Source organism: Danio aesculapii, chromosome 3 (assembly GCF_903798145.1).
Source record: "Danio aesculapii chromosome 3, fDanAes4.1, whole genome shotgun sequence".
Classification (NCBI taxonomy): domain Eukaryota; kingdom Metazoa; phylum Chordata; class Actinopteri; order Cypriniformes; family Danionidae; genus Danio; species Danio aesculapii.
Window position 1 is genome coordinate 54737060 of NC_079437.1, and position 60948 is coordinate 54798007.

The window sequence follows — 60948 nt, forward strand, 5'->3', positions numbered from 1 at the left end:
GTGTTCAACATAGAGAAAAAAATACTCACTCTGGTTTGGAACAAGTCAAGGGTGAGTAAATGATGACACAATTTTGGGTGAAACTACTTCTTTAATGAATGATCTTCAGATGAATTCATATATGAGGGTCTCTGGAAACACCCTTGGTAAATTGTTGATGATAATCCAAAAGCTGCTATACAGGAAATAGCTGCAAATAATAAATCCAACATGAACAGTTAGTGAAATATCATAATTACGTGCTGTACCATTTCCCAGGTCTTGTGACAAATTAGAAATACTCTATTATATGCCATTAAACCACACTGGATTTTTTATGTAGAAAGTTCAGAAAACAGCACGGCCTCAGACAACAGAGCTGAAGGCCTGGGCTCACGGAGGGTTTACTTTGGCAGATGGGTGCAACTTTGAGAGAAGGAATGAATGTCCAGATTTTTACCAGAAGATTTCAAATTTCCATAAAGTAATTCATCAACTATCACAATTGCTTAAGATCTGAAAGCCACACACACACACACACATAAATGCATGCACATATAACTGCACGCACACACAGAGAGCGATATGTTGGTATTGGTGGTTTAGAGGAACTCTCCATAGGCGTAATGTTTTATCCTGTATAAACTGCATATTGTATGGCCTTACCCCTGAATTCAACCCTTAACAGGAAATCTGTAGCAAAATTCAAATGTCAAAAGATAGCAATAAGTAAGATTTTTAAGCATTTTCAATTACAAGGACATTAGGCATCACCTCTTAAACCACTCTGTCATACTCATGTTATTATATAAAGAAACTGTAAATCCCCAAAATCAGTACACACACACACACACATACTGGATTTTAGTTGTTATAATGTATATAATGCCTAATGTAGCATCATGCCAATAAGCACAACATTTATATTTTATAGACAATATTTCAAAGAAAGAGTAGCATGATCAAATTAGTTTAATGTTATATGTATGCATTTTAACGGCACAAATATTTACAAATTCAAGATGAGAGAGATGCAGATCCTGCATGTGTTTTATTCAACACGATCTCACAGCAATTCGTAACTTTTTGATTTAATGGCAAATTTGTATGAATTCGCACGATCTCATTCACACAATTAGTATGACTAGCTTATCCACAATGGCGGTTGGGTTTAGGGGCGGGCTTAGGTGCCACGCCTCCTTTTTAAAATCATACGAATTACCCACTAAACTGATAAAATGTAAAATAGGTACGTTTCCTCATAAGATAAGGCTGGTTTTTTAGATAAGTCACCTCCCAAATCATATTTATGCACTACACTAAAAATGATTGCTGAAAATTGAGCTTGAATCATCTGAACTTTTCTAGTTATCTCCACCTACATCATTCAAACTGATTCATATGAAGTTAAACTTTGTATAAATACAAATAATTATTTGAAACCTGATTAACTGATTAAAATTATAGTAACAAAAATATGTTGTCATGACCAGTGCTTAATTTGTAAATTGTGAGGTCTCAGAACAGATTAGGGTAACGGATCCGGCAAGTTAGGGAGTCATGGAAGAAAGTGCAAGACAAAGAGGGGTGGGGTGGGGGTGCGTGTGAGAAGGGGTGTCGGTAAAATGAGGTGCTGGATCAGATTTCAGAGGAGCAGGATCCAAATCCAGCTTGTTCCGGCAAAAAAAATTAACCCCTGGTCATGACATTCTCTTTTTTTTTTTTTTTTTTTTTAACAGTGTGCACTATTTCGCGGTATAAATATTGTAGTGCATTCAAACTGGAGATTCTAAAATAAAAGTGGAGGGCGGATGGTTAAATGCCAGATGATGGATTTATTTAACTGATAAACAGAAGTGGATAATTCATGCAACCCAGGCTCATTCTGAGAACATACCGCTATCTACATTTCTTGAGAGTGCCAAATACGTCCCAGGAGGTGTTTTTTTTTTTTTTTTGCAGTTTTTGTTTTCGCAAATCCACCGGAGGCTGCTGTGTATATTTTTTGAGATCTCAAACTTCTCTCGCGAGTGGCATTCGTGCCTGCTTTTTTCTTGAAATCCAACAAAGGGTGCTGTCAACTGACTGAATGACTGACTGACTGATCAACTGACCCACCCGCCTCCTTCCCTAAATCCAACCAATATTGTTTTCAAAAGCACCAATCCCCCCACCCACCACCTTCCCTAAACTAAACCGACAGTGTTTTTAAAAGCAATCCAGAAAAAGAAAAGCCCTCATGGCAGCCTGATTTTTACCATGTTATATTTGACCACACTCTCACCCTGTTATTTACTAGTTGATTTAAATTTTTACCTTTTATTTTTGTCTCACCTTCTTTCTGAAACCGTTCTTTACCAGACTCGAACCCCATTGTCGTGGTCAACTGTGTTTTTTCAAAAAGATACGTTTTTGTTTCCTATAAACACTTTCTCATTGTGGACTGAAGGCCAAAACTGAGAGAAAAGTATTAGTTTTAAAATGAAAATATAATAGTGCGGACATGACCCAAAACACTGGAAAAATTATAGGGTCCAGGTTTCATTCATTTTTTTTCAGCTTAGTCCCTTTATTAATCTGGGAATTGCACAGCAGAATGAAGCGCCGTCCTGGTTTCAGAAAAAAAATCATGAATTAATTTTTGTGGAATATAAGAACACCATTTACAGCCGTTACGTAAGGAAAATACAAATGTTGTATCTTTCTGATAGCAAAACACCTATCAGGTGTTGTACCTCTCTCTCACACACATATACAGCACAAACCCTCCGTTGTCATACTCAAAGCAAACTAGACCTTTTCACTCAATCCATACTTTTTCTTCAGCATATACAGTGCTGAATGACATTTCACTGAGAAACTGAGGTTTGAATTATTTAATAGATTATAAAGTGGAAATGACACCACTTGATAGACAGAAAGTACTGAAGCCCCAGTCAGAAGATGACCAGAGATATACTCCTGAATAGATAGTCTGCTTAAAATTATCTTAATGAGCTTAAATGCACTGCATTAAAAAAACATGCAAATAGAAAACACTTAACTGAGAAAATATCTTCATCACTTTGACAACACACATGAACACGAATTCATGCAAATACATCTCACAACACTAGCAAGTGCAGAAACGTGTTGCTGTCATTAGCACAGATCACAACAGAAATGATCACAGACTTCCTGGTTGTGTAACATATTTGTTTTGAGAGTAACAGCAGCTTCTTTAACTCTTGCTATTATGGCATTAAAATAATGTTTTATTTTATATTAATTGTACAATTTGACATATTATTAGGGCAAAAATTTCAACTTCAAGCAAAATGAGATTTTTTTTATAACCTTTATAGACAAAACGTCAACTACATGGGTAAAATGCCAGCTCTTCTTCAAACGTTCCACTTGTGGCTTTAGAGAAGAGTAGTGCATCGATAATTAGTTGGTATGCATAGCCTTTCCTATGTATAGTTTTAAACAGTGTTATGCCACAGTCACCCTAAAGTGTGTGCGTGCGAAATTCTGTAAAAGAGGCGGGATTAAACAAGATGATTAGACATTAAAAAAAGCGAGCGATTGGTCCATGTTTTAAATTTCTGTCCAGAGAGGTCATTTTTTAATCTTGGTGCAATTTCGCAGGTCAGAGTTCACCAAGCTTGAACTTTCCAACGCAGTGATCTGCGAAACTTGATCCACGAGCTTGCGTTCTCGGTCTGACGAATTCGTGTGCGTATGAATGGAAGTCTATAGGTAGCAAAGTCCAGTGTGATCGCAGCTTTAGTGTAAACACACAATCAATCAATCAATCAATCAATCAATCAATCAATCATATTTAGGTATGCTCATGCAGGATTCTTGCAGTTTGTACTGATAGTATGTCTAGATGTTTTAGTTGACCGTAAAATAGCAACATATATGTAAAGCAGGATGCATTCTTCATCTGTCAAATCTGCCTTTGTTCTTTTGTAGGTTTTATGTAAGAATCAGGCAGCAGCGGTTGCTTGATTGATGATACTATCATCTTCTTGTTGTTTTCTGTGCTGTGTGAAAGGATGAGAAAGACGCCATCTGCCTTTTCATTATTCCCCATGTCAGGAACATTAAAGCCGTGTTAGATGTTATGCTGGTGCAGATATGATTGAGAGACAAAATTACAGCAAACAATGCATGTTAAAGAATCATATCCCTACTGCTGACTTATGTTATTTGTTGTTGAGATAGAGGTGTTTGCATTTGTGTGTAGAGACACAACCTACACATGAAATAACAGTACAGAAAAACAGATTGAAATATTGTCAGAGTCTTTCCAGATGTGGTGTGATCTCAGGTAGACTTACCACAGAAGCAGAACTGTGTGAAATTCAATACAGCTGTTTACATGCACCAAATTTCATCAGTCTGCATGAATTGCATCGGAATGCAGATCTGTTTACATATACCTACATAGGCTCATTCGGAAAATGTAGCACTATAAACATTTCTGAATCTCGCAAATTATGTAGCCAGAAGTACGTATGGCTGCATTTAGACTTTAAAATGAATGCTATGGAACGGTATGACACTATTCCTTTTTGCGATTACCAGCTGATCGCTTACCTGCCGTATGGATGGCCATCCTGCTGTTACCAGTTAATCCAGTACCTCACCATGTACGTTGACGGACTTGAGACGTTGGGTTTAGGGAAGGAGGAGGGTGGGTCAGTCAATCATTCAGGCAGTCAGTCAGTCAGTCAGTCAACAGCAGCCTCTGGTGGATTTATGTGAGAACAGCATGTGCGAATGGCACTCGAGAGAGGAATTTGAGATCTCAAAAAAATGTACACAGCGGCCTCTGGTGGATTCGCAATAACAAAAACTGCAAAAACCGTATCTCCTGAGACGCTCTCCAGAAATGTATATAGAATGCATTTTCAGAATGGGCCTTGACGTATACTCTAAACATTGCAATCCGATTCAAATATATATTTTTATATGTGTTTTATATATGTACATTGTCAATAACACATTTGTGTTTAAGAAAGATTAGGTTCAACATAGATTTTTAAAAAAAAAGTTTAGCGTTTTGTATTTTTTAAGCAGGCTATAGTGTCTAAAAATAGAAATAGTTTTTATTTCAAAAGTAATTTCCACATGCAAGTTTTCTTTGTGCAGATTAATCAGAAAACCATGGTATGTTGTTCAAATTTAGTTAAGTGAATGCAAGACTGATACAATGCATATTGAATACTTCATAAAAAATGTAAATACTTACTCCCAGTGCCGTTTATATCGAAGATGATATTTAGCCACACCATGTTGGTGTTTCTTAACATCTAATCTTTATGAGGTGGGTCGCCCAACACTCAACCCCCAACCTGGAGGACCAGGACATACACGATGAATAAATTTAGCTTACCCTATTCACCTATATTGCATGTCTTTGGACTTGTGGGTGAAACCGGAGGAAACCCACGTGAACACAGGGAGATCATGTAAACTCCACACAGAAATGCCAACTGACCCAGCTGGGGCGCAAACCAGAGACCTTCTTGCTGTGAGGCGACAGCACTACCCACTGCGCCACAATGCCACCCCTGAAAATGTAAATAGAATAAATAAATGTATAAATTATAATAAATATTTTGGTATATAAACCACTGGAATAAATTTTAGTGAGGGTCTTCTGTAAATTATGACAAAAACAATGTATGAGAATGTGTTGAAATTATTCTGACTCTTAAAGGAAGAGAATAGTTCACATACTGCATCTGCTCTGCACCTTATTGAAAACAGAGACACCTCCACCTTTCTGAGTCTTCATTCTGCCCACCTCTGTCAGAGACAATCGTGCAGCTGAGAAGGGGAAACTCTTTCAGATCTCTCTTCAAAAGTGTGACAAATAAAGAGAGCGTTGCCGAGCTGACAGGGAATGACATGCCCAGGCAAGAAACCAGGGAAACGTGGAATTCTGTAAAGTAGCTCTGTAACGAATCAGGACTCCAGTATTCCAAGCAGAACAGAAGAGTCTCCACAGAAACACAACATATACACTTCAGAACCGACAATGCACTGGAAGATAGTATACAGTTTTTAATTCAATTCATTGTTGGCCTTTCTAGTGATTTATGAAAACAACTAAAGGTGGACCTCTGTTTTTTTATTTCATGGGTAGCTTTATTTTTTTGGCCAAAGCAATCTGATTAAATGTGTTTTTGGAAATGTGGTCTGGAAGTAGTCTAAAGTGGAGAAAATCGAAATATTTGAAACCATTTCACACCATTTAGTGTTGTGGATTTGACTGATGAAAGCAACAACATTAACACATTTTTTTTTTTTGCAAAGTGTGAAATTGCTGAATAGTTTTAACACAATTTCACATTGCTTTGACATGTTTTCTAGAATTGTCATTAACCGGACACAGACTCGAACTGTACAATGTAAGTTACCGGGAAAACTGACCATGGCAGAAAAGTCTTGGATATGGAGATAAGCAGACGAGGATGTAAATATGTCTACAAATGATAGACACATTTAAAATGTTTTGTGGTATTTATTTGGTGTTGTGCAAAGAATGGCACAAAATGATCCTTTATTCCTCAATAGTATATGCTTGTAAGTATCAGTAGTGTGAAAAGGTGTAAAATGTGTTGGCGTCATACTGGCAGGTAGTGTTCATTTTACCTAGAAACTGCAGTCAAACGAACAGTAAAGTACGTTCCTGTGCTTTCAAGACACGTATTACCTGTGTTATCTGAATACCATATGTGAAAGGCCATAGTTACATCCACCCAACTGGGAAATGGGAATTTTTTTTTTCATAAAATCTTTGAAAATAATTTCCACCAGATGTTGATAAAAAGTGAACAAAGTTTGCTGTCCAATCAAGTCATCTTTTTTTCTATAGCGCTTTTGTCAAAACATAAAAATAATTTTAGCTTGTGGAACATATTCAGTATATTCTAGGATGTAGGTGACCCAGCTTCATTATTGATACATTCTCCTATATATATATATATATATATATATATATATATATATATATATATATATATATATATATTGCTGTTTTTGTGTTCGCGAATCCACCAGAGGCCGCTGTGTATGTTTTGTCAGATCTCAAATTTCTCTTGCGAGTGCCATTCATGCCTGCTGTTCTCATGTAAATCCACCAGAGACCGCTGTCGACTGACTGACTGACCAACCGACTGACCGATATCCCCACCCACCCCCTTCCCTGAATCCAACCAATAGTGTTTTAATTGACCCAATCACCTTCTTTTCTTAACCCAGTTTACCCAACGTAAATCAGTTGTGTGTCAATTATTCAATTGATTGTTTGTTATCAGCTGAGACATATCTTTGATATTGATATTGTTTTTAAACTGATATCATTTCAGAAGCAGATGTTTATATACTGTATCTAATATTGTTTTTGCTATTGTGGTATATTATGCTATTGTTGTTTGCTAACATTCCTAAATACTACAAAAACAATCCATCATTTTGTTAGGAGGTATAGCTCATCTGTTACAAAATATTTGAGTATGTTTGTGGTATTTATTTTGTCTTGTACAAAGAACTGCCTAATGCGATCCTTTATTTTTCCCTGAAAATATCATTAGTGTGAAAAGGAACAAATGTTTTTGCTGTCATACTGCCCCATTGTGTGGGTTTTATCTAGAAACTGCAGACAAACATATGGGGAATTATGTTTTAGCGGTTTCACAAAAAAATAGATTGAAGCACCTATTTCAAGTGAACCTATATATATATATAGGGCAGTTGTGGCTGACTCTTAATTTATGGTGACTTTGAAGAGACAGAATAAGCACGAGAAAACAAAATAGAAGATTGGCCAATATAACCATCCTTATCACTTATAGCCAAGCTTGACCCACAGCACCTCAGACATACGGCAGGGTCCTTTACATTTACAGCTTCCTGGAGGTTTGAAGCAAAGCTTACACTGTTCTTGGGTTGTAGGTGGTACAGGATGACAAGGACAGACAACGGAGGGTCTCTCTAATCCCAGAGGGGTCTTCATGACCCATTACTGTGATTATGAGGATGACATGGGTCAAGGTTACAGGACTCCAGGGGAAATAGAGGATCTTTATCTCTTTTTGTCCTCTTGAACAGAGATCAGGCTTATTTTAGGCCCAAAGCCAGCAGGGGATAAATATTACCATCTGCTGCTAATGTGGGAATACTGATTTCCCATCTTTAGTAAATGAGGCTTGTTGTGATTTTTTTTTTTTTTTCCGCAGGAGCTCAGGAATGCTTCATCTTTCTCCATGTAAAGATGGCACAATCACTGCAGGGAACCTAATTTGAAGTTTTCAGATGTAAATATGCATTGGCACATCTTTTTGCTGAGGAAAGGAAGCAATTAAATGACAATTAAACCACATGTCAAAGGGGTTGATGCTTATCAAACGAATGTTTCTCTGAAAGATAAGCTTTTAGCATGTATGTTTTCAAATGTGTTGCATTGTTTACACTTTACATTTGGTGAATACACTTTATTTTTGTGTTATAGTAATATATTTTATTTTAATAATAATAGTTTGTTTATGCTTTGTTGTTTTGTTTTACTATTATTTACAGAATACACCCACTAAAATGTTACAGCAGAATGAACCACCAACTTATCCAGCATATGTTTTACACAGCGGATGCTCTTCCAGCTGCAACTCATCACTGGGAAACACACATACACACATATGTTGCATGTTCTCCCTGCGTTAGCGTGAGTTTAATTAGGGTGCTCTGGTTTCCCCCACAAGTCCAAAGACATGCAGTATAGGTGAATTGTGTAAGCTAAATTGTCAGTAGTGTATGTGTGTGTATGGATATTTTCCAGTCATGAGTTGCAACTAGAAAGGCATCCGCTGCGTAAAACATATGCTGGATAAGTTGGCGGTTCATTCCACTGTTGCAACCCCAGATCAATAAAGGGACTAAGTTGAAAAGAAAATGAATGAATGAATGAATGAATAATGGCTGCTTGCAAATATACTATATATTTTCAACCATTGGAATTGCAAATATGTACATATGTTCAATGAAATTTGCTAGAATTTTATATTTGTATTCATATACTGTACTGCCAACTATGAACAAACATGAACATATATTTTTATTCATTCATTCATTTTCTTTTCGGCTTAATCCCTTTATTAATCTGGGGTCGCCACAGCGGAATGAACCGCCAACTTATTCAGCATCTGTTTTTACGCAGCGAATGCCCTTCCAGCTGCAACCCATCACTGGGAAACACCCATACACACTCATTCAATCACATCCACTAGCTTAACCAATTTACCTATAGCACATGTCTTTGGACTGTGGGGGAAACCAGAGGGAACACAGGGAAAACATGCAAACTCTATACAGAAATCCATACAGAGTCGAGGCTCAAACCAGCACCCTTCTTGCTGTGAGTTGATCATGCTACCCACTGCGCCACTGTGACGCCCATATATTATTATATCTAATATATTTGAACATATATGTATATATATTTGCAATTCCAATGGTTGAAAACAATAAACAGCCATTTTGCAATATGTTTATATACAATTTGCAAAATATGTTGCATATAAGACATAATTGATAAATGTAAAATTCAAATACGATCATGTATGTCATATATGTTTTTTACATATATTCTCATGTATCCTTTTTCTATATGGAATATAAATTTAAATGATGAAGAACACTGTTTAAAATTAGAAAACACTTTCAAATTTTCTGTTACTGATGGGAGGTATTTTGACCTTTATTTAGTCTGTTTGTTATCTGTGTTTACAGTATCCCTTCTGTAAGTTTAATTTAATGTGGACTTCAAAAAATTTAACATCTTATCTTTTCCCCATACACAGATTAATAATGAATTGAGCATATCTGTCCTTTTTTCTTGGTTTAGTAATACTGTATTTATATAAAGCCTATTCGGTCAGCAATGAAGATTTTTTTTTATAATGGTGAAATCCATCCTACCCTCAAACTCGGATTACAGCCCATGTTGAGAACCATATGTAAAATTCACTAATCTTATTTGCTAAAGCCTCAACTCTGGCATGGCTGGTATTAGGAAAGTCAAGTGCTTTACCCAGCATACAAGGGCTTGAGGAGTTTAAAGGGCTCTAAAACAAAAGGGATTTAAACTTTGTGAAGAATACCATGTCGTATGCTCATTACCAAGCCTTATAGTGCCAAGTTTTAATTTGTTTCCAAAGTTAATAATGGGGATTTACAGTATAAGGTCTTCATCTTTAATATGTCAGCACTAAAGCTCATTTCTAAATTTTAATTGAACATATACAGAGTTTCTGAGAATAAGTTGTTGTGCTTAAATTTAGAAACGGTGTCACACAACGGTAGAGTTTGTCTTACTATTTGTGAATCTGATGAAAACTTTGCTATATTGAAATTAATACAATTTTGAACCTAATAATAATGAAAATAATGTTGACCTGACTTTAATTAAAAAAATTGAACATCGAAACACTGAAAGTGTCAAATATATATGTTTTACATTATTGTCCTCATTATTTTATTGGTTTGTTTTATTTTGTCCATTTAAATGCATACATTATGTTGAGCGTCCTCCATGTTGGTGAATGGACTTGACAAACCACCTGCAGGATACAATCTTTCCTCTCTGTGCAACAGGCACTTTATTAAAGACACTTCTAATCTTTCTACATTTGTTTGTTAAGCTAATTGTTTTAAATTTATTTATTTATAATTATTTATATTTTTGTATTTTCATTTCTATAGCTATATTCTTCATATCTAAAGTTGTAAATATTTTAGATTTGATCTTATTTTTCCAATGTCCAACTTATATTTCTATATATACAATTATCTGTGTTTTTATTTCTCATTATACAAAATAATTTTTTGTTGTTTTTTTAAGGTCATGGAAGGTATAAACATGTCACTGCATACCATATTGTGTATGACTGTGTATGTAAAAAAGTAAATTAAATTTTTTAGCACTTGTTTCAGTACTCGTGAATCATATCTTTAGCAATTTATATACTTCAGTCAAAACTTTCTGTACTCTTTTAACCACTATACTGCATATAGTTAAAGTTAGATTTATTAGCCCTTTTGATAAATTAGAATTTTATTTTTCCCACATTTCTGTTGAATGGAGAGAATAAAACGTTTCATCAACATTTCTGAACATGATAGTTTTGACAACTCATTTCTAATGACTGATTTATTTTATCTTTGCCATGATGACAGTAAATAATATTTTACTAGATATTTTTCAAGACATTTTTATTCAGCTTAAAGTGCAATTTAAAGGCTTAACTAGGTTAATTTGTGTAACTAGGCAAGTTAGGGTTTTTAGGCAAGTCATTGTATAGTAGTTTTTTCTGTAAACAGGGCTAATAATATTGACCTTAAAATGTTTTTCATTTATTAATATATATATATATATATATATATATATATATATATATATATATATATATATATATATATATATATATATATACTTTTTTAAACATATTATTCTAGCCAAAATAAAATAATATGACTTTCTCCAGAAAAAAAAAATGTACAGGAAATACTGTGAAAAACTCCTCCCTCTGTTAAACATAATTTGGGAAAAATCACAGGAGGGCTAATTATTTTGACTTCGAATGTATATTTGCAACTGCATATTGTATTTAAACTGTGATTAATGTATGTGAGAATATTTTTTTTTTCCATAGTGTGCTCTAGTTGTCTTTAAGTTAACCATGGACAAAGCCAGTTTATAGACTCCTTAGTCGACCAAAGAGGACTTAACCAAAGTTTTTGTCTGTCTATAGGAACAGGTGGCTGTCTCCGGGGTCCAGTAATCTCTGAGTAAATTCTTAGTGCACATGCCATCATTATATAGATTTTGTACACTCTCAGAAATAAAGGTACAGAATCAGAGGTCCATAGTAATAAGATAAAGTAACTGTTGTACTTTTATACATATTTTGTATACCATGTAAAAAATATTTTATTGTTAAATCAAAAAAACTTGTATAGTCATATCAACTTACATTAGTCAAACTGACTAAAAATATCAAGTAACAAAACAAAAGATTGCAACTATAACAAAAAATAGTTGCAATCTGATTAACTGATTAATATTAGTTAAAATACAGTAACAGCATTTGTTTTCATGACTTTTTGTTATTTACTGTAATTTTTTTTACAGTGTACATTTCTCTCATCCTCCCCCCCTTAAACATTATTAAACATATTTCACTTTAATGTCTGTATATATATATATATATATATATATATATATATATATATATATATATATATATATATATATATATATATATATATATATATATATATATATATATATATATATATATATATATGGTTTATTTGTAATGCTATTAGTTTATGTTTTGTTTTAACATAATTTACAGATTACGGCCACTAAAATGTCATTCAGTGTAAAAGTTCATATACCAAAAAGTATATTTATGGCATATTTACAAGAATCATTTGATGACAAATTAAAAGACTATTTGCAACCTCAAAATACTCATTAATTGCCATTTTTATTATTAGCCACTATTATTTACAAATATTTATCATTTGCCACTATTTTTCGAAACCCAAGGTGATTGTTTTAGAGTTTTTTTTAATAATTATTTTTTCACCTTAAATTTTTTGTAATGAAGTTTTTATGTGCTTGTCACCTTATTACAAACTTGTGGCAAATTTCACAATCTACACTCTAAGCCCGGATAAGTCGAGTTTAGTTAAAAATAAGAGGAAACTGGTTGCCCTAGCGACGCAGTGGCGCAGTAGGTAGTGCTGTCGCCTCACAGCAAGAAGGTCGCTGGTTTGAGCCTCGGCTGGGTCAGTTGGCGTTTCTGTGTGTGGTTTGCATGTTCTCCCTGTGTGGGTTTTTTCTGGGTGCTCCGGTTTCCCCCACAGTCCAAAGACATGTGGTACAGGTGAATTGGGTATGCTAAATTGTCCGTAGTGTATGTGTGTGTGAATAGGTCCGTAGTGTATGTGTGTGTATGTGTTTCCCAGTGATGGGTTGCAGCTGGAAGGGCATCCGCTGCATAAAACAAATGCTGGATAAGTTGGCGGTTCATTCCGCTTTGGCAACCCCAGATTAATAAAGGGACTAAGCTGAAAAGAAAATCAATGAATGAATGAATGAATGGTTGCCCTAAAACATTTAAGTAATGTATACTTAAAAAACTTGAGTGAGCTCTACTTAAAAAAATATGAGTTGTTCTAATATGCATTATAAGTTGAATAGACTTAATGCTTTTAATTGGTGTCAATTTACTCCACTTATCTTTATAAGTGCATTAAAATACACACAAAAGTAATACACAGGGTTGTTTTTATTCAAATTTCCTTTCAGAATACAACAAAACAATGCAAATGCTGTGCAATACAACTTAAAAAGCAGTTTGCTTACTTTTCTCTCAAGTGCATCAACTCAAACAAGAGCTAATAACACTAACCCCAGATTTAAATGCTTAAAACTCACAAAACATGTTGTTAATGCCCCCAAGAAAAAGCTTGTTTTACATCTGGACTTGAAGCAATAGTTCACCCAAAAATGGAAATTTACTCACCCTCAAGTTAAGTGGTTCTTTTTCCTGTTGAGCACAGAAGAAGATATTTGGAAAATCTGTAACCACTGTTTTCCATAGTAGCAAAAACAAATACTATGGAAGTCAATGGTTACAGATTTCTAGCTTTTTACAAAATATCTTTGTTTGTGTTTAACAGAAGGATGAAAGTTTAGAACAAGTGAAGGATGAGTAAAAGATGGCAGAATTCCCATTTTAAAACATGAACATATTGTAGAACAGAGTGTATACTGTGTTTACATACAAGTGAAAATTTGTTCATATATACTTTCACAGAATCAATTTTTACCATTGTAACACAAGTATATGTACTGAACAAATTTTGGGCCTTTTTTCACAATACAATGCGAAATAAATAATGATTAAAATTATTATAAAATCCTGTAACTGTAAGTTGACCTTTATACTGTAACAGCAAGATGTTAACAGCAAGGGGATAAATGAGTCAGACAAGATGACAGAAGGCTTGAGGCAGGTCTATATGAATGATGAAAGATGATGAACACTCTGGATGGGTTAAGCTGTGGACTTTTTTTTAATCGATGCAGATGATTCCTAGGGAAACTTCATAGTATGGGTCCTCATGAGAGACACCCTATTGATGAAAGACAAAAGAATGCAAATATGATCCTAGTTAAATTACTCCGTGCTTAAAGCAGAAAAAAATCCAGAATAAAAGAGATGAAAAGATGATGAAAATAGGCAATAGGCAGACTCATGTAGACAAAAAACTCACCTTTGTCTGATGTAAGATCTTAGCCAAAAGCTAACCAGCAAGGTTCTTTTTCCTGAAGATGCACATCAAATTTGGAGAGTAATTTTAAGAGCATTATGGACGCTCTTTGTGAGATTTGTGCCCACCACTTGATTGTAGTTGAAATAAACCTAAAAAAATAAAAAGAGTTTATTAACATGACAAAACAGTCGTGTTCCTTGGGTATTTTACTCTTGTGTGCTTTGAAAGTTACAATCTTTTTAAGAGCACATGACTTTATGATTTACTTTTAAATGTAAAGCTTGCAAGTGCATTAAGTAATAAGCCTCAGAACAATACTCAGCAAAGCCACATGACAGACAGCTAAACTTAACTGGTGTATCTGCACTTGTTAGTTGAGCAAGATTGGTGTGAATGTAAAAGTGCTCTTTTAAGGCAATACATTTTAAAAAAAATTGTTTCCATTTGTCAGTCTGGAATCTTTTTTTCACAGTTAAAAGTACAATACTTACATTTCTAATGCACACCTTCCTGTCATCTGAAACAAAATAAAACAAATTTATTGTCAGAATGTATCTACTTGTAATTGCATTAAACTTTCATTCAGCTTATTCTATTCAAACAATGGCTTTATTAAAATTAAACAAATTTAAAAGCTTGTTTAAATTCACTTACCAAAATAATTGATGATTGTCCTCACGTCCTGTCTGTTCCATTGCAACCACAGCATACTGTATGTGACCAACCTAGAATGTGTTGAACAGGACAGTGTGTACCCTCAGCTAGAGGCCAAAATGTATCAAAAGCTTAAAATATCATGGACTGTTTAAAGTATGCTCTATGATCGTAAATAATCAGTGATAACAATACATTGCTGAAAATGGGCTGTGTAATTGCCTCATGAGAGTTCAGACTTGGCGCCATTTCCATGTCAACCGTGCAGGCAGGGGCTAACAAATGAAACGGCGTCAGCTTTGAATGTGTTGTGTAAAAAAAAAAAAAAAAAAAAACGCTTGTTGTGAAACTGTATAATTATACATGAAATCCAGGCTAAGAGTGTACACATTAAACTAACACAATATACATTTAAACATAAGTTATGACTCTTTAGGGTAGCATTGAATTAATTTATAGTCTATATATCCTGCATTTTCTTACTTATATGCTATGAACAGATGAACAGTGTTGGGGAGTAACTAGTTACATGTAACGGCGTTACGTAATTTACATGCAAAATAAATGTAACAGTATTCATTACAGTTATTGAGAAAAACTGTGTAAATAAATTACAGTTACTTATGAAAATGTTAAAGATTACAAATGGGGTTACATCTAAAAAAAAATTTTAAAACTCTGGGATATGTTGAATAATATTAATCTGTTGCTTTGCCTGTTTTTTGATGCACTATGCCTTCTGCTAAGGCCATTTATTAAAGCAGTGCTATTCTGATGCTTTTGATTGGTTTTCCAGTTTGTTTACGGCACACCATGTGTACCACTTACGTTAAGCCTCTATGCCGTTGAAAGCATTCGGCTACTACAACCAGCCTTTTAGCACATATAATACTTTATAAACCACAAAGCTTTTCAATAGCGAAGCTATTTTTTTAGTCAAGTAGTGCAGTAGCATCCACACAAGCTACATTTACTGTTCTGGCGACCTGATAAATAAAGGGACTACGCCGAAGGAGAATGAATGAATGAATGAATCAATCAATGTTAATTACAGATATTTATGAATTCTAATGAGATCTGTCTGACATTTCAGAAAAACAAAAAAAACAAAAACATATGTCCCAGAATGATAACAACCCACCTCCTTTTACATGAAAGAGTATGATGGGACAGTTTTCAACATTATTCCCTCTTCTCCCAGCATCAGGCATTGTTGTTTTACTCATGTTGTGGATTGTCAGGTGTGTGTTTTTCTCAGCCGTCAAACAACAGCAGCTCTGCACATCTCAGCCTGCGGGTATCAGTGCAAACAACAATCCCCCAGCCGGGAAAACGCATTTACAGTTTGCTTCTTTTGCTTTTATGGCCATCTGAACACCATTAAATTTTGCTTGATAATAAACGCAGGAAAACACTGGTCGTTGCACCAGTTTAGACTTTAATTTAAAGTGTTAACGGCAATCAATTACTGCGCTACAGGTGCTATTTTTCTTGATTTGTCCAAGGCTTTTAATTTAGTTGATCCATATTTACTTTTAGACAAGCTTCGTGCTATTGGTCTGAGAGAAAATTCAATTATGTGGTTTAACGCATATTTGTATAACAGAAAACAATGTGTAGTATTAAATGGGTTTAACTCAATTTTTTTGGTTCAAGAAAGAGGTGTTCCTCAGGGTTCAATAATAGAACCACTTCTTTTCTCTATTTATGTTAATAATTTACCGTTAATCTTCAATAAGTCTAGTGTTTATGCTTTATGTGTAACTTTATGCTGATCATACTGTCATATATGTGTCAGATTCTGATATCTTACAAATTCAATTGTCCCTTCAGTATGATTTTAATCTCTTACAAAAATGGCTTTTAGATAATAAACCAGTGCTTAATAAAACTAAGTCTTTCATTATGATTTTTGGTTTTGGTTTTGGATTCTTCAAAATAAAGGCGGCTGTTATATGGAACTTAGGGTATTTATAGTGGCTTAGGAATCGTCAGACTTGTGAATCATAAATTGAATAATGCAGGACTGGCCACAAGCGATCATAAGCATGTGATCCTCTCGGAATGAGTTTGTAAAGGAACTTCACTTAAATACCTTGGAGTGTGACTTGATTCCGAACTTTCCTTGAAAGCACATATTAATCATTTTGTGAGTAAACTCAACCTTGGAATTAGTACCTTACATCGATCTAGACATTGTTTTTCATTTAGTGTTTGCAAGAAACTTGCTCTTTGACTTATATTTCCGATTGTTGTGATATTGACCGCATTAAAATTAGATCTTGCTTCTCCTTATACGGCGTATAACAGACTTTGCAGATTTGTTCTGGCTTGTTTTTTTATACACATCATTGTGTAATGTATGATCTACTGCAGTGGCCATCTTTGCACACAAGATGACATATTCACTGGATTTAGTTTATATTTAAATGTTTTAAGTATCCTTGTTATTTAAAACAATATTTTGTATTTCTTTCCTTAAATTTTAAAGTAAGACATTCTGTTCAGATTTATTTTTTGTTCCTCGTTTTAAAAAATCTATTGGTAAAAGAGCTTTTATGTTTAAGTGTCCAATAGATTGTAATATTTTACGTGCGAACATTTGTTCCATTGCTTTATTTAAGGTGTTTAAGCAAACTGCTATATTTTTTTACTTTGGACTGTACTTGTTTTTCCTGAGTTTGTTATTATTTATGTGGTGATTTGATTCACTGACCTTCAGCAAACCTCCTAATTCCTGCAGCATGAGGACTTTATGACTGTTTATGAGCGTCAAAAGTGGCGGATCTGTTCGGCGAAATATTTGACTGTGTGTCACCGCATCCCAAACGACTAAAACAATATAACTGAAGAAATCTCCACTGTGCTGAGCGAGAGCACTTCTCTACTGAACAGTGCATCATCGATGACGTAAGCGTGCCCAGGCCCAAATGTAATGTGAGTGCATGCCGTCGGAGGAGACAGGAGGGGGGACAAGCATGCTTTGGCCTGGTTTAAGTCAAATGTACATAGTGTGAGTACGCCCTTAGGAATTAGCATACCCTGAAAGCTAATCACAAAACGAGGATAATTTGTTTGCCAATTAAATATTTCCTGATAATAGATTCTGGAAATCACTGCTTGCTTGTTGATCACACAAAATCATTTGACTAATGAAAGGCAGGCATTTTTTTTAGATCTCAAGTGTAAAATGCCATCCTGTTTGCGCTTGTGAAGCAATGAGTTATTTAGACTTGTCAACACATGCCTTTTACAGTTGTTTAACTTTACAGTATATGAAATACAAATTATTACATGCAAAGGCAGTGGATGTAAAATAGTTAAGAATAGATGATTATTTTAGTGTTTATAAGCTCTGATTTCTGTTGGATCTCCATGGTAACTCTGATGATGATGATGCTGACGAAGATTCAGGCGACAGCAGGTGTTTTAGGAGCCCAAGGGAAAAACCTCCACCTTTAAAATGGTCTCCAGTGACCTAAAAACAAATGCTGAAGGCTATGCTGCATCCCAAAGCCCCACAAAACAGCTCAGCAAAGCGAAAAATACTGGAGAAGCTGGAGGTGATAATGTGTGCTGGTGTCACTATTTGAGCATTTGAAAAATAGATGGAAGAAATCCATTCATACATGATTCAAATATGTGTAGTAATATGTACATTTCTTTGTGAGGAGGGAAAGAAATGTGAAATCAGAACTTATAGACATAAATATCAAAAATAAAAAACATTTTTTAAATAAATAAAAAATAAATCAAAATACGGTCTATACATTATAGATCAGTACATGTACAGCGAAACATATAATTTGCAAATAAATTAGGTTATATAACTGGCAGCACGGTGGTGCAGTGGGTAGCACAATCGCCTCACAGCAAGAAGGTCGCTGGTTCGAGCCCTGGCTGGGTCGATTGGCATTTCTGTGTGGAGTTTGCATGTTCTCCCTGCGTAAAATATAGCTTAAAAAGGCTAATAATTTTCACCATAAATTGTTTTATAAAAAACTAAAAACTGCTTTTATTTCAGCCTAAATAAAGCATAAAAGACTTTCGCCAGAAGAAAAAAATATTACCAGACATACTGTGAAAATTTCCTTGCTTTGTTAGACATCATTTGGGAAAAAAAATTCAAAGGGGGCTAATTATTCTTACTTCGACTGTATGTGTGTGTGTGTGTGTGTGTGTATATATATATATATATATATATATATATATATATATATATATATATATATATATATATATATATATATATATATATATATATATATATATATATATATATATATATATATACATGCATACACATTGCAATATTGCACTACACTCTGAGAAGAAATGGTACAATGTTGTACCAAAGAAGGAACACCCTTGTCACTGGGGCAGTACCTTTTTATGGGACAGAATTGTACTTTAAGACAAAGAAACAAATTTGTACCATTCCAGTTTGTACTTTAAAGGACATGATTTGTACCATGGGAAACCAAAATGTACCTTTGGTTTTTAAAACCTGCAGATACAATATTGTTCCTTCATCAAAGGTACAAATCTGATTCATGAAGGTACCACTACAGTGACAAGACACTTTGTACCTTAACAGTGTCAAAACTGCTTACCAAACATTTATTTAAAATGCCTTAAATGTTTAGTTTACAATACCTATAGTTTTATGTTTTACTAGTTGTTTTGTATTATTGTATTATAGAACGTAATAATTAATGTTTATGAAGTTCTTTGAACGTAGACTTTTAAATGATGATTCATGTTTTAATATGGAAATTATTCATAAAATCTCTTTGCCTTTCCAGTTCTGTACCTTACAGAACTGTATCATAAGAGGTCATTTCTGTACCATATAAAGTACAATTTTTACAAAGGTACAAAAATTTTCCTCAAGGAACATTATTTGTACCACCGTGTACCTTTTTCTGAGAGTGTACAGTACCTACAGTTGAAGTCCCAATTGTCCCAATTTGTGTTTATTGGAAAGAAGATTTTTTTCTACACATTTCTAAACATAATAGTTTAAATAACTAATTTCTAATAACTGATGTATTTTATCTTTGCCATGAGGACAGTAAATAATATTTTACTATATATTTTTCAAGACACTTCTATACAGCTTAAAGTGACATTAAAAGGGTTAACTAGGTTAATTAGGTTAACTAGGCAGGTTAGGGTAATTAGGCGAGTTATTGTATAATGATGGTTTGTTCTGTAGATTATCGAGGCTAAAAATTTTGACCTTAAAATGGATTTTAAAAAATTAAAAACTGCTTTTATTGTAGCCGAAATAAAACAAATAAGACTTTCTCCAGAAGAAATTTTTTTATGTCAGACATACTGTGAAAATTTTCTTGCTCTGTAAAACATAATTCGGTAAAAAAAATTTAAATAAAAAGGAGGCTAATAATTCTGACTTAAACTGTATGCCTATATCATTTTATATTGGCATGAATAAACACAGACACTCGATGTTACACTCTGGTAAAAATAGATTTATTTGATCACAGCTCAGAAATACTCAGTGTCTTATACCCCTGTCAGGACTGTTTAAGATGGAAAGAAATAATTGTTTTGAACTTATCTTCTAATTCATTATAAAAACAATGCACGTAATAAGGGTTGAATAAAACTCAACCATTCACATATGAAAGATACTAGCTTCACATTTCATTTTTGCAATCGTTGTTAGGTATGAAATGAATTGATGAACTTAATTTCATATTCATACTGAAAAGCATGATAGGAAAAGTCGTACAGTACCATGAAGTCATTCTAAAGACAGAAGTCAGTTCACTCGTCTTGGAAATCACTAATAAAGTCTTATAAAACTTATAAAAACCCATGTGTGCAATTCCAACCTGATCTCACAAGAAAACGTAGCTATTTTACATTTTGTCAGTTTAGTGGCTAATTCAATGAGTTCAGTCATATGAAAATGAACGTTTTTAAAAAAAAGACTTGGCACCCAACCCCAGCCCTAAAGCCAACAGTCATTGGGTGATGAGCAAATCATACTAAATTGTACGAATTAGATCATATGAATGAATAGCTGGTGTGCTTTTTCTGCAATAATTGACATGTCATATAGCTTTAAGTGTATTGATGTGTCATTGGAACAGCTGAGACTAGGGGGGTTGGGGGATCGAAATAAAAATTAGGGGCTACTACAAAACACAACCAACATTGTTTTCCATGACTTGTCATATACCCGTATAATTTGTTCATTGAAACCCACTTTATATTATGTCTTTAAATACTATGTACTAATAATCAAATTAATAATTTGATACAATACACTCATTGTGTAAATAGATGTAATTATATTTTAAAATACCTGTATCTAATTACAGCTGCAATCCACATTTTGTAATTAATTACATCTGAAATGAATTGTGAAAACATATACATACCCCTTGATTTTGTCCCTTACCCTATAACTTAACTATGTCCCTACTTTTAGCCGATCCCTAAAATTATCTGCACCATTAAAGCTGACTCCAACCTTAAAAGTGTCCCACCTTTAAAGTACTAGTGTACTATTACATTCTGTCATTGTTTATTTGCCCTTCACTTGTCACAAAATCTGATTGAGTTTCTTTTTATTTCTGTTCAACAAAAAAAGATCATTTGAAAAATGTTAAAACCTATAACCATTGACTTCCATAGTGTTAGCTTTTTTCCTACAATGGAATTAAAAAAAACTTCCTTTGTGTTCAACAGGAAAAACAAAACCCATAAAAGTCTGAAACCATTTGAGGGTGTGTAAATAATAAGTACATTTTCATTTTTGGGTGAACTGTTCCTTTAAAACTAATGATACATCTGTGTTTAAACTCAACTGTACTCCACATTTATTCAAAAACATAAACCCTAAATCTTGACACTATCGCACACTTAATCCTATGCACATATTAACCAATACCTTTATTATAACTCTATCCCACCCTTAACTAACATTTAGATCTTCCCTTGGCATAATATCTTGTTAACCCTGACCAAATCTCTCTTTTTACCCTTTTAGAATCACTTGAGAATAATCATTGTGCTAAACCTCTCCCCAATCATGATTGTTTACACCTTCAACCCTTTGGGAATACTTAAGCTTAACCACACCTCATAACTTGTCCTTAATCTTTAAGGGACAGTTCACCCAAAAATAAAAAATCTGTTTACTCACCTTTTACTTTTTCCATACCCGACTTTCTTTCTTTTGCTCAACACAAAAGAAGATATTTGGGAAAATGCTGAAAATTGGAAACCATTGTCTTTAATAGTGTTTGTTTTTTTCAATCACACTATGGATGTCAATGGTTACTGTTTTCTAACATTCCTCAAAATATCTTCTTTTGTGCACTGTTAATGATTTTTGTAAATTGCAAAGTATTTAATGTATTTAGATCTGTAGCACAGTAAGTTACTGTATTTTAAAATTGCATTGTGACAACTTGCCGTATATTTTAGTATAAAGATATACAATAATGTAAATATATGAAGAGTTCAGATGCAAAAGCCGCTAAACGCCACTTCCACCAACAATGAGCTAATGACATTAAGGGAATGCTTTAGGCATGTAGTACATGTTCAACAAATATTTTTGCTTCAAATCATCTAACAGTTTGTTAGCAAAAGCCTCTAAACGCCACTTTCCTTTGACAGCAAAAGCCGCAATATCCCGAGAACCAATCAGGAGGCACGAATCGAATAATATTTTCAATAATCGTTTTCAATGTAGCAGCGTGCTGATAAGCCGGCTTTTATGAGGAGATTTTTTCCGCTTCCGATTTAGATATTGAAAGATGGAGTTTGATGAATTTGCATGAGCCTGTTCGACTGTCAGAGATGGCAAATGAAAACGTCCTGTACTTCTAATCTCTGTGCATTATTAGAAAAAGAATACACACAGTACAGTCGGAGGTGTAGCATGCATTCATAACAGGGTTTTTGAGCAGTGACGCTACTCTGAATGAGTCCGATTTACTATACATTAAACAGCAACTGTGTTTCACAGAAGACAAAGTTAAGATGCTGTTCTTTTATCCCACATGGATCCTATGAGGATAAAAAAGAGCTGGAAAAATAGATGAGATGGTGTATGGTGAGAATGAATGAATAACAGCTTCTAAAAGTGTCTGAAAGACATCCCCTTTTTGCCCAGTAGACCTTGTGTTTTTTTTTACTAACGTAAGGTATTTTTTTAAAAGATAAATATAATGTATAAAACTATACATTATTTATATTTCTTCATTATCAATACGTCTACTAAGCTTTCTATATTATTGGACAATGTACAAATATTGATGTTTCACAATGTTTTTACACTGCAATATTTGCATCTAACAAGAAAGTTTACAATGTTTACATCACTAGCATTAAATTTAAATCCCAAATATCAGAAATGACAACAGATTGCTAAGATTTAATTAATATTAATTTTAATGTTATTAATTAATGCACTTACTTGACAGATTTCATTCTTTCATTTTCCTTTTGCTTTGTCCCTGGTTTATCATTGGTTACCACAGTGGAATGAACCACCACTTACTTGACAGGTTTATATATTTTTAATCTTAGGTGTTTTATGTTTGGTAAAACATTTCTAATTGCCTCTTTAGAGGCAACTAATTACACTGTCTTGTCCCAATAGGTGGATTAAGAGGTTTTTGTAAATAAAGCACAAGTGGATTTAGCTGGTTTTGACGCAAAAGAAAATCTACCTTGTTAAAAACCAAAGAATTGTCTAAAGTGACATTTATGAAAAAAAGTTATTTTGTTTACTAGCTAATAACCTTTTCACTATCTATAAAATGAAACTTCTGAACCAAATTATAGGAGCCTGATAGAAAATGTTCATTTACAAAAAAAAAAGGTCTGATGGATTTTGAGGATTTTGCATCTGAACTCTTCATATACAGCTAGATAAATGGTGCAGTAAATATAATACAGTATTTTTGCTGTAATTAATTTACAGTAAGTTACTGGAGAACTGCTGACAGCAAGTTACAGTAGATTATTCAGGAAATTGTTAACTGTGTGTTTAACCAGCCTGATCTCATGAGAAAATGTATTTTACATTTTGTCAATTTAGTGGCTAATTCGTACAAATTCACGAGTTCAAAAAGGAGGTGTGACACCCAACCCCACCCCACCCCACCCCTACAGCCAACCGTCAAGGATAAGCAAATCGTACTAAATTGTACAAATGAGATTGTACAAATTCATACAAATTAGCAACTAAATCAAAAAGTTATAAATTGCCATGAGATTGTGTTGGTTTAACAAACAAAGAAACTCATAAAGGATGTGAAAACACTTGAGGATGAGTAAATAGTGAGTTAACATTTTCTTTTATCTTAACCAAGACTTAAACCTACCCATAATACTAAATCTGTCCCTAATCTTAACCATTTCCCACCTCTATAGCAGCAACAGCCTTACGACACATCATGAACACGAGAATGACATTGTACCAAATGATTAATTATATAACAGTTAAAGACACTGGTAACATAAAGTGGGATTGTCCATTGTGCTTTTTCCATCGTCATTCCCTCTGCTAAATTCAACATAGGCTTATTCTGAAAATGTCCCCTTTATACATTTCTGGAGATCACGAATTATGTAGCCAGCAGTACATATGTATGGCTGCATTTCGTCTTTAAGAGAAACTCTACGGGCGGTATGACGCTGTTCCTTTCCGAGCCTACCAGCTGACCGCATACCTCCATGTGGATGGCTTTCCCACTTGTGGCAAGTGAGGTGGGTCCGAGAGCCCTCACTGCAAACGAGGTGGGTGGCATGAGCGAGATAATCAGAGACACATGGATGCATCACCTGCCTCGAGCCTCACAAAGGAGCCCTGGAAGACAAAAGGAGGAGAGACACCAGTGCTAGATGAGAGAGGACCAGGCCTGGACGATTTATGTTTTGCTTTTGGTTTCAGTTTGACGGCAGTCAAAGTAAAAAAAAAAAAAAAAACAGACGGCAGCTCCTCACTGAGACTTCCATCAAACTGAAATCAAAAGCAAAACATAAAATGTCCAGACCTGGTCCTCTCTCATCTAGCACTGGCACCTCTCCTATTTTTAGCTTCCAGGGCTCCTTCGTGAGACTCGAGGCAGGTGATGCGTCCAGGTGTCTCTGATTATGTCACTCACACTACCCGCCTCATATGCCCTCACGGCTCTTGGCCCTGCCTCACATTAGCCACACCACTCTTACCAGTTTTTCCAGTAGCTCGCTATGTAAGTTGGCGGGCTTAAGACGTAGAGAGGAGTTGACCACGATGACAGGGTTCAAGTGTGGTGAAAAACGGTTAAAGCCAAAAAATTAAATAAACAAGTAAATAACAGGGCGAAAATGTGGTAAAATCTGAAAATGTGGTAAACCTGTGGGCTTTTGCTTTTCTGGATTGTTTTTTAAAACTGTCGGTTGGGTTTAGGGAAGCGGGTGGACGGGTCAGTCGATGCTTTTGAAAACACTATTGGTTGGATTTAGGGAAGGAGAAGGGTGGGTCAGTTGATCGGTTAGTTTGTCAGTCATTAAGTCAGTAATTCAGTCAGTTAGTCATTTAGTCAGTCAGCTGACAGCGGCTTCTGGTGGATTTACATGAGAGAAGCAGGCGCGAATGGCACTCGTGAGAGAAATTTGAGATCTGAAAAAGCTACACAGTGGCCTCTGGTGGATTCGCGAAAACAAAAACTGCAAAAAAACATAGCTTCTGGGATATATTTGGCGCTCTCCTGAGATGTAATTAAGGGTATGTTTTCAGAATAATCCTAGGTTGTCGAAATTCCAATGCCAATTCACTTTTCTTTCTTTTTTAAAAAAGACTAAATATCAAGCTTACAGATTCGACTGGAATGTAAAAAGGTAGAAATGTACAGTATACACAACAAACAAGATAGGCAGCCAAGTGAGTATATTATCTTCAATAAATTATTATAAAATAGAGTTCTATGCTTTTTACAATTCATCATTTTCCAAACAACAACAGCAAAAATCAGTCCCAGCCGAAATCGTGGCCGGTCATGTGGTAGAACTTCTTGTTAAATGGCTTGTAAAAGTCCCTCAGTCTTTGAATCACCTCAGGGTTAATGTTGGGATGAGTGCGGCCTTTAGTTTTTCCCAGACAGTGCGGTTTGCTGTTGCTTTCAGGTCTTTTGAGGCACGGGAAGCCCTTGGCAGGGTTAAAGTGAAAGTGTTTGTGCGTCACCTCCCTCCTCAGGCCCAAAAAGTGCTGTACTCGAGCCATTTCTCCGGCCGGGTCACTAATCAGCTGCTCGCCGCTCACAAACAGCAGCTGGCTCATGGGGAAAAACTGTAGCCACCGTTCCAGATGTCTAGCATACATCCCGATCTGCACCGCGCTCCACGATGTGTCGATTACATTAGTGCTGAGGTTTTTAAAAGTCAAGCTCTCGAAGGATGGGATGTCTGGTTTTTTGGAGCGGGTCTGCGTGTAGTCTGAGATGGCCCGGGTTACAGGGTCTCGCACCACGACTATCAGTTTGGTGTCTCTGGACATGGCATGGATCCGGCCCGGAACCTCCTTGGTTACAAAGTAGCTAGGGGTTTTTTCCATAGTCAGCTGACCGTCCAGGGTTTTGGGCATTAGTTCCCTAGGAGAAGAGAGACACTGGTGAGTATCAAAAAAGAGGATTTGACATGGCAGATGTGAAACAGATATAAAAGCAGCAGGATGCTCATAATTCTCACATATTTCTGTCTTAAAGAAGCTTAAAGAGGAGAGCCTTGGCACACACACACACACAAAAAAACTGCTGGGCTCCACACAATTTCTTCAGCACAAATTGGCTAAGTTAACATAATCGTTTTTTTTTTGTTTTTTTTACAAATTTAAGTGGATTGAATTAGGTTGTCCTTCCAAAAAACTTAAGAACTGTGTTGTTTCATCTCATTTTAAATAGTTTAGTAAAAAGCAGCTTTAAGTAGTTAAAAAAAAGCAGCAACATTTTTTTGAGTTTATCAGAATGAACAACCATGTCTATTTCACATTAAGTGGGCAAGACAATGCAGATTTCTAAAAAGCACCACACATTTGTTTCCTTTAATAATATTTCAGAAAACCTCCAAACCATGACTTTAAATAGTTATGAAATGGACTTTGAAACCTATTTTAATCAAATATTTCTATTACATTGCAGAAATAATTGCAAAGAAACATCCAGTATAGTCAAATTAAAAAATAACCAAAAAACTGTTTTTGATTTGTTTTACAGGGTAAAAACAAATGCAGCACACTAACTCTAACCCTACAAATTTACATTTGTTCATTGCCATTACATTTTTCATGTCCTTAAACTAGCAAAGGTAAGTTCGGACATCCCAATTCTACCCCTTAGCCCTTCCCCTTACCCCTACTCCTTGTTTTGCGCATTCATGTGAAGGGGTAGGGGTGTCCCAATTCTCTTTAGCTTGAAGGAGTAGGGCTAAGGGGAAGAGGTAGAAAGCCCTTTAAATGGAGATTTTTCAGGACCACACTTGAAACCAACGGGTAAAAAAATTTCTCAGAACACACCAGCCAAAATGGCAGTATAGCTGCATCCGGAAGTAAGGAGATCCACAAATTAGTGTTAGTCCACAAATTAATTTTTTTTGTCCTTATTACGAATTTTTACAACAAACAAGCATATGTTTTAATATTATTACAATGGCGTTAGTGTTTTACAGTCATGCTTTAAAAAAAAAAAAAAAAAACGCTAAAATAAAATAAGTTTGGGTATATATAATCCTTAATAATAACTCCTGTACAGCAGTCCCACAACATTCTGACACTCAATGACACTCGAATACCCTGACAGAGCAGTCTAGTGGCTGGGAATGGCCTTTTTACAGTGTCTGCTGTAATATTAATGTTGTTTTTTGCTGTGTTAACATAGATGAATATGGCTTACATACAGTATATGCCTTCAGTTATTTTCTGAAGATAAATACCAAAAAATAACACAACTGGAATAAATGCAGCAGTCGCGATTGTCTGATCTCAAATGAAGCAAGAGATTGCGATGACAAATGATGACGTGTGCAGGAGCTGTATTGCTGTCCCATTTCTTAGGGGTAAATTTTGAAGCTTTCCTCACCTTCACACTCGGTTTTATAAGCCAAGGGGAAGGGGTACAAAAGTAGAATTGGGATTGGGCCTTATTGTACCTGTGGGCTTTAGACCATGTGTTTAGTTCAAATATAGCCCACTGACTAAAACTAGACAGTTGACTATAAAATCGTGAAGTGAAACTAGTCAAAATTCTATCTTTCTTTATTTATTGTGTGTATGGTTGTGTATATAACAGAATATGACATTAATATAATATAATATAATATAATATAATATAATATAATATAATATAATATAATATAATATAATATAATATAATATAATATAATATAATATAATATAATATAATGTTTTAACAACTAAATGCAATAACATTATTCTATAGCTGAATAATGAATGTGTAAGACCAATTTATTTAAAAAATATTCATTCATTTTCTTTTCAGCTGAGTTTTTTTTTTTCCTTTTTATAAAATTAATATTTTCAATTTTCATACATTTTTAAAAAAAGATTCATAAATTAGATTTTAATATTTTTGCTTTAAATACAGAGACTTAATCTGTAAATAAAAAATTTCAGACAAGGTATTTTTACATTATAACACAATTTCTATATCACATTCTAAAAATATATATCCATTTTGGGACAAGTTATGGTTAACAATTTTTTTTTTTTTTTTTTTTTTTTCAAACGAAGCTAGATTTTTGATTGGACATCTTTTCAAAAAGTCACATTATTCACAGCCATTGAAGTTCTAAATCTATGCTTGAGCTCTAGTGACTGAATGACTGCACTTGTATATACTGTATATTATAAAGTTACTCTTCATCAATAAATTCAATTAAGCCCTCAAAAGAGAAGACTTCCTCCTCCTCATACTTCTCTTAATCCTTCTTACAGTCTTAAAATAATCCTCCTGTGTGACAACACATGCTGCGGCTGAATGCAGATCACCAAATAAATCACACAAAGGCTTCAAAATGTACATAATACACCATCCTCCTGTCCCCCCATGTTTTATTTCTAGCTTTGTGCTTGTGTGTGTAGATTTCGTTTGGCTCCCATGATGCCTGAATCAGCAGAATCAGAGCAGCTGCTGCTATTGGCAAAAGAGTTTTTTAATTTCAACTGGGTCAAGAGAGGTTTTATAAGACTACACACTTTTCATAATGCACATGATCATGAGAACAAACTAAGGGTCGATGAAGGGTCAGAAAAGGTGCAATGAGGACAAGGCATGAATGTTGTTATTTACTGCACAGTCACACCTAGACTGTTTATTATTATTATTAAAAATAAATGGTAAAGGTGTCACGATTAATAAAATATCTTCTTATATCATTAATTTTCCTTTGGCTTAGTCCCTTATTTATCAGGGGTTGCCACAGTGGAATGAAATGCCAACTTATACAGCATATGTTTTACGCAGTGTTTCCAGCTGCAACCCATCACTGGGAAAATCTTCTAAAATAACATATAATAAAAATAATAATAAAAAATACAGCACAACCTAAAATTAAAACGTGGCTTTCAATTGACAGGTTGCTATCGAATAGCATCTCCATTTTGTTTTTATTGTTTTACTGATGAAAAAGACTGAACTGTTAAATATATCAAGGGTTAGAGACCTGTTTCTGAATTTAGTAATAAAAGGTTAGTAGTCATCTAATTTTTAATACCAGCTATACTATCAATTCATACAATGGTACAAACTATCATGCTGTAAGGACATATAGAGATGTTTATCATTGGCATAACACTAGAAACTAACTGCATGTTTTTTTTTTTTTTAAGATTTGCCCTAGCGATAGCATATATAAAAAGTAAGGGACCAAGACCATCTACAACCCAGTACTGGGAAACACCCACTCACACTACAACCAATTTAGTTCATCCAATTTACCTACAATGTATGTCTTTGGACTGTGGGGAAAACCGAAGCACCTGGAGGAAACCCAACACGGGGAGAACATGCAAACTCTACATAGAAATACCAAGTGGCCCAGCCAATACTCGAACCAGCGACCTTCTTGCTGAGAGGCGACAGTGCTAACCACTGAGCCAAGGTGACCAAGGTAATTTTTAAAACTGATGAGTGTTCGGAAATATTCTAAATCTAATTCTTTCTCACAAATAGTGTTTCTCTGTAAGAATTAACATGATTGAGTAGATACGGCCTTTCCTTTATCTTTTATAGAAAAGGCATGTTTGAAACAGAATATCCATCCATATTTATGTTGTTTTTTTTAGATACGTAATTATTAGATTAGATACGTCCGATTTATTTTTTTCTTGGAACATTTTTTTTTCTTCATTCATTCATTTTCTTTTGGCTTAGTCCCTTTATTCATCAAGGGCCACCACAGTGGAATGAACCGTCAATTTTATTAACATTTTATAAAAAAGTACATGTTTTAAAACAACAATTGAACGCGGTTTTATTTTTGTTATCCTTTTTAGCCTCTATTTCAACACATACAATTTACACTGCAATAAAACATTGTGTTTTGTATAAAATAGTTCAATTTATTAAATCAAATGGTTTATAGGGAAAACTAACTGTCAAGCTTTTTTTTAGGTTATTTACATTAAACGACAAACAGTTTTATGCTCTGTTTGCAAACACAGTAGTTTCACACACAAAGTTTCACCAACAGTAATACAGTTAATTTAACAGTTACTAGCTGGCAATCTTGCTGACAGTTATTTACTGTTTTTAGTAAACAGTAGATTACTGTAATTTCAACCAACAGTATTATAGTGCAAATTTTAACAGTTACTTGCAGGCAACCATGCTGCCAGTTCTTTACTGTTTTTTTTAGTAAACAGTAGATTACTGTAATTTCAACCAACAGTATTATAGTGCTAATTGTAACAGTTACTTGCAGGCAACCATGCTGCCAGTTCTTTACTGTTTTTGTTTTTTTTTGTTTTTTTTTTTTGTAAACAGCAGACTACTGTATTTCAACCAACAGTACTATAGTGCTAATTTTAACAGTTACTTGCAGGCAAACATGCTGCCAGTTCTTTACTGTTTTTTTAGTAAACAGTAGATTACTGTAATTTCAACCAACAGTATTATAGTGCTAATTTTAACAGTTACTTGCAGGCAACCATGCTGCCAGTGCTTTACTGTTGTTGTTTTTTAAGAAACAGTAGACAACTGTAATTTCAACCAACAATAACTTACCATTAATTTTACAGTAACTTGCTGGCAACTGTGCTGCCAGTTCTTCACTGCCTTTTAGCAGGACAAATTTTAACAGTGTATATATTTGGCATTTAAAAATAACACCCACATAACTTCTTTAAATACAAATGCAAATAGAGTGTTTTTAAAGTCACTGAGATAGATGTAATTCTATGGAAAAAGGGGCAGAGAAGGCTCAAACTGTTTTCTCAGAAAACATTTACAAACATAATATGCGCCCTGTCAAACAAGATTTATGTTTCTACACTATTTGGGAAAACCTGTCAAATATTCTCCTTCATACAACAACAGATTTATTCAAAGCCTTTCATAGTTTCTCAGTGACAAGGGTTTTGACAATGACAAATGTTTGAAAGTAAAATTAGCTCTGGAGCTAAAAGAAATGTTGCCACAATGATTATGCCATTAACGAGGTAGTTATATTTAGACACACAAGCATTACTAGACAAAGCATGTTGTTTTAATCTCTCCTTCAAGACTACTTTTAATAGATAATATCAAAGCAATTACTGGCAATAAGTATGGAGCAGGTGAGAGTTTGTACTATAGAAAAAGAGCATGTTTTAAGGTGTCGAGGGATTAATTTCAGCAGGCTGAGCTCATTAAACACCAATCACAATACTAAAAAAAGTATGTGCTGCATCTTGAGCAATCTAAGAATCCCCTCTTCATTAAACCTAGAATTAGCGTAGTTATACAACTAGATATATGACCATAGCAGTCAGTTTAACCTTTCAAAATGTTTTACACATCTTTTTTTCACATTTATATTATAACATCTTATATTGAGACTTAAGAATGAATGTAGCTTAGTCATTTATTAATTGGTTGATTGATTGATCGATTGATTGGTTGTAATAATTAAATAGTGTAAGCATTGCCGAACTGACAGTCACTTAATAATCAGCAACTGGGTCAGAAAAAGTACAGATTTTCAACAGTTGATTTCTTTGTAAAAGAAACTAATCTTAGGATGCCATAATTAACCAAAGCATCACTAATATGCACCTAAATGAATAATTCTTAATAAAAAGTAGCCTGCGCTAAAATAATATGCCTAATATCTGCTTGTTATGTCGTGACATATGGAATACCATTTCCAGGTCAAAGTCGCTACTCATTTGAATTGGGAAAGTATTTGTTTATTAACACTTTTTAACCAAATCAAACATTAAAGTGAATTTTATATAAAATCATGGTGTACAAAACAGTCTCTGGACTTGCTGCATCACAGACACCAATATTTTATATTTTTAAGCACATTTGTAATCATAATAGTTTTAATAACTCATTTCTAAAAACTAATTTCTTTTATCTTTGCCATGATGACATTAAATAATATTTTTTCACTGAATATTTTTCAAGACACTTCTATACAGCTTAAAGTAACATTTAAAAGCTTAACTAAGTTAATTAGGTTAACTATGCAAGTTTGCGTAATTAGGCAAGTTATTGTATAACGATGGTTTGTTCTGTAGACTAAAAATGGATGGATTTTTTTCTCCAGAAGAAAAAAATATTATCAGACATACTGTGAAAATTTCCTTGCTCTGTTAAACATCATTTGGGAAATATTAAAAAATAAATAAAAGTTCAAAGGGGGGCTAATAAATCTGACTTTAACTATATATATAGCGATGATGATTTTCGAAAGTATTACATCACTTTGTATCCATTCATTGTTACCATTTGTTGAGTCTCCCCATACAGTTTGATAGAGCACTTTGACCTGGAAGCTGTTTTGCATGTGACGTACTCAGAATACTCAGAAGTTTTAGCATTTTGTCATTTTAGAATAAAAGATACGCAAATGTAAAAAAAATTAACAAACAAACAAACAAAGTCATAGCAGTACAGTTATATGGGTTTTGTTTTAACAAATGTATTAAATTGCAAAGTTGATTTTTTTTTTAAATGACTCCCTGGTAGGTGTTAATAAAGAAAACACAAACAAAAACCTAATGACACCAAAACGCATGAGGAGGTCTCTGTATCTCTACAATTACCTTCACAGTCCATAGACACATAAGCAGAAGCTTTTTTCAGCAGCCCACAGGGACTTACAAAACACAACCCATCAAAACTTTCCACCTGGTCCCCAAGCAAAACAGGCCTGCATCAGAAGCGCATGCATTATGCATACGAACAAACGTGGGGTCTTGTGTTAAAATCAGACCCCATATAAGTCCTGATGGGAAAAGGAGTGGTGAGTTTATTCGATTTGCTGTACTTACGGACTGTGCAGCCTGCAAGCTATGACTGTCCGAACATTCTTATCCAGCATGCTCTCTTACACACTAAACTCATTAGGAGAGGCATGATAATAAAGTTTGCTTCCATTTAACAAGTGGCTTAAATATGTATGCTTGGTAAGAAAAAAAGGAAATGCATATTTAAGTTAGTAAATGGTAGGTGAATAAACAAGTAAATAAATAAAAAGCAAGTAAATAAATATAAAAAAATAATTAAAATCAAATAAAATGTAAAAAAATGTCAAAAAATAAATGAAAAAAACTAAACAAAAAATAACTGAACTGCAATGAAAATTAACAAAACAAAATTAAATGAAAAATATAAAAAATAAAATAAAATAAAATAGTAAGCAACTAGGTTTGAGTTGAGTTAGTGAGTTGTAAATAGAAAATACCAAATGATTGTTGGTCAAATATAATTTTATTTAAATAAATATGAATAAAAATTAAATAAGTTCGAGTCCTGGCTGGGTCAGGTGACATTTCTGTTTGGAGTTTGCATTTAGTTGAATAAACTAAATTGACTGTAGTGTATGAGCGTGAATGAATGTGTAAGGATGTTTCCCAGTACTGGGTTGCTGGAAGGGCATCCGCTGTGTAAAACTTATGCTGGATAAATTGGCGGTTCATTTCGCTGTGGTGACCCCTGATGAATAAAGGGACTAAGCCGAAAGAAAATGTATGAATAAATGAATTAACATGTGTACATTGGTCATATTTTCAAGGCAAAACAAAGCACTGTATGTTGCGTAGGTATATTCTGGGCACTAGCCAGATTTTTCTTTTATGACAAAATCTTTCAAAAATGAATTAAAGATCAATTTCACACTCTTTTTGGAAAACTCTAAAGGCAATTTTTTTCCTTAATATTTAGATTTTTTTTTTTTTTTTACAGTTTTTCTCAATCGCTTTTGTGCATTTCTCACAAAGCTCATTTCTTCCAACAATTTGCAAATGCTTCTGGACATGCATCAATTGCTTTCATACATCTCTGCTGTTTATATATATATATTGGACTAATTTAGAAGGGCTAATAATTCTGACTTCAACTGCATGTCAATGGAAATCTTATTTATTTCAGCTTTTAGATCAGGGAGGTCAAACTTAGTTCCTTCAGGGCCGCAGGGCCGTTCTGCATAGTTTAGTTCCAACTCTAATTAAACACCTGATCTTACTAATTGAGTCCTTCAGGCTTGTTTAAAACCAATAGGCAAGTGTGTTGAAGCAGGGTTGGAACTAAATTGTGTAGGGCTGCGGTAACTGAGTTTGACACCCTTGTTTTAGATGATGTATAAATCTCAATTCCCAAAAATCGACGCTTGCTGTATACTGAATGTTTTCTGGTCCATCAATGCATGGTTACATTTTAGCAAACCAACAACAACAGTACAGAGAAAAACCAGACTAACGCACAGTCTTTACAAGGCTGAGTTTAAGAGTAAACTGCACTCTATGAGCCTCATAAAGCTCAGCAGCATCACAGGGTTAAATGAGAGATCCCTGCTGGGTGAAATGCCTGTCATTACCTTGTTTTGTCTAGAGGGAAGTGAGGCTCGTCTCGGCTCTTGAGCTTGTTTTTGAAGCGCTCTCTGTATGTTTACATTATCTGCTATCAGGTATGGCACGTTCAAAGGCAGTTGTTTGTGCCTTTAAAGTCTTTGTGTTGTTTGAAGTTCCCTCAGGATAGCTGGAGATGTTGAGAAGACGGTCGTCATAGAAGAGCACTTTACAGCAGGGATTTACTGTCTTTCTGTCTGCTTATGCAACTGCTCACCGGAATGTACTAATGCATTTAGTGTTGTTAGTTTAAAATCGCTGCTTCGGTTGCACAGCTGGTTTGCTCTGTAGTGTACTATATTTGTGTTTATGTTAATGACATTTAAAAATGGGGAGACAACTTAATTTTTCTATGTTCAATCCACTTAAATAATAAAAAAATATAAATAAGTTAACTTAATTCCTTCATGTTGTCCCAACACAAATCGATTGTGTGGAACCCAGCATTTTTTTACAGTGTATAAAGTCATATTTTTCAAGTTTGGGCAGAAATATGACACCTAAAGATGATTATAAACTAATATAAGTTTGTGGTCAGTATTTTTAGATTAGTATTTTTTTCTAAAATAGATTTTTTTTCAAGTTTTTCCCAGAAACTCATAAGAAAACTTTTAACTTACATTAAATTAACTAATTAAATTGCATTCCACAAAATATTTTTTGTTTGTTTCTATTCAATAAATACTTTAAAAATACATTTGAACTTCTGATTTTTATTCATTTATTTAAAAAAAAAAGTATCCTGGTTTAGTCAAAAACACTATCCAGCAAAACATTGAAAACAAAAATAATAATGTTTTTAGGGGGGTATTCCAGAAAGCAGGTTATGTGATATACCCAGGTAAGTTTAGGAGTAAGTAAGTGGAAAACCTCAGCTTTCGGTTCCAAAAATGAAGATAACTTTCTGGGTATGTAAGTGTCCTCAGCAACTTACTCTCTAAAACATAAAATGCTCTTGAGCAGGTTATGTTCCAGAGTTAGTCTGTTTCAGAGAGTTTACTGAGCATTGCGTACTCTTTTGAGTACGACTTGTTGTTTTTTGTTTTTTTTTACTGTGAGAGGGTTATAAGTGCACATAGGTTTTTCATTCATTCATTCATTTTTTTTCGGCTTAGTCCCTTTATTAATCAGGGGTCACCACAGAGGAATGAACTGCCAACTTATCCAGCATATGTTTTACGCAGCGGGTGCCCTTCCAGCTGCAACCCATCACTGGGAAACATCCATACACATTCATTCACACACATACACTACGGACAATTTAGCCTACCCAATTCACCTATACCAGGTTTTTTGGACTTGTGAGGGAAACCGGAGCACCCAGAGAAAACCCAGGCAAACACGGGGAGAACATGCAAACTCCACACAGAAATGCCAACTGACCCAGCTGAGGCTCGAACCAGCGACCTTCTTGCTGTGAGGCAATCGTGCTCCCCACTGTGCCACTGTGACGCCCACATAGGTTTTTAATATTCAAATTAATATTTGAATGAGTGTAGTTGTTTTTCAAAAGAATCATTAATTTATTAAACAAAGCTTTTGTAAACAAACGTGACAAACCACATTAACCCGCGGTTATCTTTAGGAGACTGATCAACTCTACTCAGGTGTTTTGGAACCAACATACTCGCGGTAAGCAGGTTTTGGGATAATCAACCAAGAGTTCAGGGTTTAGCAGATGGTAAGTTCTCCCAGCTTTCTGGAATACCCCCCTGATCATCATATCACCATATTAGAATAATTTCTGATTCTGACACTAAAGACTGGAGAAATTATGCTTAAAATTCAGATTTGAATAATTATAATTAAATTACATTTAAGGCAAAAAAAGGTTGTATTAAAAAAAAACTGTATTAAAGACAGAATTCGTTTGTATTCAAAATATTAAATTGTAATGAAAATTAGCATCACTTGGTTTTCCTCCTTTCACACATATCACACCCCATTGGAAGGTTAATTTATGCATTATCAGCCAAATATTCTAATTTGTTTAAGTCATGTTTGCGAGTGCTTTTAGTTGTGATTTTTTTAAATACACCATACAGTAGCACTTTAATTCCTTCTTAAAGATATCCAACCAACCTGTTCAAAAGCAAAATGCACACTTTAGCAATGATCATTTGACCCATCCTGGGAGTGAATTCTTCTGGGAATATCACTTTGTCAAAAAAAAAAAAAAAAGCCAGGAGGGTATGAGAAGTGCTGGTATGCAGCTACTCCAAATAATCTAACAGAGCTTCAATGGGATGAGCTCCAGACCCACATCAAAACACAGAGCTGTGGGTCCTTTTATGATGGGACTTTAACGTCTTATCATACACTCACGATTCACTTCTGTCTGCTGATAAAAGACAAATTTATGAAAAATAGTAATCGCTGTACTTCTACACAAGAAAAACTGGTGTAAACAAAATTCTCGTAAAAACTTATAGTAATTTTTCACAGTTAATGACAGCTAACAAAAACACTGTGTATTAAACTAATGATTACTTTACTGATTTTTGCATCTGAAAGTTTGTGAGACATCTGGGTTTCATATAACCTTTTAATTCCATGTAAACATTTAGACTTCCACATTTGCATACAACCGCAAATCAGAAAAAGTTGGCACAGCATGGAAAACACAAATAAAAAAAGAAAGTAGTGATTTCTAAATTTACAACAACAAACGTTATTTAATGTGTTCCTCATTGTTTTTATTGTTGTTGTCTTTTTGGAGACACTAAGTGAAGACAGAAGACACCAAGTGATAAAGTGTTTCAGGTGTAATTTTGTCCCATTCTTCCTGCAAACAAGTCTTAAGGTGGGCAACAGTGCAGGGTTTTTGTTGTCACATTTTGCACTTCAAAATGTGTCACACATTCTCATTTGATACATGTGTTGATCTGCATTACTTATATCGGTAGCACTTTATTTTGATGGTCCATTTTAGTATTAGTAAACTTTTTGCTTAATATCTGTTAATATGCTCCTTCAACAGACATTTAACTGACTATAAGAAACTTTGCAAGTACATGTCATCTTACTCTAACCCTAACCTTAACTCCAACCTAACAGCCTACTTATAATCTAATGAGAATTAGTTGGCATGTAGATGCAATGTAACTTAAATTCAACAAACGGCCCATCAAAATAAAATGTGACCCTTATATATACTGTAGATGATTGTGGTAATGATCAGGGCTTGATATTATGATCAGGGCTTGACTTTTTTGATCACCAGCCAATATGGCTAGTAGTTTTCCAACATTACTAGCCACTCGCCATTTAGACTAGCCACAATTTTTTCGATGGGACAATATATTGTATATGCATAAATTTGACTTTGGCATGCTAAAATTACCTGATTTAGACTTTGTGTTATGCCCACATGCCTCCTCATTCATTTCACTTTTTTTTCTGTATGAACTTGCTTAATGTGCTTGAGCAAATGGGTTGTGGTTTCATTGTGTCGCATTGCAATTAGTTTTTATTTTGCATGACTTTTCAGGGCTCAAAATTAAGGATTTACCAAATTTATCTCTAACCACACCAAACATAAATAAATAAATATTTCTTAGCCACAAATATTAAATAATATATCAAAACATGCAAAAGGTAGCTGTATGCATGCTCTTTTTATTTAACAAAACCTTTCTTAAAAAAAATTTAAATTAAAATTACATTTAAAAAATAATTATTGCCATGTATCTAAAACGTTTCACAGTAGCCTAGTCTGTCCAGGCTAAAGCTCTCTCAGATCGCCAGTTAACTACACATAAATGGGGAGTTATTCTCCTATTAAAGCAATGTTATTGTAAAAATTATAATTAAACCATATCAACAAATTTAACCGTAAACAAAAGAAAGCAGGTGAAAAACATACTGTGCGCGATAATGGAAGGATGATCACGCGCACACAGGTAACGTTAGGCCCATAATGTGTTCTGTTCAAAGAATGGTTTAAACAAAACCGGCAACCGCTGCTGCTTACAAAAAGACATATTTTAAAAACATACGGAGCTTTAGGAAACAGCAGGATTGTGGGTGCACGAGCATCACTTTTTGTCCAGTCTATTTCAAAGAGAACCGATAGCAGCAGTTGCGTCACCAGGTACGGTTGCTTCGCGCCAGGAAACGGGAGTGCGCATGCATCACATCACCTGTGCGCGCGAGTGATCATCCTCTCATTCAGTATTCACCTGCTTTCGTTTGCTCATGCAAACGCTATTTTTGTCGTCTTGCTGCTTCTTGATTCAAAGATGACATTTGCAGGCATATTGGGCCATCTGCACTGTCGAACCCTGCCTTTAAGATAACTACTTAAAAATGATCTTCAACCAGCCAAAGTCGTTAGTGAGAGTGGTTGTCTAACCCGCCATAGCTGAAATCTACCCGCATTTGTTAATCTACCTGCAGGTGTTAATGTCCAGCCCTCGTAATGATGTAGATTTGCCAGTCAACTTGTTTATTGCCGGGACACACCAAGCTGACGCCAAACAACAATCATCGACAAAAACCAACTATAATGTTGATTTGTGTAAACAGCATCTGGTCCTGACTGGACCTAAAAAACTACACATGAACACACCAAACCGATGACAGCAAACTAAAATGAAAGTGTTGAGTGTCCTGTGGCTGCATGAGAGGATGTGTCTTTCTGCATCTGTGGTGAGCAGTAATCTATGTTCTCGTTCCACGAGGGGAAACTGGAACATGAAATGCACACAGACAAAAGCGTAAACAAAGCAGCAATAAGTACCATTATTGGCCCGTTTCCAATGAGTGGTAGGGTACAGTATGGTTTGGTTTGGTACACTTTTATGGACGTTTCCACTGTCAAAAGGTACCTAAAAGCAAACCGTACCATACACTGTAAACCTGTAAACCCGTCAAATTTATGGTAAAAAAACGGCAGCTGTGGTTGCCAATATTTTACCATTAAAAATACGGTACAAACTGTAAAAGTAATTCCTCATTTTTACAGTAAACTACCGTATTTCATTAATTTATAGAGGTAATTTGTCTGTATTTTGAATTACCAACATTTACACATCTTTTGTTACATAATTAGACATGTTAACACAGCCTAATGCAGGTGGTGATGAGAAAGTTACATGATGAATCAATCCTTATCACAAACAACTTTTCCCACAAGCAGAAAAGCATATCAGTGACTAGAAGGTGCTCAGTGTCATTCACACAGCTACTAAACACCAGTATGGTATCACGCATAAAATTAAAGTCGTGAAATAAACATTGTTTATCAACATTAGATGTAATATAAATCTCTAATGTACATAAATGATGGGGAAACAACTAAAAAGATCCATAATAGCGCCAACAAAAAGCATAAAAAGTGATGTGCCATGCAGGGATTTCTGGGAAAGTCAATTTACGGTTATTCGCCGTATATTTTAAGGAAACATACTGTTAACCAGGTTATGGATTTTTACTGTAGCATTTTTACTTTATTTCACCGTTGAAATCACAGCTATTTTTTACAGTGTACCAGTTTTTGGGTACCCTTTGCAGAGAGTACCTAGCACAAACAAAATGGTACCAAAAGGCGGAGCCAAACGTGCAGCTGAACGCTATTGGTTTACAGAGATATGTCACTCGCTCATGCAACAAGCCAGAATGAAAACAAAACAACTGCCACGTTTCAAATACACAGCCGAGACATTACACGATAATAATATATTCATATAATAATGAGCCAGGGTCGACCCAAGCTCAAAAAAACCTTGTTGTTGTCTTGATGAACAACCACAAATCCAAGAAGAAGTGCAGAATCTGTCCTGTGCCCCGAAGTTTTTTACAAGCCCATCTAAAGCGCGAACAATTTCGCTTTCTTGCTTGCGGTTGCCGCGCGTCTATATTTGAAATAACAAACTTCTTGAGCTGATGATAACAACGTGCGGTTGAAGTGCTTCTGACATCCGATCCTTTCAGAAACGGACAAAGTGAAGCACTAATAAACAACTGAGAAGCCAAAAAAAACATAGGAGCAAATTATTGTTTCGGGAGCCTAAAACATGAACAAACTGCCATGTTTAACTATTATCATCGCCTTTTGGACTATTATGAACTCAGAATGACGGAATTACTCTCTAAGAGGCTACATGTGTGCTGGTGAAGATTACAGACAGAGATGAGAGGTTTTCACTGACTGTCGGCTACATGTTGCGTGTTGTTTTTGAACCCAAATAAGGACTAAATGTATGCAGTGAGTAGTTTTTCTGTAATTGGTAACATATCGGAGACTGTAAAAGGCTGTATGTGTTCATATTTGTTGCATTTATTTTATGTTTATTTTAAATAATCGCAGATGTTACAGTAGGCTATTTCACATTGATCTGCAGTTATAATCAAATCATGTTCATATAAAGGTCAATAATGAAAATGTATACACAAGTATTAATGTGTATAAAGCATCTGTTTTGTGAGAAGTGCTTCTCATATGATATGTGAACAACCAGTACAACTTTACTTTAAATTTTTTTCAAGCGAGAATGATGACGATTGAAACTTTTTGTTGTACACCACGCCCACCAAAAGAGTACCATTGGTACCCTTTTAGCAGTGGAAAAGCAAGCCTGATAAAGGTGACCCGTACCGTAGTGTACCACACAGTGGAAACGGGCCATAAGATTATCGTGAATTGTTTATTTGGTTACATCCTTTAGGTTTTTCATTTTCTTGCTCTGAATCGTTGCTGAATAACCAATCAGACCACTTTCTTCATCTGACAGCTGATGCCGATTCTACATGCAGAATCAGCAAACTCACTCCACCATAAACCTAACAAACGGTGATGTGTGGAACAATGAAGCCCCAAGATCAACCATTGGGTTGATGTGTCCAGGCCTTAAAAGATGTTTTTGGCACAATTGGACACAATATGACACTTAAAATTACATATCTTTGATATCTTGGTATATACAGTTGCAATCAGAATTATTAAACCCCCTTTGATTTATTATTATTTTTTTTATATATATATTTTCCAAACAATGTTTAACAGAGCCAGGAAATTTTCAAAATATGTCTGATAATATTTTTTCTTCAGGAGAAAGTCTTATTTGTTGTATTTCGGCTAGAATAAAGGCAGTTTTTTAATTAAAAAAAAAAAAACATTTTAAGGTCAAAATTATTAGCCCCTTTAAGCTATATTTTTTCCGATAGTCTACAGAACAAACTATCATTATACAATAACTTGCCTAATTACCCTACCCTATTAATTAACCTAATTAACCTAGTTAAGCTTTTAAATGTCACTTTAAGCTGTATAGAAGTGTCTTGAAAAATATCTAGTCAAATATTATTTATTGTCATCATGGCAAAGATAAAAGAAATCAGTTATTGGAAATGAGTTATTAAAACTATTATGTTTAGAAATGTGTTGAAAAAAATCTTCTCTCAGTTAAACAGAAACTGAGGAAAAAACAAACGGGTATAATAATTCAGGGGGTTTAACAATTCTGATTGCAACTGTATGTATTTATAGCATGCTCAGATAATAATACAAGTAATATTATTTTTTAATTGATAAAAACATTGCTATAGAAAGACATTTCTAAAGATTCTTTAAGGATTCATAACACATTTGAATGTTTTAAAAATGTGTTAATGCACGATTCAAAGGAACATTAAATAACTTTATGATTCTGCAATTATTATGGCAAAGTGAATTGTAAATGTTCTTTGAATATTTCACATCTGATTATAATGGGAAATTCTTGTGGGTTTTCTGCAGCAAAATATCGTTCACACTTTACAATACAGTGTGAAGTAGCTAAAGGGATAGTTCACACAAAAAGTCATTTCTGCACTTCACGTAAACACCCTAATTATATTATTGTCTATTAAGGCAAATAACTTCCAGATTCCAGATGTGAATGTTAGCACACTCAGTAGTGTCTTCGAAGAAAGTGAAAGATCTAGAAGGGTATCCTGCTGATTTGATTCAGAAGGGCACTTTTTAGTAAGATGGCTTACCGGTTTGATTTTCATTCACCATTCTTCATTTTAAAAAGCACCCGCTCCATTTTATTTGTATATGTTTTACTCGAACGCATACACTTTACAGGTGCCTGATAGATAGATAGATGTGAATCAGATTCACTCTAGTGAACTACATCAATGTTAGCAAGTCACGTTTGATACGGTAATTTCACAGTAGGAGTACACAAAGGTTCGAAGACTTATTCTCACCACCTACAAGTATACATCTGCTTTAAAATATCAAGGTGAAAGTCATAGCTTGCGTATACTAGATCCAGCTCCCAGTCCAACTTTCAGAATAGATTATCGACGATTTTTTTTTTTTATCACCCGATTAGTCTCACGTTAACACAGCATGTTAACACCGATAACGGCTGACCACTAATATTAACTGTTTATTAGCACTCATAAAGAATGATCTTATTTTACATCCCTAATCCTACCAAATACCTAAACTTATTCCTTAAGCAGCTAATTAGTAGTTTATTAAGCTAAAAGTTTCAGTTAATGGCTTGATAACAGCATAATTTGTACGTTAAAATAAAGCGTGACCATATAGTTATTTATATCATAGCTTAGCAACATCAGACTCAATCAAGAGGCTCCAATTCAGCTCATTATTTAGCCAAAAGACTAGGTTTAAGAACATTCCCCCTCAGTGTGCCAGTAAAAAGAAGAGCCGACAGTTTATAAATGATCATAAGCAACTGGCGGTGTGCGTTTTTTACACAGAGGAAATCCATCACTGTCTTCCCTAGTCATGTCTTAGCATCCCACACAAAGGCTAGCCGCAAATTTGATCAGTAAACACGACGGCAACATAGTTCAAGACAGAGGAAAAGTTATGTGAGTGTTTTTAAGAATCCCCTCATTCTGCTCCTCTCAGGGCTATTTTTTTGAGGGAGACCCTGCTGTGTTTCTCAAAAAGCACTTTCACCCCCTGAGCACATTTGCATACAAAGTGAAGAAAGAAACAACACAATTCACTCTAATTGCCTGCTCTTTCTCACCAGGGTTAATGCAGAACCTTGGGGGGTTCGGCGGATCCTCTTTTGAAACATTCAGCATTTCATTCAATAGACTCACTTTCGATTTACTGCCAGCATCTGCCATCCACAAACAAGCTTCTCCTTGTAACTCTATCAGACTGTCGGGTGGTTTGCCTTGGAGTCAATAAGTAATATGATGGCGCCAGACAGCTTCACCATGAAAACGTCTCTGTCAGATCTTTCAATGGGACGGTTGTGTTTAATGACACATTATGAAGTAATTCTGCCCTTATAGAAAAATAAAAACGAAAGCATCACATGAGCTTCAAATGTTAAAAATAGCACATGGAATTTGCAGCTTTGACAGAATTTCCAAAAAAATTTTTCATCACAAGTGTTTCATGTGTGCTCCAAGTGTGATTTTAACAAATGATTGCACATGCACAAGTCAAACCAACAGACTCAATTTTTAATAAAGATATGAAAAACGACAGTGGTTTGCACCCAAATGTATAAGATATATTAAACAGAATTTTATTTTAATGTAAATTGCAATGCTAATTTAATTAAAATAGTCTTTAAAGATGCTCAAACTAGGGCCTGCTGGTCAATGTTGGCTCATGGTAACCTTTGATTTGGCCTGCCATCCCATCTGAGAAGAGAGGAAGAATTATGGGGATGGTTTAGAGATTGTCATTTCAAATCTAATGTAATATTTAGTTTGTTTAATTGTTAAAAGCTAATTGAAATGAGATGTTTAATCAGATTTAGTTTAAATGTACATACCGGACAATGCAGAGACTTTGGTGAGCAAATCAAGGCAAAGGCAGATTCTGCTTGACTAGCGTATTCAGCATTGAACTCCACTGTTCACTCTTATGTTTTTATTGCAATAAGTTATTATTTTAAAAGTTAAACTGCATTAGTTCATACAATTAGTCATTTTTAAAATGTATTTATTTTTTAAATATTAGGAAATAAATTAGGAAATGACCCATGACACCTTTAATGTAATATAGTTTGGTATATTTGCCTTCGGCCCATGGCTCATAATGATATTTGGTTTTTGGCCCTTTATACGAAAAAGTTTGGGCACCCCTGCTTAAAAGTATATGTTGTCATGTTAGTAACAGTAATAATCTGGTATTGTCATAGCTAATAAAGTATTATAACACTACAGTCTATTGTTTTACATTTGATACCTTTTCTATGCCTTTAAATTATCAACATGATCAAAAATTTAGGGCTCTATTTTAACGGTCTAGGCGCAAAGTCTAAAGCGCAGGGCGCAATAAGGGCGTGTCTGAATCCACTTTTGCTATTTTAAGGATGGAAAAATAAGCTCTGCGCCATGACGCATGGTCCAACAGGGTTGTGCTTATTCTCTTAATGAGTTCTGGGTGTGTTTGGAGAATAAACCAATCAGTGTCATCTCCCATTCCCTTTAAGAGTCAGTTGTGTCACGCCATGGGGCATTTGCTAATTACATGGCGGACTTTGTAAGTGGAAAAACTGAACGCTTCACTAGCGAGCAAACACTTTAACATAGCATCTGCATTTCCAGGATAAGGAAATAGTGGAAACTCACTCCACTGAAGACATCCATTTGCCTACATATTTAATTTTGTTTGTTAAGCACAAAGATTTGTTTTTATACTATTTCTAAATTCAGTTAATTTTCAGCAAACGAATAAATGAACAATAATAACGAAAAGTGGTCAAAAAACTGAGTTATATCCAAACACATGTCCTATGCCCCATATGGTCCAAAACCTGACAGGTGCTCAATCTAAGCTTATTTTTAATAAAACAAATATAAATATGTAAATAATAAATAATACTACCACTAATAATAACATTATACAAAAGCAAGTTGTCGTGAATAAACTGAAAAAAGCCCCTGAGATAAAGAAGGCATGGAGGCAGTAGTTTTAATATTTATAGAAAATAATTTCTGTAACATTTTAATCCTTTAATTCTTTTTCATTTGTAAAGATATTTGTGTATTGCAGTACATACAGCATGTTTCAAGCAATGTGTAAGCGAGGCGTACAACTAACGCGCTCTGCGCTGGACTTTAGAATTGCTTTCAGCTGATCTATAGCAGTCTATTATAGTTCCTCTAAATAGCAATGCGCCAACAATGCGCCTTAACAAAAATGTTTTCTAGACCGAAACACCCATGAGTCCACAAAGTGGTGCAAATGAATTTGCTATTTAAACAACGTGGCGGAAAACGGGAAAATTGTGGTTGCGTTGGTCTGAAAACAGCAACACGTTGTGGAAACATGTCTTCCACCTTATTGCACCGGGTGTATGAGAGGACCCTTAGTTCTACATTTACATACCACTGTTGCCAACAATTTTTGTTGGAAGTTGCTAAAGGCAGGAAATTTTGTAGCTAAAAGTTGCTGAATGACGCTGTGATTGCTTGAAGTTTGGTTTTGTAATTTGGGTTATTTGTTGAATTTTTTTAACCATTTCATTTCATTTGAAAAATATGTGGATATTACTAATGCAATTACTGGGTAAAATTGCTACTTTTTACTGTCATCCAATGTGTTTTTGCCCAGTATTAATGAATGCATTGTCACTTTAACTAAAAGTAAGTAAACAGACTCGCCGCTGAAAATATTGTGGCACTGCTGTTGCACTGCAACTGCGTACGGTATGAAAGCTGTAATTTGTTAACATGGAGAGGGGTCTGGATGCAGACCTGGTGCAGTGCAATCTGAACTGCATCCAATGCCCTAACCCTATCCCTCACAGTGACGTCATCAGCTCCATTGAGTGCATTGTGGCTGACATTGCATCACTGAGATATGCACTATTGTTAACATGGACACCGAAAAAAAACACCACACCCTACTTACTCTGCTTTAGTGTCCACAGTCACTCCTGCTCTTTTGGTTTGAATGTTAAAATTGCTACATTTGTTATTACAATTTATTAGAAAAAAAACTGTTAGGCTAGTATGAAAACACTGCTGTAAACAAACACTGCATGAAAATAAAAGGTTTTTTATTTTTAGTTTAAAACAAACAAAAACAGTACAACTGTACTATGATGGGCCTGTTTATTTGAATTCACTGGCCCTTCTGCTTCTTCAAAAGCATTGTATGTGAAGTCACACTGCATGTACAGTTCTTCAGGCCTGCTGTGCTCAGTCACCCATCTGAACGCCTCCTACAGGGAGCACATGGACTCCTCCTCTGTGTTGGACTAACAGTGCAGCAGGGCTCAATACCTCCACAGGACACTTGGCCACCTGGCTACATGCTTCTCTCTCCATGTTTCTGCTTCACAATTAGCCTGCTTGGCTGCCTGGATAAAAGCGCTCATCCTGTTCTTTGCCTCCTCTTTGTTTTCCCACTGTGCGTCAATGCTGATAGAACTGGGTCTCCAGATTCCTCCACTGAAAGTTTGGCTTGAACAATAAAATAGCTTTGAGGTCAATTTCTGTTTTGATAGTGTTTCCAAATTGAAATTGTAAGAACTGAACTATATATTTGACAAATACAAGTTAAGAAATATGATAAGAAAACAAAAATTTTGAAAACATCATCTATTTGAACACATGTATATAAATTCTCACAACAAATACAGAAATGTTCTGCAGTAAACAGTGGGGGTGTGATGAGATGCCTACTCCACGAGACAAGACGAGATACGAGATTGGGTACACGAGAATCTTTTTATAATATTTTTCTATTTAAATCCTCTTTCATCCACAAATCGCAAAACTATTTAGGTGCTTTTTCAAATCAACATGTAATAAATGTAATTTTACTTATATTTTAATGAATTATACGCAGTATAATACGCAGTGCAAACACTGCTAAATATTTTGCTAATGTTAATGGAAAATTATATTTTTATGTCTAATTTTAAATATGAGCAAAATATGTGCTAATATATGAATGGAAAATAGATTTTTATTGAACTAGAAAAAAAAATCACAAAATAGAAAAAAACTATTTAGGTGCTTTATAAAAATATTATAATGAATGGTATTTTATTTCTATTTAAATAAATTCTATGTTGTAAAAGACATTCGAAAACTGATTATTTAGTATAATACTGAAGTATTTAGCTCTAAACTCTACTGACTGGCTTTTCCCCTGTAAAATTGCACATGATAAACTTCTTTCCACACACTGAACTAATTTTTGGTATTTAATTTTTAATTTAATAAATCAGTTTCACTTTTATACCAAGATTGTATTCCTGCCTCCGTGACACTCTGAGCTACTGGATGCGATCATGTAAAAATGAAGTAAGGACTGATAGGAGTGAGTTGTTTTAATGGATTTTGATACCGCACGCGAATGAAAAAAAAAAAATCTGCTTTGCTCGGACAGCATAAACACGCGTTCCGTGGTAATAATGTTACGATGAGTCTCCAGGAGTTCATTCAGTGAGTGTGTGTTTGTTTGCACGTGCTTAGAGATGCGTGTGTCTGTGGTGCTTTACTGACTCGCAAGGTGTGTATGTCCTGTCACAAAATGGGGCTAAAAGTCCTTCAATGTGTTAATAGTTTGATTACAGCGTTTACATATCTGCACTTCAAAAATTGCAACTAAAATAGGAATAGTCCACATGTCTTAATTCCATTTGTGTTTAGACGATTATGACTTTCAGCAAATCTGAACCATAATGTGTGAGGCTGCAGCTGTAGCCTATGTTAGATGCAGCACATGCTGAACTCTGGTGAAAAAAACAGTTACGTCACAACCGTCCACCCAACCGAGCGACAAGTCCAAGGCCAGCCTGGTAAAGAACTTGATTTGCAGATCAAATCCAATCCTGCCTTCAATCTTCAATGCTAATTTCACCCTCACGCACCATCATAACATCACATCTCACGAAACAACTTTTCACCTTGACGAGAAATTTTGTCGTGAATTAATCTTGCAAGATCTCATCATACGAGATCTTGTCACACCCCTAGTAAATAGTGTAGATCACAACAGAAATGTGTCAGGGGACCCAAAAAAGTGGTAAACCCAGCTGCTACCTGTATAGAGACCTGTATATATAAGTGTTGTTGGAGATTTGGTTTATTTTTGTTTATTTTAACCCCATGGTCATATGGTTGCTTTATTATTTGTATATATTTTTAATTTCCCAATTAATGTAAAATGAAACATTATTTTAATGTCATGTTAGCAAGAGCTAGGGACTGTTCGCATATAGTATCTAAATGCATGTGGAAAGTGTGAGGCATGTTGCTCAATTCACCATTGTCAACTCGCTTTGCGCTCACGCTCCCATGGCAATTGTCATTGTTAGGCAACCATTAACCGTTTTCTCAGAGGATGACAAACAGACAAACCATTGCTGTAGCTTTGATACAAGATTTAGTTATGGAAAAAATAAAAAGCACTGCAGTGTTTTGGTTCTCAGAGTTTGTCTGAGGTAATTAGTCTACCGTTCTTACTAAAATATACAAAAAGTATGAAGATGATTGGTTAGTTATAGTCACATTATTAGAGGTGTGCTCACATTGTTGTGTTTGCAAGTCTGTGTGTGTGTCTGTTGCCCCGTATACTCTCTCTCTCTCTCTCTCTCTCTCTCTCTCTTTCCCTTTCCTCTCCCACTTTTTCCCTCGTCACAGGTCCCACCCTAATTACATCGACGACGTCACTGGGGATTGGCTGGAGTGATGAAAGGTCTCTTTTAATAAGTGGAACGGTTGAGTAGAGTGGAGAGGCAGTTGGTTGGCATATAGTTCATACCTGCCAACACTCTCGTTTTTCCCGGGAGTCTCCTGTATTTCAGACCCATCTCCCACCACCCTCCCATTTTGTTATTTCTCCCGGAAAACTCACGTTATTTCAACCATACCCACCCTTCTTTCCCCACTACCCCGGTCCTAAGCATTTTGATACGGACTGTGAAATCCTCGGGTCCCCAACATTGTTATGGAATCCAATTGCAGTGGTGGCCCGAAACATGCTTCAACAGGTTACTAACACCACAGTGCACAGTACACAGTTCTCAACAGTGTTATTCAGACACCTCACCCCCGAACCTATATAAAAATATATAAACGGACCCGAGTCTAAGTGAATTTTATTTGTCAAGTGTATTATTTGTTACGTCTTTGACCCTAGACCAGGGTCGTAACAACATTCTGAGGTGAGATGTTTTCAACTACTGCAAGTGTACGTTGAAAACACGAGCATGCTGTGTCTCTATTTGCGCACACACCTCCATTGGAAATAACGAACTTGTGTGGGAAAAAGGTGTGATTTGTGAACAGCCCCTTACTCTCAGAACTGAAAATATAAAAACAACAAGAAAAAGTTTAATCAGGATGTTAAAATACACAAAAAAACAAACTCGTTTCTCAGATCTCAGTGAACACTGCTGACTCAAAACAGGAAGAAGTGTTCGTCACTTTTTAGGGTCCTCGTCACATTTCCATAGTGGTGTGCACTATTTGCAGCCTGCTTCTCTATTTGCATTTATTGTGAAAATTTGTGTGTATGTGTGTTGTTAAATTGATAGAGGTTTTTTCTTAACTTGCAGCACATTTGAGCTTTCTCAGTCACCAAAGAAAAGCATTTTGCAACACTTGGGAGATTCTTCCATCTGATAAAAAAACCTAAATCTGAGTTGTGGTTGTAATTTGGCTTTTATTAAGTAAGCTTAATCAAAGATTATCAAGCTTGTTCATGCTGAATATAAATTTAATAAAATTAATCACTTTTAAGATCGAAGCACATTCATACATAGACACTTGAACCAAAATTTAAAACCGCAGACTAATTTGATTTTCTGATTTAAGATATTGATCATTCACTGGGGTCCATGTTTATGTTAGTTATCAAAAGATTATATAAACTTACTACTGAGCTTAATGAACTACTAACTAGCTGCGTATTAACAGTAAGGTAGTAGTTGGGTTTAGGTATTGGGTAGGAATAAAGATCATAAAGTATAAGATAAGCCTAAAAAACATCCTTAAGTGTTCCTTAAGGCTTCGTATAAGTAAATTTTGAAAAATATGTAACACACTTGAACAAAACTATGATGATATTGATCATTTTAATCACAACATTACAGTCATTATTGGCAAACAAAGCAACAAAAATTGCTTAAGTCAGCATATTTGACCAATCTCTAACTTTGCTCGAATCTCAGATGAAATGAGTAATTTGACCTCCCTCTTTAAAACAAAAACTCAGTAAATACACATCCATGTTATTTAAAAATAGATTTTTATCATTATCAGTATTAAACTTCAAATTTTAAAAGTTTAGCCATGGATATTTACAAAATTTAGTTGATTTGACTCAGTTATTTCACTTGCTATGTAGCAAAAGCATATATCTGAGTCAAATCAACAAATCAAAGTGTTCATTTCATATGTATGCTAAAAAAATGCTAGAAATTAAGGGTGTGAGTGTTTCCTCAATGAACTGATACTGTTGTGCAAGTGCACCTGCCTATGAGCGCGGTTACACAAGCATTATATGTTTATTCAGTCTATGTTTGCCTTTAGTCATTCCAACATTTTATCTAGGTCTAGTTCACCATTACCAAAGCACACCATGCTGGAAAGGATTTGTTCCCACAGAGGATTTAAGTCCAACAGAACAGCGAGGGTGACTAAATCCACATGTCCACACTCAACAAGTTGCCTGAAGTTGCGATAGGCTATACATGTTCTGTAAGTTTTAGTTCTGCTTATATCGTATAATAACAAATGGTGTATGTGTAAATATTATATAGAAATATATTAACAATGTAGCTGTAGCTTTGCAAAGTGTTGAAAGAATGTTTTTAAAGAAACAACAGTTTTTTTTTTTTGTTTTTGCCGTTGAAGGTAAAATTGTTATTCAGGCCTGGTGGTTCAGGACAATTAAACCAAACAAGTCCATTAAAATAGCTTTAAATTCTTGAATTAAAATGTGAAAATAAAAACTGGTTTGAAATTGCTTTTGTTGCGAGTTCAATGAGTTGATATATTTTGGTCATAGTGTCAAAAGTGTCTTTTCTAATGTTTCCTTTTTCATATATTTTGGACAATATGTCTTTAATATTGTGTTTATGAAGCATATATTTAAGTTTTTATAGCAGTCAGCTTTTGAAGTGAATCAGAAAGAAAAGAATGATTGTTGGTCAGTAACTTTAGGTAAATGAATAAAGGTTTTGATCCACTTCAAATGCTGAGTAATACTATTTGCTATTTTATAATACATTCATTTATTTATTCATTCATTCATCCATATATCCATTTGTTTATTTATTTGCGATTAATCTGTTTAAAATGTGGTCCTTTTAAACATATATTAATACCTTTATGAATAAAAAAAAAATCATAGCTAGACACTTTCATGTTCCACTTTGGTGTGCCAAAAATGTAAATATCAATAGTAATGTATTATTTTTTACCCATGTAAGTACCTAGGAGGTCTGCAATTGTGGGAAAATATTTTAGTTCATCTTGAGAGCTTCCTCAATTTACTTAAATTGCTTTACTTAAAAGAAAATGTTACATCTTTGTGATTTTTTTTACACTCCTAGAAAATAATAGTAATTATAAATTAAGTATAGGCTACAAACTACAAAACCATTGAAGATGTAGCTATGTATTCAGATGATAATGTGCATCATCCCCCTACACAATAATAAGTACATTTTCGGTACTATATACCTTTAAAGGGACAGATTTCACAATATACTCCCAGTTGATTTACATGTATTGATGTCTTTCTTCTGCTGAACGCAAAACACTATGGACTGAAGAATGTTAGGGTGGAAAAGTATTTGACATCCACAGTAGGAACAAAAATATTATGGAAGCCAATATGGCTGTTTTCTCCAACATTCTTCAATATATACAGCCAAAATTAGTCCAAGGTACTCGAAAAAAGTGTAGGAAAAAATATTAAAAACCAAAATTATATATTATATATAAGCCTTTATTATTATTATTATTATTATTATTATTATTATTATTATTATTATTATTATTACTAGTATTATATCTAAAAGCTTTTTAATATTTTTACCACTTTTTGAGTGCCTTGGTGACTGATTTTTGCTGTTTATTCCGATGAATCTCTTACCCAAAGACACGGACACATAATAGCTACCCCTGAGCACTTTTTGTTTGATTTTGGATTTTTATTCTTCAACATATCTTCATTTGTGTCCAAAAAAAAAAAGAAGAAACTCAAAAGGATTTGAAACAAGTGGAGGACGAGTAAATGAAATTTAATAATATAAAATGATTACTTTAAGGATAAAATAGGTTGAAGCGTTTAAAAAAGTACCACCAAAGTTCTAAATTTTTCTGAAAACCTCAAATAAATAAAGCTACATTCATTGGGAATATTCAAAGTTTATGTTTGTGTTTTTCACGATAGCCTTAATCAGTTAAGTCCCTGAAAGCCTTTTTTTACACTAACAACAACACTGACATGTTTATGTGCGACGATTATGAGCCATATAATCCATAATCCGCGTTTATCCTCCAACGACGTCCACAAAAGCAAGTGTAAATAACAGCGTGTTGTGTGGAGAAAAAACTCGTACCTGTACCACTCGAGTCCCTTCTCATAGTTGCGGTCAAAAAAGTGCGGCTCCGCTCCCACGGCGCGGATATCAGGATGCAGGCGCAGAAACTCGAGCAGCGCGCGCGTCCCTCCCTTCTTCACCCCGATTATTATCGCTTGGGGCAACTTTTTGCTCTCGGAGTCGTTCAGGACACCTGCTATCCCCGATTCCTCCTCGTCATAAGCAGCATCGCCCTTGTTTTCCTCCCAGCCGTCTCCTCTGCTGTCGGCATCGCTCTCGTTGTTCAGCAGGTCCCTGGACTGACTTTTGAGAAGCATCTCCGGGTCTTGTCTTTGGGGCGCTCTCCTATTGCTTCTCTCGTCCATCATGAAGGTCGGCGTGGTGGAGCAGTAGCCCACGCAGCAGTACAGCATGTAGACCCATAGCGAGAGCATGATGCAGAACATAAAAAGTTTGTTTTTCACCGGCTGAGGAGAGTGAAAGTGCGCGCTATATTCCATAGGGCTCTCCTGTGCACAGTATCCAATGAAACATATTGCCAAAGTTAATTGTTCCTCCGCAGAAGTCCCTGAAACGTGCAGGCATCTCCGCGGGACTCGGAAGAAGAGGGCATGGGTCCCCGGAAAATGTATTCATTTCATTTTGTTTTCTGGACTGTGCCGGAGTCGGAGACGTCTTCTTTGCGCATCACTCCATCGCCTCCCTCTGGTTCACTTGTCATCTGAGTGAACCACGGGCCATAAGCGGTATTTAAAGTAGAGGGGCGTGTGATTGGCAGCGTGATTGACCAATGAGAGCACAGAGTTAAGTCCTGAAGCATTTCTTTAAATTCTTTGATTTACATTTTATCAAAACTCTAAAAAAAAAAAACGGATTTAGTTTTGAAAATGTATGTAACTGCATGCATATAGCTGTTAAAAAGCTGTTGAGCATTTGTACTCATCAAAGAGAAGAGATGCAATGTGGGCCAAAATTGAGGAATGTCACTAAACAATTCACCAGCTCTTGTTAGAATACATATGAGGAGAATAAAAAAGGTGTATTAATTACATCATAATCAGCTGACACCTTGCTATATGATCACAAACGATTGACAATTATGAGTGGTTTGAATTGTTTAAAAGTTTAGAGACAGTAAGATTTATATATGCATGGACAGTTGAAGTCAGAATTATTAGCCCTCCTGAATTATTAGCCCCCCTGTTTATTTTTTTCCCCAATTTCTGTTTAAGTTTTTTTTTTCAACACATTACCAAACATTATAGTTTTAATTACTCATTTCTAATAACTGATTTATTTGATCTTTGCCATGATGACAGTAAATAATATTTGACTAGATATTTTTCAAGACACTTCTATACAGCTTAAAGTGATATTTAAAGGCTTAACTAGTTTAATTAGGGTAACTAGGCAGTTTAGGGTAGTTAGGCAAATTATTGTATAACCATGTTTTTTTCTGTAGACTATCGGAAAAAAAAAAGCTTAAAGGGGCTAATAATTTTGATCTTAAAATGGCTTTTAAAAAATCAAAAAACTGCTTTTATTTTAGCCGAAATAAAACAATTAAGACTTTCTCCAGAAGAAAAAGACATAGTGTGAAAATTGTTTGTTAAAGTATTCCTTCCTCTTTTAAACATCATTTGGGAAATATTTAAAAAGGAAAAAAGGGGGGCTAATAATTCTGACTTCAACTGTATGTATTCTTTTATTTTTATTCTATGTTTATTTTTGTTCAATATTTACATTACTATTATTAATTAAATAATTTATTTGATGACCAGACAGGGCTACATTTATTTGGTCAGAAATACAATAAAACATTTACAATTTGAAGTATTACTGCATTTGAATATCGGATTTTATTTAAAACTGTAAACCTGAATGCAAAACTGAATTTCCAGCAACATTACTCCAGACATCAGTTATACTTCAGAAATAATTATCATGTGTTTAATTACGTCTCATTTAATATTTATCAGTGGTTTACATTTAAACTGCATTTTCTTAAATTAAAAAAATCCCAAAAAACTTCGGAATTGAAAACTATTATAATTGTCTTTTATGATCAGATTAACCTATTCTTCATGAAAAATCTATTCTTATTTCATAAAAAAACATAAAGATGAAACATATAAAACCAATGTTAAACAAGACACTGTGCAGTAACCTTATATTCACTGATGTATGCAAATACACATACAGTACAATTTTATTTTAACACTAAAATTTGTTTGCAATGCGTAAAGAAACATGGACCCATGCTAACTAAACATGGAAAATATTAAACTTATCTCACTTATGCAAGTTGTAATATTATTTAATATGGCTGAAATATTTCTGCAATATCAATTCAAATTTATAATGACTTTTTTAGAGTCAGATCAGGTGAAAACAAAAATGCACTGTATATATATTTGGCAACACCTTATTTTAAGTTACAGTTCACATTACTATCAAACTATTAACTACGACCATTAGCTCAAAGCTGCAAAATATCTGCTTATTAATAGTCAGTGGAGTAGTTGTGGTTTAGGTTCTGGGTAAGATTAGGGACACAATAAGATCATAACCCTTAACCCTTGTTATTTTAGGGATGAAAACATCCACTAAATTTAACTGCAGTAAAAAAATACACTGCAAATAGTGCCAGTGCAAATACACTGTCTTTGTTTTTGTTTACTCCATGTAGTTCTGAGAGCTGATGTGCTTATTTTAATTTTTTTTAATGCATCAAGGTAAGTATGCAAAGGTCACTCTGACACTCTCACACACTTACAGACATACATACACACACTTTAAATTGCTGTTACGCTCCATACAACTGCAGAAAAAATCCATAAACTAACCTTTTTATTTTTAATCAACAGTAAAAATTACTAATTTGACCTCTTCCCAACACGCAAGACCAATGAAAATACATGATTATATTACATCATGGTTTTGCAATCCAAAACTGTGTTTATAATGGAAGTCAATGGGGCAAAAACAGCCACAAACAGTAAATTAGGGAGAGAAAAAATGTCTAAGACTGTGATAAAAGGTTAAAAAAATCCAGTCCACAATTACTTTTTATATTCAAAATAAGTAACTTTGTGTGTGTGTGTGTGTGTGTGTGTGTGTGTGTGTGTGTGTGTGTGTGTGTGTGTGCGCTTGTGCGTGCGTGCGTGCATGCGTGCGTGCGTGCGTGCGTGTGTTTTTTCACCAAATCAGTGACATTCATTCATTCAGTTTCTTTTCAGCTTAGTCCCTTTATTAATCTGGGGTTGCCACAGCGGAATAAACTTATCCAGCATATGTTTCACGCAGCGGATGCCCTTCCAGCTGCAACCCATCACTGGGAAACCCATACACACTCGTACACTACAGATAATTTTAGCGTACCCAATTCACCTGTCACGCATGTCTTTGGACTTGTGGGGGAACAGCGGTGCACCCGGAGAAAACCCACGCGAACTCGAGGAGAACATGCAAACTCCACACAGAAATGCCAACTGACCCAGCAGAGGCTCGAACCAGCGACCTTCTTGCTCTGAGGTGACAGCACTACCTACTGCTCACCTCAAATCAGTGATATCATTTATGAATTTGGCAATTAAAGAATTAAAATCCTGTAATTTTTTTAAAAACATATAGTAGTTTTGATCAGGACTAAGGTTGACTAACAGATTTATGCAAAAAAAAAAAAAAAAAAAAAAAAAAAAAAAAAAATATATATATATATATATATATATATATATATATATATATATATATATGATGCATTTTTTACAGCAGTTTAATTTAGTGGATGTTTTCTTCCCTAACATAACAAAAGGGTGGTAAATTTGCACAGAGTGTATCATTGAGCTTTTTTAAAGGACACATATGATGAAAATCATCTGTTGTAAGCTGTTTGGACAGAACTGTGTGCAGGTATAGTGTGACCACAGTCATATTGGGGTGATAGAAACACAATAAGTCTCTTTCTTCCTGCCGTTAAAATAGGATCCAAATCCCTCCCATTTTAAGGTCGAACACTACGTGACATAGGAGTATGGTTTCCCCGCCCACCAAATTAATTAACAGCCGCGTATTCACATGTCTCCGTAATAACGTGTATAATCATATCCACAAGACAGGACGTGCGCAAAGCAACCGGGATTAAAAGATCTGTTCAGCTCGCTGTGATCATCAATCATCATAAAATGTGATCAAGAATGAGTTTTACAAGTTTAAAACGTTTTTAAAACAGTGCATGTTTGTAATAAAGTCAGTACAATTGCTATGTAATTCATCACCACAGGCACATAGCATCAATATAATTATACAAGAAGACACTTCAATCCCAGTTTGTGGACTTAAATCAGGCTAACGTCAGGCTAAAATCAGGCTAAATCAGGCTAACATGTGTGTATTTGTGTGTGTGTGTTTATGTGTGCGCGCGCTTTCACGCAAACGAACTTTATAATGACATTGTGTGTGACTCATCGCTTCAGAAAGGCTTAAATTAACTGCAAAACAAATATATCAAATAACCGTTGTGAAAGTTCTTACTGTAGTAAGGGAGATCTGCTTCATTCTTGTCTGTCACTGTGCTGTCTATGTGAAGGCTATGGCTGTGATAAGCACATGGGAACGGTGGGTGGGGAGAACCAGCTCACTAGCATTAAAGGCACAGGTAACAAAAACAGCTACACTGTTAAAGCAGCTCCCATATTCCAGATTTAAAAAGGTATAATAAATAATCTGATGGGTGTTTTAAGCTGAAACTTTACAGACACATTCTAGAAACACGAAGGGTTTATTTTAAATCTTGAAATTTTTTTTAAATTGATGCCCTTTAAATCTCAAAGCATTTTCCCAAACTATGTGCCAAATTTGTCAACAAAAATGATTCCTCTAGCTGAAACAGAGGAAAAGTTATGGCCAAAATAGGACTCAAAATCACCCCAGAGTGGATGAAAACATCCCCAACAGCACATAAGGGTTAATAGTGGAAATTGTAACAAACTGAAGTGTTACCAATATTTTTATTTGATGGTTTATGTTTATAATATATAAAATAGGGCGACGCAGTGGCACAGTAGGTAGTGCTGTCACCGCACAACAAGAAGGTCGCTGGTTCGAGCGACCTCAGTTGGCGTTTCTGTGTGGAGTTTGCATGTTCTCCCTACGTTCCTGTGGGTTTCCTCCGGGTGCTCCGGTTTCCAGTACATTTGAATTGGGAAGGCTAAATTGTCCGTAGTGTGTGAGTGAGTTTGTATGGATGTTTCCCAGAGATTAGTTGCGGCTGAAAGGGCATCCGCTGCAAAACATGTGCTGGATAAGTTGGAGGTTCATTCCGCTGTGGCAACCTCGGATTATTAAAGGGAATAAGCCGAAAAGAAAATGAATGAATACATAAAATAATTCAATATGGCAACAAAAAACAAATGTGCAAAACTAAATCAAATCAAAGTTTTAAGAACTTAAAACTCAACAATAAAAAAATTAGCCAGAACAGCTGTCTTTCTGTCCTTAGCAAACTGTTTCAAGGATCTGAACACTTTGCAATGCAAGTTTTATCATAGTTGCTTTGACAGTCACATTGGCAAACGTGGCTCTAAAAAAGTCAAGTCTCTTCTTGATGAATGACTCCAAAAGAGCACAAAGCGATCCTTCAAGCAATGAGCTGTGCAATAAAAAATGAACAGCTCTGTTTCCTTGTTTAAGCGTTGTGCGAGAGAAATGACAGGATTCTCGGGTGCAGAATTGTTTAGGCAGGATTCCAGCAGATGTTTGCGCATCTCCCGCTGCTCGCCTCTCGCTCTCGGCTATAAACATGTCACAGTGGCACCGAACTCTTATAGCATCAAATGAGACTCAGGCTATAGATGATGGTACTCTAAAGTGTGTCAAGAAACTGTTGAAAAGACACACATCTGAACTTGTGTGTGTGTGTTTGGCTTCAGGTCAGAGTCTCTGGACCTCCAGCACCTGTAGCTTCTACGGGATTATCAGGATTACACCAGAGCCGCCTTGTCAATCAGAGAATGAGCAGAAGCACAACCGCTGCCCACTAATCCCCTTATCTCATCTGCCACACCGCGAGTGTGCCTGTGTGTGTGAGAGATGATGACTGTATCTACACTTCCTGGATTCACTGGAGTCTGAAACACATTTGCTTCCTGTCAGTTCAGTCTCTCCACAAAAAACAAAGTGAAGAAACAAACACTTAAATCCGAAGTTGTAATTTTAAAGCTTGATTGTTGTTTTTTTTTCACTTAATGAACGTGTAGATTTACTGTTTTAAAGGGTTTTCACACTTGGCAGGTCTGGTTTGATTATATTAACTCTATTGGGATTGCTATGTTAGTGCAGTTAAGTTGAAAAAGTGTGCACACTGTCAACAGAAGCCCGGTGTACACCAAACAGAAACTCCTGAAAGAAGAAAGAAGAAAGCCTTCTTTTCAATTTGGTTTTGTTTGACTTAATCATGAATACAACATGAACCACAGATATCTAAACTAACCCAGAACAAGACACCATTTCACAAGATGGAACCCTAAAAAGGACAGAATATCTGCTTTTTAGACTCTTTCGTCACAATGTTGACCATTGCAGTTCAATTAGACATCAGAAATTTGTTCTCAAAAATTCACTCAGATTCAATTAGTTGCATTATCGAAGGAAAGCTTATTAATTTAGCTTTCAGATTATGCATCTGATACCCCAATTTCCCCAAAAACTCTCCCAGCTGTTTTTGTGATTTACTTTTGTGTTTTTATTTATTGACTTAAATCTTCAGGCTCAGTCTTAGAAATGTTAAGGGCTCCTATCATGCAAATTCTACTTTTGAAAGCTGTATGGACAAAATTGTCTGTAAGAATAGGTGGATACAACCATGTAGGGATGCAGCGATTATAGATTTTGGTTGTACAATTATAATCTGAGAAATAATCACGGTTTCACCAACATAGGCTCATTCTGAAAACGTAGTCCTATGTATGTTTCTGGAAATTGCGGATTATATAGCTTAAAGTATGTATGGCTACATTTTGTTTTTAAAACGAATGCTACGTGATGGTTTGACGCTGTTCCTTTTTGTGCTTACCCGCTGACCACTTACCTCCGTGTCCACTGCTTTCCCGCTGTTAGCAGTTTGTCCAGCTCGCCATGTATGTTGGTGGACTTGAGGTGCAGAGGGGAGTTAACAGGCGTCCCAGTTTGTGGATGTTAAATCATGTTTATTTTGTTTATGTACAGGAACATTAAAAAAAACTACTTCAAGTGGGTGGGGAAAACCAGCTTGTTTGTATTTTAAAGGCACATGTCCAAAACAGCTAAAATTCTCACTGACCCAAAAATTACAACATAGGCTCATTCTGAAAACGAAACCATATACATTTC

General features: G+C 35.0%; 1 protein-coding gene across 1 annotated transcript; it reads right to left on the reverse strand.

Moving 5' to 3' along the window:
* Positions 1 to 25927: 25927 nt before the first annotated feature.
* On the reverse strand, positions 25928 to 54272 carry hs3st3b1a (heparan sulfate (glucosamine) 3-O-sulfotransferase 3B1a). Its single transcript, XM_056452412.1, has 2 exons — positions 53599 to 54272; positions 25928 to 26597 (listed from the first exon to the last, which is right to left on the reverse strand). Exons 1-2 carry the CDS (start codon positions 54078 to 54080, stop codon positions 25979 to 25981), a joined length of 1101 nt encoding a protein of 366 aa, XP_056308387.1. The 5' UTR covers positions 54081 to 54272; the 3' UTR covers positions 25928 to 25978.
* Between the last annotated feature and the right edge of the window lie 6676 nt (positions 54273 to 60948).

Excerpts from the sequence above, each read along its gene's own strand:
- hs3st3b1a (XM_056452412.1), bottom strand. The coding sequence starts at position 54,080 with ATGGAATATAGCGCGCACTTTCACTCTCCTCAGCCGGTGAAAAACAAA. Across the intron at positions 26,598-53,598 it reads AAGGGACTCGAGTGGTACAG|GGAACTAATGCCCAAAACCC; the intron begins GTACGAGTTTTT and ends CTCTTCTCCTAG.